The following is a 72089-nucleotide window of genomic DNA, read 5'->3' as shown; positions in this document are numbered from 1 at the left end:
ACTGACACTTAGTTTAGTTGCACTGGTACATTTCATTCCACTCGTTTGTGTTTGCTTCATAAACTTTCACTTCTAGCAGTACATTGTAACATTAAAACTATTACTAAACATACTATAGTCTGTCAGTCATTCTGTGCATTATAATGCTGTGGCTTTCCTTGATGGGGCAAAAATAACCAAAACATTTGGCAAAATTGTGTCTACAATGTCAGTTGCTCAATATTAACATGTTTACAGATTACCTGTGGCAAACAACTGCTAACTTGTGCTCGTGAGATATTGCTAAACAACAGGCTTATCTGTGATTTTTTTAAAGGCTGCTTACATTGAGGTGTAGTAATTCTAGAGGATGACATTGCTGCTGTAACTCTATTTCCAACCTATTTAAAGCATCAGTTGGTCTGTATGTCTGTCTATTAGTTTCCTTCATGTGTTGAGCTCTTCCTTACACTTCTTGCAGAATGAGTAATTTCTGAGGTCTCTGAGTCTCCCTTGTACCACATGATCTCTCTCTCTCTCTCTCTCTCTCTCATTTTCTTACTGTCTGGTCTTGGTTGTGTCTGACAGTGTTACCCTTTAATACTGCAACAAATGCAACATGAATACTGCCCTTCACTTGTCGTAACACACATATACACTTGAGTTTTTTTTTACTACTGTGACAGTGCGTGACACTTCTCTGCAGCATGAACCAGCTCTGTTTTCAGACAGACAGTTAAACTAACCGATTAGTCCAATTTCTGTAGTTCCCAGATTAGTATCGTGTCTACTGCTTGACATTTAAACTGCAGAGTAAAAAGACCAAAGTAGATTCACATTGCACTAACTGTACTTGGGCCAAATATTGTATTGTAGTGTAATGTGAATCTACTAAGAGTCTTGACCACTGGAATAAAGCACCCCATTAAGATCTTGCATATTGTGGTAAGTACTGTGAATCTTGCTGTTTCAGTGGTCAAGACCCTTCAGTTAGTTTAATGAAACTACCAAATAAGATTATAACCTGAAAAAAGAATTATGGGTGTCTTAAAAATCTGCAAATCTGACCAGGCATTCCTGTCATTTAATTCCAGTTTCACTCATACATGTTGATATTATCTATAATAGTGTAAAAATATATCTGTTTTTATTGAACATTTAGCATTATAGTGTCTTATTTGTTAATGATATATGAGGTATTAATAGAGATAAATAGCAACATATTTTTAAACTTTATGATTTTTATGTCTCTATATTTCTGTAAAGCTGCTTTGATGTCCATTGTTAAAAATGCTATACAAATAAATTTAATTGAATTGAAATGGAAGAAATGAAGTACACTGTCATTTCAGATTAAGAAAGGGCTTAATAAGTAAGGAACAGTGAAACATTTTTTCACAATTAGACAAGCAGGTTGACATCTTTGGGAAAACAGGACATTGTTCCTTAGGTGTTAACCTGTTGGTAAATGTTAAATAGCATGTTTTCAGAGATTAGCACAGGTTTCTGTTTAGTAGGACACAGAAGAGTTCAAGCTAGAATGGGTGGACCCTATGATCCCTGAGGAGGCTTGCCTACGAAAGATGGGAAATGAATTAGGACAGCCATGGTAGAGTGAGTTACAGTAAATTCAGTTGAAGATGGAGAAAGAATAAACTATTTTCTTAGGGTTTTATCTTTGGCTTCTGCTTACTCTCTACCACAGTAGACCTTTAAACAAGACCCCAGGTGACAATTACAAACACATGAAGGCCTAATTTGGGTTGTACATAAAACATGCACATAAAACATACCTACATGCTTATTTATATTTCTAAATTATGTTAAAGAGCAAGGCTAAAAATTATTAGAAACAAAAATGTTATAACTTGCCTTTAAAATTGTATTGCCTTCGCAGCGCAACCACATCTTAAAGTGGGTACTATTGAGACACATTATTAAATAACATGGAGCCAGCTTTCATAATTATGCCTCTGAATGCAACAATTACTCTGCTCTTTTGTAAAAAATCATTGATCTAACACATAAGATCCACAAAGTATTTCAATTTATTGACTTGATCTAATTTGCAGGATCATTATTTGTCAGTAAGCTTTTACTCGCATCATAGTTCACAATTAGTTTTTGTCAAAGAGAGTTTGAATGTACAAGCTAAAATAATTCATTTGACCTATAACAAATGTAAAAGGTGTGCCATTAACATTTTGTGAGAGCAAGCTCAGTGTTGCTCATATCAAAACACACCTCTGCCAGGTCAAAACAGATAAACACCATATGACGTAATTACCATCTTTGGACCAAAAAGAATTATTTCAGTTTGTGGGGGAAAAAACGTAAATATTAGACTGTTTTTGGATTCTTTTCTGGTTGTTTTAAGTACAGCTTTATCAAAGAGCCGTGTTTTTGATATTTTTGGTTTCTGATGTGCAACAGTGACCATGCTGTGTTGTGTCTAATAAGACAAGATACTGGAATGCATGACACATGGATTTAAGTAGGAAGTAGTGAAGCGCTTGTATATATAATTTAAACAGCCTTTCTCGGAGACAAAATAAACACACTTCCTGTAATGCCTAACAATTAAGATGACAGATTTTCATTATGAGATGGCCACTGTAATCCTTTAATCATTTATGTGTTTAACTGTACTGTATGTTTGGGGTAAATATCTTATCAACATATTCATATATGGACAGGATGTTACCCCCTGGCATAAGGATAAAGTATTCTGATATAAAACAACTCCAAAGCATCAATAATCAAGACCACTTTTTTCCAGAATGAGGAATTTTCTATTTCTATTTTCTGCTTCTATTTTTCAACATGCTGAAAGTGTCATTTCAAAAACTCATTTAGTTCTCGTATGACAGCAACAAATATTTCTAACTTCAGTCTTGATTCTGCTTGTCAAAGTTCAAGCATGCATTTTTTCCTCTCTTTTGTGCAACTCTTCCAAACAACTTGTTATTTACTGAGCTGGCATGTTTGCTTCATACACTTCAAATTGGAAGATTTTTTTCTTGGCATTACTGGACTTCTGCAGGTCAGTAAACATATGTGAAGCCTTTTTCCCCCAAGGAGATATTTTTTATGTATGAAGAGTTCTGGAGACTAAGAGCAATTTAAAAAGTGCATAATTTCATTTTCAAAAATTTACTGCCACTACATACCATGTACCGCTGTTAAGTGTGTTTATTTTCCAGTGTTTGTAGACACATTGTAGACTAGTCAAAGATGGAAAGACGATGGAAATATGAAGTAAAGTTTTTAGTATTAGTCTGGCTCCTGGTTACAGTAATTAATGAAAAGAGCAGAGTTTTAGAAATCATGTACTTGGCAACAAAATAAGATATGATATCAAAGCTTGTAATACATGTAATATATATTTAAAATATATTTAAATCTTTAAAAATATTTAAAACTGGTTTGTGTTTTAGTTTTATGTTTGTTTTGTTTTGTTTTTTTTAATGCCCTTTAGATAGTTTTCTAAGCTATTTAAGGGGAATTTAAGGTAATTTAAGGGAATTTAAAAGGGAATTTAAGTTACATTTGTAACACTGCACTTCTATTGCTTCCTTGTGCAGCATGTCCCTAGTTTTCTGTAATAGGAGCACCTATGCTACCTTGCATAGACAAATTTTGAGCCCTGAATTAAAATCATTTAATCAGCAGAAAAGTTGCTTACCAAACAGTCATGTCAATACTTCATTAAAGATGTGACATGCAGAATGTTTTTTTTACATTTAGAACACTTTCACACCACAAAAGGTTGTTAATGCAATGTTGATTATTTTTATTTATGTTGAGCTTAATGTTTTCCTAATGTTTATCCTCATATTACAAATGTGCCTAAGCCTGTCCATCGAGCTAACAATCAAAACTTATTTTCAATATCTTGTTTGTTTGATGCCTATTTAGACCATATTGTGAATGTGTGGGTTATATTCTATGTTTCTCATATTTTTGTATGAGAAAATTCTGCCTTTTACTTTATATACTTTCTCTTGCTTCAAAGAAAAGGCTCTTGTGTAAGTTTCAGTTTCTTTCAATAGGAGTACAGGGTACAATGATAGCTACTTATTAGCAGCCAAACAGCCATAGATTAGCACTTAACGAGCAATTATCTGTTCGTAATGGTCTTTAATTATGGGCTTTGATGTAGATTTTGTTCCCCTTGGCTTGTATACATGTGTATGTGGAGCTATCAGTATTACATGTGACTGTGGTTGAGGCAACCTGTTCTCCAAAGCTGGTGATAGATTGAGTGTACCTTTTGAAACTCTTTGGTGCTTGCTATTTTTGAGTTGGTTTTAATTCATTAGCACTGCTAACATGATTGATGCTGTTCACTGCTTAACTTACGATGTCAGCCAGATTACACATAACGTTAACACATAACACTGTGGCTGGAATCAGCTTTCCCTTCAACCACTACATATTCCCTCTCTGAGTTGGGTTCTCCCTCGTCTCGGCACCTACACAAACCGACAGCACTAAAAATTGGAAATGTGTCTAATTTTTTAATCATGCGTCTAGAAACAAAGCCATTGTGCCACTCTACCTCCATCATTGAAGAAGGAAACCATTTTGTGACTGACATGCAGAAGGTCTGGACTCAGTAGTTGTTTTTTGTTTTTTTTGTTTTGTTTTGTTTTTTTCTGGCAAGTTGCTATTAATTTAGCTGCTATGTATTTAATAGAATACCCCTATGTGCTTGTTGAACATCCTAATTCAGATTTTGTTCCCTGATTCCCACTATTCTGGGAGGTTTTACACAACATTTTGGAACATGGCTGCAGAAATTTGTCCATTCAGCTACAAGAGCATTAGTGAGGTCAGGCACAAAGGCCTTGGTGCAGTTAGCTTTGTGCAGGCCATGTAAGGTCTTCGACTCCAATCTTTGCAAACCATGTCTTCATGGACCTCATTGTGCATGCTCAGACATGTACAGCATACAAAGACATCCAAGACAGTTGTGACAACAGTTTTCAGTAATTAATTTTTATTGACAGAAGCATTAATAAAGCAGGATGTGGTTAGATGTATTTCTGTTGTAAATCACTGCATGAGCTGAAATGATTCATGACCCTCTTCATCTTTCTCTTCTTCCAGAGTGATCGTCTCCTTATCAAAGGGGCGAAGATTGTGAACGATGATCAGTCCTTCCATTCTGACATCTATATGGAGGATGGCGTTATTAAGTATGTTATCTGGATATCTATTTTGTCACTTCTCATGGATCATGTTGCAGACTAAGAAATCATTTTAAGTTGTTGATTATGAAAGTTATATACACAACAGTACAACAAAAAGAACATGCCACGGTTGACATATACTGTATGTATGCACTTTCAGAGGGAGAGTGTTGAATATTGGCAATCAAGATCTTCTTTGAAAAAAAAAATTACATAAAGATTTTGGTCATAAGACAGGCACATCATAATCACAACACAATAACATTAAAACAAAATGTATAAAACAATGTATTATTTCAATGATTATTAGCATATCAACATCTATGACTCTAAGCAGTTTTTTTTTTTTAATTGTTAACCCTTCAAACCCCCTATTTCTATCTTCTTTTTTGATGTCTCTTTAGGCAAATTGGGGAAAACCTCATTGTTCCAGGTGGGGTAAAGACCATTGATGCCCATGGTAGGATGCTGATCCCTGGTGGAATTGATGTGCACACCCGCTTCCAGATGCCTAGTCGGGGCATGACAGCTGCAGATGACTTCTACCAGGGCTCTCGGGCTGCTCTTGCTGGGGGCACCACTATGATCAGTATGTGCAAAAATGGACTGCCTAAAAACAACTGCCTGTTTCATTCACTACTTACCACAGGCTGGGAGGTTCAGCTAGGCCATGACATTTGATTTGATATCACGACATGTACAAAGTACAAAGTTTATTTTAACATATCTTATGTACATTTCAGTTACTAGAGATCCAAGTTATAGTCTTTAGATATACATACACAAATGCCCTTTATAAACTTGGAAATCATTTCGCAAACTGAACTGAAATCTGAAACCACATTCTTTTTTAATAGTATTTTTTAAATTAGATTTTTATATATGTACTGTAATAAACAGCATTAACAGTCTTATTCTTAGTCTTACTGTGATATAAAATAATTTTCCTAAACATTTTAAATATGAAATAGGACTGTATAGTACCAAAAAAGGAATTAGTTCACATTCCCTGTTTAATTCCAAACAGTTGCTGAGTGTTGTAGAACTGCCTAGCATATGTTAGCCTGCAGCAGATGTCATGTTGTTTTGGATGTGTTGAATGATTTGTGCAGCAATATAACAGGCAGCCAACTGACCTTGTGTGTGTGTGTGTGTGTGTGTCAGGTCTAGGACTAACATGTCAGGCATGTGCAGAACATACCACCAAATTCACAACTTCTTAGCTTTGGAACTCAGAATTAATGAAATCCAGATTTAGTTTGAGGGGTTTTGATGAATACAATATACAGAAAAAGGTATTTGGTTGTATTTATGCAGTTATATTTATGTTTATTTGTATAATGTTATGATGTTATTATGTTATCAAATACTGATTATTATATTGTATGAGTTTTTGGACTGTTTCACTCCCACTTAATATTTTATACTATTGCTCTTTGTCTTCTCTCACACTTTTGATTCTCTCAACTAAATGACTCTCAATGACAGAAAATTGTTATATGATGAAATATTGTTGAATAAGAGCACCGGTTAAACTGTTTTGTGTGTGTGTGTGTGTGTTTTGCAGTTGACCATGTGGTACCAGAGCCAGGTGTTAGCCTTATAGCTGCTTTTAATCAGTGGAGGGAATGGGCAGACAGCAAGTCCTGCTGTGATTACTCACTCCATGTGGACCTCACTGAGTGGCACAAGGGCATGCAGGAGGAAATGGAGACCCTGGTGAAGGACCATGGTACCATTTACATGCACCAATATACATTTCACACTCAGTTACCTGCTTTATTACCTGCTCACACTCAATTATCCCACTGACAGTATGTATATATTACTGGAATTCTATTACCAGTATAAGCGGTTCTATGTGAAAAAACATCCCAGAGTCAGGCAGATAACAAAATTCAGATTTTTAATACAAATAGAACACTGTATTCCATGCAATTGTGACCAGTCTTGTAGCAGCAGTCCAATGCAAAAAAAAGGTAAATATACACTACTCACAAAAAGTTAAGGATATTCAGTATAGTGTTTCAGTAGTTTTTGCATAACTTGCTGTTCTCTAACAAGGTGCTTAATGGCAAAATTCACAACTGGTGTTTGATCCATGAATCAACCAAAAAAATTTCCAGTTCAATTAGAATTGGTATTTAAACAGTCCTCTTCATCATGCTGTTCACATTTTGACATCATGAGACCAAGACGACACCTAACAATTGATCAACAGTACCTCGCCATTGCGAGGCTTCAAACAGGATGTTCTCAGAGGGAAGTGGCCACTGAGTTTAGAGTGTCACAAAGTGTCAACAGCAGGTTGTGACAGATATACAGAGAGACTGGAAGAGTCACAGAAAGGCATAGAAGTGGACATCCTTTGGCCACATCCCACGTTGATGACTGCTTCATTGTGAGCAGTGCCCTGCGGAACCGGATGATGAATGCCACTCAACTCCAGGCACATTTAAGGGAGGTGAGAGGCACCCAAGTATCACGTCAGACCATTCGAAACCTGCAAGGGTCCCTGACCACACCACCAGGCACAGACGTCATCGTCTTGCATGGGCCAGGGAGCATTTATGCTGGATGAGGGACCAGTGGGCCTCAGTGCTGTTCTCTGATGAAAATCGATTCACATTGAGCAGAAATGATGGCCGCCAACGATGTTGGAGATGTCAAGGAGAGCGCTATGCATCAGCCACTATTGTGGTGGTGTTGTGGTGGCATCAGCTGAGTCGCCGTGTAGAGGCTCGTAACCCTGCACCCCAGAACCTCAATGCCCTGAGGGCCACCCTTCAAGAAGAGTGGAATGCCATGCCTCCGCAGACAATAAGTCGACTCGTGAACAGCATGAGATGTCGTTGTCAAGCTGTAATTGATGGTCAAGGGCACATGACACATTATTGAGACATTGACATTTTTTGTTGTGGTATACCCACCACTGTTGTTGGCTTTTGTTTCAATAAATTGTTTGAGATGAGGAAATCACTTTTGCATGCTTCTACTTAAATCCAGTGGCGGGCAGTGCATTTCACACCTAGGCCTTCACCGGTGTCCTTCTTGAATTAATCCACCTCTATACCATCATTATGATGCCACGGCAATAGATACTAATCAGCCGTTAAATAGCAAAGTAAAAAACAAATGAAAAAGTCAATTTTATTACGGTCACTTTTTTAAAAAAAGACATTCTTGATGCCGTATGCAGCAACTCTCCGGAGGACGCAGCATCCGAAATGAGACGCAGCGAATATGGAAACACTGTATAACAGTGCGTTGTGTCACAGGCCCTTATAGCGACCATGAATAAAATTACATTACATATAGCAAAAAAAACAAATTAACACAATTCAGTCTCACAAGTTTCTTTTCACTGCAGCAAAAAAAAAAACCATAGTCCACCCCGGGGATCTGGAATGAAGGCAAACTGTTTGTTTTGTGCAAAAGAAAACCCAAAAGCATAAATGGTTCTTGAAAAGGCTTATTTTGAAGAATCAAAAGGATTTTCTTAAAAAGTCCGCCTTGAAAATGCATTTGTAAGGATGTCCGCGACCAAATAGATTTCTTCTCCTCTGTCAGCCATTGTGAGTTAAAATATATACTGTATATATTATTTAGTTTGTGCGGTTCGCTGCCTCTGAATACTCCAATTATCCAATCAAAGGACTGGAAATTGCTGACGTAATCGTATGCCTGCTAGATGGCCCCAGTGACGCCAACTCAATATCTGATTGGTTAATGGAACAGATTCATTGCCACTTATTTTAAGTTACGGGCGCCTGCACTATTGATTCTGAAGGCCTTAAGGCCTGGCAACACATGATGTCAGCCACTAGCTGAAATATGATTTGATAAATACTCTTATCATAAATATACACTACTGGAAGCAGCGCAACCAAGAGAAAAGCTATGAAATGTAGAGAATAGACTATTGGGAATAATTTAATACACATTCATGGAAAAATATATTAAATATATTAAAATGCAAGTCAGTGATTCAGATCACTGCTGTTTAGGCCAGCAGAGAAGGCCTTGCTTAAATCCCCTACTTTCCTGATATAATATCACTGTAACGTGAATTTTTTACATTTTCCATAAATTTCACCCAAAAGCCAAATATCCTTAACTTTTTGTGAGTAGTGTAGTTCAGAATGTTCATATCAAACATCAGAATGTTGTGAAAAAATCCCCTTTGTGCAGATGTTCTATAGCAGGGCTCTCCAAACATTTTTGTCTTGTGATTTATTGCCATAAACCAAACCAGCTATTTTTGTGTGAACTTTTAAAAAATGACAATATCGAACAATCATATTTTGAAATAAATCAATTTAAATTCACATAAGCAGCATGTTAATTGTTGAGTCGAGTTAACTGATTGAAAAAAAACAGGTTTGCTGACTAGATTTATCACTTATTAATGTCAGCTTTCATTCATTTACATGGAGTCTGTTATTTATCAGCAAATTGTTACTTACAAGTCCCCTGGCACATACCCTGATGGCCTCACCAAGACTGACAAAAACTATTTTTGTAAAAAAGAGGACACGATTGATATTGAAGGTTATATTAATTTTGAAAACAGAGACCTGAAATTGTATTGGACTTTGTGATTAAATAATAGTGTTATTTTTATGGCAGTCATATGTAAGTGCAATGGAAAATATTAAACAGCACTTTACTACGAAACACCACCTCGACTAATAAGAAACGTCTACAGCACACCCGTCCTGCATCTTTCTGCAGCAGGATAGATTAATTCAACAGTTTTGCTATGGCAGCATCGTAGCTTTATTCCTAATGCTGTCAAATCCCTAGCAGCTTCGAAGTTTAATGGATCTGCCATGTGTTTTCTTTATCTTTTATCCAAACTACCTTGTTTTGTGCTTATTGAATTAAGTCTATATACTGCTTCCATGTATGGTTTTGGTGCTAGCTGTGTTTGAATTTGATTGATGAACAGCTGTATTAAACTACATGATGTACATGTACATGTGGAGGAGCCCTATGATTTGCCCTGTGGGTCAGATTTCGGTACAACAGCAGAAAGAGACGGGATGTCTGAGTTTGATTGGGATGAAATTTAAAGAGGTCTATTGAGTTAATTTTATTAATGTTATCAATTCTATGAAACTTTAGGTGAGCTACTCAGAAGTGTATTGGAGACCCCTGGTCTACAGGCTGAAATGTCTTGTTGATGAGAGAGATAAGAGGAGAATGACCAGATGTGTTAGAGCTGACAGGAAGTCTATAACTAATCACTCTTCACAACCATGGTGGGAAGAAAAGCATGTCAGAACTCAGAACACCTTTAGGTGTATGGGCAACAACTGTAGAAGGCCACTTCAGTTTTTACTCCTGTTAGCCAAGAGTAAGAATCTTGGGCTGTCATGGGCACAGACAGGAAACTGGAAGACTGAGAGTTGAAGACTGGAAAAAGCTGGTTTTTTTTCTAATCTTCAACTGTCCATTTTCAATGAGCCTGTGCACATTTCTGTTCTTTGGTAACAGTAGTAGAACATAATATAGTCTTCTGCTGTTGTAACCCATCCATCTCAAGGTTCGATGTTTTTTACAGGCCAAGATCATTTTTTGCTTACTGTGGTTCTATGAGTGATTAGAGTTAGTTTATCCTTCCTGGCAGCTCAAATAAATCTATTGATTTTCATCTGACCTCTCTTATAATGTGTTTCCATCTTCAGAACCAAAATCAGCCCATCTTCAAAGTCACAGAGGTTACACTTTTTACGTTTTGATGTGAACAACACTGTGTGTTGTCACCTGGATGTTCAACAACTCTTTTAATGTTTTGGGATAGTTCTTCATGAGAAAAAGTGGAGACTGTTTTTGCCACAAAGCAGGGTTTGGTCAATTTCATATGAACGCAGATGGTTTTGTAATGGGATGTTCATCAAGCTCATATTGGTGTGATAGGCAAAGTTTCCACATACCTTTATCCATATAGTATGGCTGGCTCCTGTTTTCAGCTTTTAAGAGATCCAGTCACTAGTTACATGATACACGAGCCTGGCTGTCTGCATATAGCAAAAGAAATATGGAATATTGAACCAAATTAAAGAGAATGAGGGATCCATTAAATATAGGACTATAGCTCAGAAGATGTATTTTTTACCATGTGAAAGATTTTCCCAGACTAATACATACTATACTTTGAAATTAGTATTTGTATATAAAAGAAAAGGAAAAGAAAAACAAAAAAGGGAAAATATATATTGTATATAATATATTGTAATATACACTACCAGTCAAAAGTTTGGAGACACCTTTTAATTCAATGTTTTTTGTTTAGGGATTTATTTTCTACATTCTAGAACAATACTGGAGATTTCAAAACTATGAAATAACACACATGGACTTAAGTAATCCATATGTAATGACAACAAAAAACAGTCAGCTGTTATTTTAAGACACGAAGGTCAGGTGTTCTGGAATAGTTCTTGCAAGAACAGTATTGTCAAGTGCATTTGCAAAACCCATCAAGCACCATGATGAAACTGGCTCACATGAAGACCATCCCAGTAAAGCAAGACCAAAACTTACCTCTGCTGCTGAGGGGAAGTTCATTTAGAGTTACCAGCCTCAGAAATCACCAATTAACAGCACCTCAGATTAGAGCCGTTATGAAGGCTTTACAGAGCATCAGTAGCAGACATATCTCAATATCAACTGTTCAAACGAGATTATTGTGTATTTCGGCCGCCTTCAGCATTGTTTTACAATGTAGAAAGAAATAAACATCAGGAAAGACCATGGAATTAGAAGATGTGTCCAAACGTTTGACTGGTAGTGTATATAATGTATATAATGTAATAATTTATAATGTAATGTATAATGGATGTCATGTATGCAAAACAGAAGCCAAAATAACCCAGCTGAACAATAATAATTCTGTAGAGTGAGGTAATATAATTATTTACAGAAATCACACTGCATTAAGTTAATATAGATTAACTACCAAAGCACAATATTATAATGCAATATGAGTATAACACAGTGTGTTACAAATGTATGTTATATAACTATTGTGCTTTTATTACTGTATTATTATTATTATTAATATTATTATTATTATTGTTGTTATTATTATTATTGTTGTTATTATTGTTGTTGTTGTTATTGTTGTTGTTATTATTATTGTTGTTGTTGTATTGATTTTCACGATTTCTTGTATGTTTGTATAGATTTAGAAGTAGCATATTTGTCTCTGTAATTTTTTAAAAATCTGATGTTCATGTGTCTGTTTTCTTTGTGTAGGTGTCAACTCTTTCCTGGTCTATTTGGCCTATAAGGATGTTTTTCAGCTTAATGATTCCCAGGTATAATTGTAATGCTTTTAAAAAAACAATTACCGTTGTTAGTATATAGAAATAAAGTCATCATAATTAAATCTGACATATTGAAGGATTTTTAACAAAAGCTTTAGCTAAAGCTTTAATTGACTCTTAATGCAGGAGTTTAATGTATTTAGTCCCTGGGAAAATTTACAACATGTAGTGAAATTCCACAGCTGTATTGTATACCACAGCTCTGTTAAATTCTGAAATCTGATGCCATTGATTAATTTTCTGTAACAGCGTGGCTCTGATAATAGTTCAGTCAGTAAATTCAAATAAAAACTTTATATTAATGTGTTTATATGTTTTCTGTAGTAACTTTTTTTTTAGCTTACTGCTAAAGGGGAAACTGCCTTCAGTTTTTACCTTTTACCTTCACTTAAAAGGTAAAAAAATCAGAGAGGCTGAGAATGGAAGAATTGTTCATAGCTGGTATAAGTGAAAAGCTAACTTGCAGGTGTTCCACAATATTAAATGTGACTATAAATGGTTAAAAACACAGGAAGTCTAAATTGCATTTGTTTTTAAATCTGCTGTGGTATAAGAAGAGTAAAACACTATGAAATGTGCAGCTATGGCAAAATATTCCACATTGGGTTGGTCCTATCATGGTTCATTTCTTACTTATATAGTTGTAAATCCACAAGCCCAAATGATTTTTACTGACCAGTGTTTGTTGAGTCCTGAATGCGGAGTTCTTCTCACAGCTATATAGTACTTGCTTCTGGTTTGTTGCCAAAAATGTTGTCTTAAAATGTGAGGACAGTTTTAACAGGCAAAAAGAGATTACAAAAATCTGGCACAGAAGAGTCTGGTTGTACTTTACTGTAAAGGTATATGAGAACAGTTCCTGATACAGTAAATGCTTTAAATGTTTGCAAAGTAACCACCAGGCAACACCCTATATACAGACCAGCATTTAAAAGTTTTGCAGTCACAGTTAGTTACTTCTATGATTGTCAGTGTGTTAACATATTTGGATTTAACAGCTAGCCCCTAAACTAGCATTTATGAGCTTTTATAGTGATATAGTTTAACATTTATAGTGATCATTTGGTCACTATAATAAACTGTATACATAAATACTAATCTATTTTTTTAAGTTTCATAAATGAGCATTATTAACTGTGATATCAGCTATATGAGCAGGAGTAGTTACAATAGCTTGTGCTTTGTGTATTGTCACAGTTATGACAAAGGTATCACAAAAGTATCGTTTTGATATCTGTATTAAACCCAAGTTATCGGTACATCAGTATAGAATGTTTTCAAATGGTATTTTATGTTTTCTTTGCAGATGTATGAGGTTTTCAGTGTGATCAGAGACCTGGGAGCCATCGCTCAAGTGCATGCTGAGAATGGGGATATCATTGCTGAGGTAACATAACATAAATTGGCATAACATAAAGTGCTTGCTTTCTTCTGTTGGATTTTGCACTAATTGTCTTGGTGTAAATAATTTTAGGAGCAGAAAAGAATACTGGAGTTAGGCATCACTGGCCCAGAGGGTCATGTTCTCAGTCGTCCAGAAGAGGTAATTTTTTATTTCCCATTTAAATTTTTATTTAAAACACTTTTGTAAAACAAGCACATGTTGCGTCATACATCATCTGGGATTTGAACAACAAGGGTCTACAAAATAGGTCTTGTTTCGTTAAACTGTTAATTTACACTTTACTTTGATTTACTTAAGCAATTATTAATGCTTTAGGTAAAATAGGGTACAATATCACCTTTTATATTTCAGTCCTTTTTTCCCTTCAGTGCCAATGATCTGAGACACCATTTTTGATGTCTTTTTAGATTAGGCTCTTGGCCCATGCAAAGCACAGTCATCATTTATTTTAGAAGGGGTGCATTGTACTTCAGCAGAAAGGTCAGGCAGAAAGTGTCTGCTGTTTTATAGGTGGAAGCTGAGGCAGTCAATCGTGCAGTAACGGTGGCCAATCAGACCAATTGTCCCCTGTACATCACCAAGGTGATGAGCAAGAGTGCTGCTGATGTAATTGCTCAGGCCAGGAAAAAAGGTGAGCTGTTCAGACAAGGTAAAAATGGAAACCACATGATTACTATCATTCTAGTGAATTACACTTGACTATATTTATATGTTGCTCGTTGGAATTTTATTCTGTGACACCATGTGTGCTGATACCTGACAGTATGAAAGCATTTTTAATAGCACCCTTCTCACAATGTGTTTTCTAAGAGGTAAACATTTCATAAACTTCACTGCCTAATGTAAACTCCTTTTAAGCCTTGAAAATCCAGCCATGAAGTTAGGTTGCAGATCAAATTTTTATTTTTTATCGAGTAAATGCTACAGCTTTCTCCCTTTTCTTTTCTTTATACATCAGGTACTGTAGTGTATGGGGAGCCTATCTCTGCTAGTCTTGGCACGGATGGCACTCACTACTGGAGCAAGAACTGGGCTAAGGCTGCTGCTTATGTGACATCTCCACCCTTGAGCCCGGACCCCACCACCCCTGACTATCTTAACTCTCTACTTTCCTGGTATGTATCTACACATGCCCTGATTCTCTGACCTCATGCAGGCATAGTGGTATAAATGTACAGACATTTTATACACTAATAGGGAGCCATTAAAAGGGCCAATGTACAGAAACAAAAACATCATATAATTTTTTTTTGCAACTTGCCCCTACTGTAAATGAATACATTTTGTTTGGGCTTCTGTGACTCTTCTGTGTTGGTTGCTTTTCTGTGCGATGTACAGTGGTGATCTGCAGGTAACTGGCAGTGCTCACTGTACCTTTAACACCTCTCAGCGTGCTGTGGGCAAAGACAACTTCACCCTTATCCCAGAGGGCACCAATGGCACTGAGGAGAGAATGTCTATCATCTGGGACAAGTGTGTGGTGAGCACTTACAGATGTATTTCAACAGTTGGATTACATAACTGCATTTCCTTTGCCTGACAGTAGATGGTGCAATTTATTAACACTAGCCAGTAGTATTTAAAATAAGATTTTATGCATCCTCCTGAGCAATGGAATACCTTTTTTGGTGTAATGCCAGCACCACTCCAATATTTATTTAGTTTATTTAGTAGCTACAGTTGAGTGGAACGAATCAGTTGTCCTATGCATATATGTTACAGTAACAGCTTAATGGCAGTGACTGAATTTGAATGAAAGATCCAGTTTCATATTTTGTCACAGTTATTTTCATCCATTTTTAACAGCAAATGAGTCATACTGTAACTACATAACTTTAGTGTACGCTAGCTAAGGAAAGGGAAATATTTGAATGAATATTTGTTATAATTCTATAATTGTTTTTGATAAGTGGCCAGATGTCACCAGGCATAATTTTGTTGTTATTCTTATCTTCAATATTATTTAACGTTTATCTAGTCGGGTGTATCACATTGTTTACCATCGTGAAAAGCAGTGTGAAGATACATGACAGTTTTTTTTCTATGAAGATGACTGTGGCAATATTTTTTAAAGTGTATATATACACACTATCCTACATTTAGGGAATTGACTGACTTTTACATGAATGTGTTTTATATGAATGAGAATGTCATTAAAATTCTAAGGTAGAAAACATTTTATTTTATTTTTATTTATTTTTTTATTTACAAATGGCAACCATTTAAGTTCTGGAAACTTTCCTTTCAAATTCATATTGACAGGTATTATATTGAATGTGGCAAGGCATAATAGTAGCTTAATTATGATAAAGAGAAGTGATCAATCTTTGTCAGTTTGCCCTTGAAGAAGACTAACCATGCTCTCCACAGGTGACTGGTAAGATGGATGAGAATCAGTTTGTGGCTGTGACCAGCACCAATGCAGCCAAGATTTTTAACCTGTACCCACGTAAGGGACGCATCGCTGTGGGCTCTGATGCTGACTTGGTGCTATGGGACCCCGATGTCACTAAGATCATCTCTGCCAAGAGCCACAACCTGGTGAGAGTACACACATACACACATACTCTGTGATGTACCAGTAAGATCGCAGAATGGTCTCTTCCAGGGTGCCAGTGCCCTATCCACTTGACATGATGGCTCACTGAATGGATTGATAAGTATGTTCATGTAAAAAAGGATGTAAATACTATACTATAGCCTTAGAAGTCACTAAATAAAAAGATTGCTCTTTTATGTTTTTGTTGCCAATCTGGGTGATTATTTTTATATTATTAAAATAAGATGTAGTTTATTTTTATATTGTTTTCACTTCAATTTCACTTAATCAGTTAATTAAGTAACTAATTCAGTGATTCATAAATTTATGTGCTTAATCTTTTGAGAAATGTATCAGGACATTAAATAGTAGAGCCACTGTTTGTTGTGTATGAGCAACAGACAAAAAATTATAATGAGGTCAGGCCTATCTCATTCCTCCATTGTGTTTGATTCCATTCAGTGTGCCGTAAAAATGTCTCTGCTTGCTCAGCCTGCCAACTGCAACTGTTGAGATTGTCTTCTTTCAAAACCACTGAGACAGTCCTTTATTATGATGAATTAGTACTTTGCACAGTGCAATAGAATTTACATAGATCAGTAATTAAGTTGATGATTCAAATTATAAATCACTGGAAACTATGAATCAAGCAGTCTAGCTGATGGATAATTTCACATTAGCAGTTGTTTCTTAAGTATTCTTTCTTGTCATCTTATCCACATGCCCATACAGTGGGATGAAAAATGCTGCTTGCAGGAACATGTTGCTACACACAAAACAATAAACACACTAATGCATACAGGATGAAAGTGAAAACACCATGACTTGGCAATTGCCATTTTAGTAGAATTAGTCCAGCACAGTACCGTAAATACACTAAAATGGGCAGTGAAGGTAACAACACAGTTCACACAAAACAAAAAAGGATGAGTACACTACATAAACATCCAGATGCACAGGTGGCATCTTTCAAACTCACTACAAATGATACATGTGGCTGTAGAACAATTTGCAGCATAAAGGTTCTCCCTTTTCCACAGGCAGTTGAATATAATGTCTTCGAGGGTGTGGAGGTGCGTGGTGCTCCCTTAGTGGTGATCAGCCAGGGTAAGATTGTTCTGGAAGATGGAAACCTCCACACTACTGAGGGATCAGGACGTTATATAACCCGCAAAACCTTCCCCGACTATGTTTACAAGAGGATAAAGGCTCGCAGCAGGGTGAGTTTAATCCCAGGCTTTGTGCTGCAACATAAAATGTATCAAACAGCATTATGTCCACACTATACACCAATCAACCATGACATTAAAACCACCTGCCTAATATTGTGTAGGGCCCCCCTGTGCTGCCAAAATTGCTCTGACCCTTTGAGACATGGACTCCACAGGACCTCTGAAGGGGGAACTGTGGCAACTATTCAGTTCAATACAATTTTAGTGCTTTTAACAAAGCAGCTTTACAAAAATAGAAAAATTTAGAATAGAAATTACAAAGTTTAAAATTAAAGTTATATTTATCCCTAATCTGCAGTAGTGGAATGAACAAACTGCCTGAGACAATATGAGGAAGAAACCTTGAGTGGAACCAGACTCAAAATGGTAGAGTGTGATTATAAATAATGTCCTTTCTACAACCGTATACAGCGTGGGGTTGTGTAACCTGGAAAATTTCAGCAACTTATAAATCGTTACTAATTTTATTATAGATTTAACACAAATTGCTCCCTGCCGAAACCATCAAATGTTTAACAATGGAGACTTGAGTGCAAAACCAAGCACTGCAACAGCAGATCAAAGTGGTTCTATCCACAGCAGTCCAATGTGTCTCCAGGCTGTCCATGCAGAGCCAGCCTCGGAATTTAGATGTCAAGTCAACAACTTGATCTCTTTGTCATGTACATCAAACCATTCCTAAGCAATGTTTGCAGTGTGGCAGGATGCATTATCCTGCTGCAAAACACCACTGCCAATGGGGAAAGCATTGCCATAAAGAGGTCAATATTTGGTCTCCTGCAATATTTAGGTCATATGTGTCCACATGAATGCCAGGATCCAAGGTTTCACAGCAGGAAAAATTGCTCAGAGCATCACATTGCCTCTGCTGACTTGCCTTCTTCCCATAAAGCATCCTGGTGTCATTACCTTGGCTGCACAGTACCAAACAACCTGCAACGCACTTGTGTATCTTTCTATCATAGCCAACATTACATTTTTAAGCAGTTTTTTGCTACAGTAGCTCTTCTGTGGGCTCAGACCAGATAAGCATGCCTTCACTCCCTCCACATATCAGTGAGCCTTGGGCACCCATGACCCTGTCGCTAGTTCATCAGTTGTCCTTCCTTCCCTGGCCATCACTATTTGGCCCTTGTCAAAGTTGGTCATATCCTTATGCTTGCCCCTTTTTCCTTTTTCAAGAGATGACTGTGCACTTGCTGCCTGATATATCCCACACCTTAACAGGTTCTAGCTCAATTTTCTAATTACAATAATTGTCATATTTATAATTCAGATATTCATTCATTATTCATTTCTTTTTACCCAATTTACCTGAACCCAGTTTGTACCCAATTTATCCTGGTCATGGTCTGGTGGATTTAGAGTCTATCACAGGAATACTGGCCAAAAGCAATGTAAAATTGCAGCGTTTGGAAAGTATTATGACCTTTTCCATTTTTGTACACTTTATGCTGAGGAAGCAATGTTACCTGCTGAGTGTTCATAAAACCAAATTCAGTGCCAAATACAGGCAGTTCCATGATTTTTTTTGAAAACCTGGGAAAGAACCTGTCCAGGGTGTACCCCTGCCTTTCGCCCTATGTGCGCTGGGATAGGCTCCATCAGACCCCCGTGACCCTAATTAGGAATAAAGTGGGTATAGACAATGGATGGATGGATGGAACCTGGGAAAGATGGAAGAACCCTAGAGAATCTGCAGAGATTTTGTATTGAAGAGTAGTTAGATTCCTTGCTCTGTATACTCAACCTCCTCAGGAATTAAAGGAAAAACTTAGAGCTGTTATTTAGGCAAAGGGAGACTACACAAAGTTCCATATGTTTAACAACAGTGCCAATAATTGTAGCTCTAACTGTAACATATGTCTTTTATTTACACATGGAGAACATTTCTATTTGTTCAAATATTTATATTGGATATTTTGAAATACGTATTTTCCAAGTGCTGTAAGATCAGGATTTAATCTATATCCATTGCTAAATACTGATAAGAACATTCTATAAGGCTTCAGTGTTTTATCTATTTAATGTGTTATTTTATAAAGGCTTTAACGTTAATTATATTTAGGTGTTAATCTAATCGAAATATAGATTAGATTAAGTAAAATCATAAAAAAAATACTGGTCAAAATAATGCAGCCCAATTTAAGATCATGATAAATAAACATACTGTGCAGTCCTCACCCATGATTTTTATGAAGGTCTATTAAAGTATAACCCATCCACTGTTTTACAGCAATAGTATTTCTCACATCATGTTGACTGGTTTTACATTGTATTCTCTGTCATTAGCTTGCCGAGCTGCGAGGCGTCCCGCGTGGACTTTATGATGGTCCAGTGTGTGAGGTCACGGTGACACCTAAAATAATGACCCCTGTGACTTCTAACAAGACCTCACCAACCAAGCCCACCCCTCAACCCATTCGCAATCTGCATCAGTCTGGATTCAGTCTGTCCGGTCAGTAATAAGCTCTGTATGATTTTTGTCTGGTATTAAGTCAGTTAAGGTTTTCAGTTATGCTGGTACAGTAAGTCATAGACTGAACTCATTATGATTATAAATGTAGTTTCACCAGTCAACTGAGGGTCATCACTTAAGTAGTAAATATAGTACAATGTACTTCAACATACTGTACATCTGTAGATATGGGAAATTTCTGGTCAAAACAAAAATCACCAGCACTCCTTTTTGTTAATGAAGGAAATAGTTGTTTAGTTCATGCAAAACCATGATACCATGATATTGCCAGCTTAAATTTAAATTATGGCTAAGGTTGAATAACGTTACCTTATTGTCTTCTAACTGCTAACCTTTTTTGATTATTGTACCACAGGAAATCTTAATCTTCATCTTAAATTTTAAATCTCACAGGAGCTCAAATTGATGACAACGTTCCTCGCCGTACCACTCAGCGTATCGTAGCTCCCCCTGGTGGCAGGGCAAACATCACCAGCCTGGGTTAAAGAGCACACTTCCCCAGTTCTGAAAGAAAGGGGTGGCAGGGAACTAAGGTCCCTTTCTCTGGTTATTACTCCTACCAATGAGATCCATACCAGGCCCCTACAGTACAATGTCAGTATGACAACATCCTCAAATTTATCATCAGTATTTTACTAAAAAAACAAAAAACACGGTCAAGGAATTATTGTGTATTTTCCAACATTATATTTAAACTTCTATTTGTTTTTTCCTTGTAGGAAGAGTAATGTGAATCTAAAGTATACTTGTATTATTTTATTGTTACACATAAGTCATGTAGATGAGAACAATTCTTTAAAATTCTTTAGTCATTTTTGTTGATTTAGCACATATTGCTAACACATTGGTCTAGCCTTTTGAATATTTTCTCATTTTTAAGGAACATGGGTAATTAGGTGTGTTCTGGTGTCATATTGTTTAATTTTCATATTTGTGGGTTTTATTTCTGCTAGCATTCTTCAGTTTGTTTTTATGCACTTTCATGGCATTATTTAAAAACAGTAATGTAATTCATGCCTTTTGGTCTTCAAGGTCATTTATTCATTTATTCAGTTATTCAGATTTAGGGCTAGACCATTTTTGTCCTCTGAATAGTGGGTGTTTCACTAGACACATACAAAAAAGAACAGTGCTTGGCTGAATACAAGAAAACAATCCCTTTGTATCACTTTTCTCTCTTTTAAATTCCCCCATCTCTACCTGTCCATGAGTAAGGTATCCTGGCAACACTCTTTTAACCCTTCAAATAACGGTTTATTGGTTATGACAGGCATGTTATAGTGCTATTTAATTGGCACTGCTATTGTAGAATGAGCCAGGCTGCTTGTCCAGCAATGGCAGAGTTTGTAACACTTACCCACGAGTAGTCACCAAGCTCCCCCTTTCCTTTACAGCTCTTTATCCTTCTGATCTTCACTGTATGGTCATTTTGTGGTTTCTTAGTGACCATAGTGATTGCATATCATCTGGCATGTGTAGAATTGATCCTGTGGAGATATGGTGTTGATTCAGTTTTTACCCGTTAAAATTACTTTTAATTCCTGTTTTTGTTAGTGTCATACTCACCTGCCTGCTTGTTTATTAGATGGTTCTTGACTGTCTGTGATTATTGTTATAAAGACCTAAGAATTTCTGATGAAAAAAATGTGTACAGAGTTTGTCCCTCTGCTTCATTCCATCCATTGTATGAAATGTTACTGGTTAAAGGCCAACTAATCCAAAAATGTGATACTGAGCAGATTCCTTCCTCTGTGGTAGCATTAAAAGTCTAAACAGACCTCTGTCAATACTTACTATACTTAAAATATGTCTGTATAGCATTACTCCTCACTTGCTGATGTTTACAGTCCTCTTCTAGTGATGGGAATGTAAAACTGTGGTGGAAGATGAACAAGTGGTGCCAGTACCAGTACCATACAAGTACAATATTTTATGCTTTAAAGCATCTAAATTTCCAATAGTTGTGATGTGTGGATTGCAGAGGAGAAAGACTATTTAGTGTCTTTGTTATTTTAATTTTTATGACTTGTTACCCTTTGTCATGCATTGTTGAAGGTAAAAAATGTTGACAGTGTATGTTTTATAGGCAACTGGGATCTGCAAAAGTTTTCTTTCTCATTTAGAAAGCTTTGCCTTCCATATGTGTTTAATGAAATGATTTTAAGTATTAAAAATGAAAAAAAATTTCAAACTTTGTCTGTATCCTGTCTAATTCCTTTTCAAGAGAGTTTAATGTAATTAAGGAAATATTTATTTAGTAAAAATCTGATATTTCATACAAGTTATATTATGCATGTGATTTAAACTCTCTTTTAACTGTCAGTGCAAATATACATATGAGAAATTTCACAGAAAACCATTTGGAATATACCATTTATATACAATATATCATTTTATAAGAAATATATTGCTTACATTATATGAAATATCATATATTATCCATTGATAATACCTTTCATAGCCAGTGTTATCTTTTTCAGCAATTCGAGCTACAGTAGCTCTTCTGTGGGTTCAGATTGCATAGCCTTTGTTCTCCTTGTGCATCAGTGAAACTTGGGCAGCCATTACCCTGTAGTCAGTTCACCAGTTGTCATTCCTTGGACCATTTTTGGTAGATACATAGAATTATTTTCCTAAATACTTGAAAAGAGTCTTTAACTAAAGTGAATCTGAAACCAAATATTAAAAAATGGTCATTAAATTTATAATGTCCAATTACTTTTAGTCCATTAAATAGTGAGGGTGACATATAAAATGCATAAATAACTTGGAATTAAACATGAAAGTCTGCACTTTGAGACCAAATTCATTATTTAAATTCTATGACTTGTATATCTATTAAAATATATGACTGTCTCGATGTGATTTTAATAACTTATTAAGCCACCATCTGGAAATATGATTGCTTAATGATGGTATAAATTTAAATACAACAAACAGCACTTTTCACAGTTGGAAATGAAAGAAAGATTCATTGCAAAGAGCAAAGCATAAAGTTACAGGCATAAATATATAATTATAAAAAGCAGTCACCATATATTCACTACATAAAGCTAAAATGTAGCAGGCTTGATGTAATTTTGACTGCATTATAAACAATAATGCAAATTATAATGTACATTGTTATATAATAGATGGTATATAGTTCTCTTAGTATTCATCCTTGACAATTGTAATGGTTTTTCCATCCTTGCTCTTTTCCAGCATAGCATATGAAAAATTGTAAAGTCTTTGAATGTTAAAGATGGGCCCTGGAAAAGACTTTTTGTGTACCACAGGTTAAATAATTGGCTAACTGGCTAATCCTGCTTTTCTAAAAGGCTTGATCAGAATGTGCTCTGGCTAACAAATACTCCAAAGCATGAAATTGTGTTGGATATAGCCTCATACTAAAAAAAGCCATTGAATGTTTTATTATGGTATATCATGTTGCCAACTGAGACATCATAAGTGCTGGAAGTTTCTGGAAGGTATTTATTAACTGAACAGCATCAGCTGAATTTGGGGCAGTGAGGCTTCTTCAAACAGTTATTAATTCCCATTCGATTCAAATCATTATACAAACAGAGCTTAATACAAACACAGCTTTGTCAGTTTAAAGGTCTATCAGCTGTGTTATGCAGGAATGTTGTACAATGCAGAAATGATTGCACTGTAAACTAATGCATTCAATTCAATGCATGTTTATAGTGTGCATAGAGAAGGCACCATTTACATTTACAAACTGATCTACATCTACAAACAGACAAATGAGACCTGAGTTAGAAGAGGGCCATCCCTTAACTCCAACAACATTTTCTATTCTATTAAGAAGAAATTGTATGATCAAAGGTGTCATAAGCTGAACTATGATCAAACAAGGCAAGGACTCACAACCCTGATCAGAGACCTATATATATATATCACTTGAAGCAGTGCTGTGTTTATGCTAAAAATACTATGCGGCAGAGGCACTGAACCAAAAACAGGGTCATTGGCCACATACCCCATTTCAAACTGTGCTTATTGTCTCATCTTAAGAGTCTGCATCATGCACCGTGGGGCACTTCTCCCCCTCCACCACCTGGGACAACATGGCTCCAGGCTTTTATCCAATGTGTCAGTTTGCAAAACAAAGGGGAGAGAGAAAAATGGGGGGGGGGAGAGATAGGAAAATATAAGGGTGGGGCTTTTAACTTGAAAAAAGCCTATTGGCTTTTCACTATCCATAGAACCAGACCTGGCATTCCCTTTTTAGCAATAATAAACCAGTGATAATAGTCAATCAGCCCCAGGACCACCTCACCTACTTTTTAGTTTGGGGTCTCAGGCAGGCCACAATCACTGTGGTCAATTTGGGGAAGTCTTAGGTCTTAGAAGTCTACAAGTATGATACTTGTACCTGCCTGTAAATGAACCATCAACCTTGGAAACCAGGACCACAGTACAGCTAACAGACTGCTGGTTTAGTCTGCTCCCTGGCCCTGGCTCTGGATTGTTACCGATTAACTTTCCCTCAAAACTACACAAATTATCTATAAAGCCAACATTGTTGTGAGAGCACCACCTGGATATCAAGCAGTTCAGCAATGAAGCCAGGGCATACTACTACATCAGACATCACCTTTACTTATTTACAATGTTACTCCAACTGACAAGATTTATGTATGTTTTTAGTTCCTATGTGAACTACCTTTGAAAACCCATGCTTGCCTAAGATGACCTGCTATAGCACCCTGGCTCCTGGTATACTCCTGGTGCCCATACAAGCCTAATTTCATGTGCCTTAAGAAAAAGTCTCCTGTAACCAGAGTTCTTCTATGTTTCTTAGTGAGTGATTCTTTGGAGACAGAATCACTGTTAGACACATGAGGTGAAGTGAAGTGATGCTCCTGTAAGCGAGCTTTAGTGTTAGTGTTGGCTTTGTGATTATGACACTCAGTTATTGCCCATTCACCCTGCTGTGAGGGCTATAACACCGGGGTTCCTGATTGCTAACTCTACCTCTAAGTCTTTCTGCTACAATCTTCTCCATCAGATAGATAATATAATATATAATATATAATAATATATACTTATCACAATTAAAGCCATTTCCAACGATGGAGAAAGAATGACTGAACATCATACACTTAACAGCCAGCTGTAATTTTTTACTTGTGTTGCTAACTTCACATGGTCACTTAAGTTTCACTAACTGAATATCAGGAGGTTCTTCTCTCCATAGAGGCCACTTAAGTGCTTGTTCAGTGCTATGTCTGAGATTGCATTAGTGTAACTAGCTGTCAGACCTCCCAACTGATCCAAAATGCCACTATATTTATTGTTGTACCACTTCCACTTCACTTGTATAAGTCACAGTGGCATCTGATAAATGCTGTTAACATTAATGCATTGTGGTGGAAATTGGACATAAACATAATTGAAAAGATGCAATCATTCTGTGATTAGATGTGCCCTGCTTTTTGGTGCATTATCATTTGTTCAACTAGCTAGTCCAGAGTAATGGATAGTGTGGGAAAGAGGTAAAGAAGTGAGTGCAGGCAGGTTGGAATGGGTGGAGAAAGGTGTTGGGAGTTCTGTGTGATAGAAAAATATCAGTGGGAATCAAGGGGAAGGTGTACAGGACAGTGGTGAGACCAGCCATGCTGTATGGTTTAGAGACAGTGTCACTGAGGAAGAGACAGGAGTCAGAGCTGGAGGTAGCAGAGCTGAAGATGTTGAAGTTCTCTTTGGGAGTGACAAGGTTGGACAGGATTAGGAACGAGTACATCAGAGGGACAGCTAATGTTTGACATTTGGGGGACAAGGTTAGGGAGGCCAGATTAAGATGGTTTGGACATGTTCAGAGGAGGGAGAGGGAGTATATTGGTAGGAGAATGTTGCACATGGAGCTGCCAGGCAGGAGGCAAAGAGGAAGGCCAAAGAGAAGGTATATGGATATAATAAATAAGAATATGTGTTGAGGATGCAGAAGATAGGGATAGGTGGAGAGAGATGACTTGCTGTGGCGACCCCTGAAGGGAAAAGCCGAAAGAAGAAGAAAAAGATCATTTGTTCAACTAGCTACCATAAAAGTATAAACAGCACTAAAGTTCACATATTCTATGGGGTGTATACATTCTTGAAAGTATATCAGTATATCCCTGTCCTAGGAAATGACAGGAAAACATTCTCTATCTTAAGACACTGGCTCAGCTAGCCTGTACTGTACACACACATGCCTGCAACAAGGGGCTATACCATGGGCAAACTAAGACAGATTTTTTAGCAATTATTTTCTTTCACTGGAATAACTGATTTATTAGATGTGAATTATGCTATTTTGTTGGCTAGATGATTTGCTGCTGTCCTATAGGTGGCAGTGTAACACTGGCCTGCTTTGTTCACTGGTTTCCAAACGTGAGGATGTTTTCTCATTTTTTTAAGGAACTACAATAAATACCTTTATTAATGATAATTAGCTTCTCAGTATCTATCCAGTGCTGTGGATTTCAACATATACTAGAAGTAAGCATTGGGAAGAGTAGTGGGAGAGGGGTAGGTTGTCCTAAAAATCTTTGCACAGTAGTTATGTTTAGTCAGTAAAACCACACAATGAAATTAAAAAACATTGACCCCTGTTAACAGGGGCAGAATTAGAACTTTTTAAATAATGTGTGAAGTCTGCAGCAAAATGAACAGAAACAAACATAGTTTACTTTACATTACTAGCATCAAGAACATTCTCTGTCATTTTATTGGGAGAGGGTCATCACATGCATAGCAATGAAATTTTGTGCATCATTACATTTATATTCTAGTGCTAAAACAAGCAATCTTGCTGTCAACTGTATTACACATGTGGTTGCTGGGCAGATTTTCTATGATGACATCACTGATAATTTTGCATTAAGGAAATTAACAAGGGACAGGTTTTAGATTTATGGCACAAATATGGTCATGATTTTGTTTGCGTGCTTCTTAATTTAATACATGATACTGCTGCTGATGATTGTTGTTGTTATTGTTTATGTTCTTGTTGTTGACATGGAGAATACATTCTCCTTTTAGCTGCTCTTTTAAGCGTGTTATTTTATTTGTCTATTTAAAATTTTCAATTATTATTTTTCAATCAATTATATTTTTCAATTATTATGTCTCTTGGAAGTCTCTCAGATAAAATTTTCTTCTTGTCCTTTTGTCTTTTGATGGATGTCCTTGGTTATGTCCTTGGTCCTTGGCTCTTCAGTTTTGGTAATGCCTAAAACAAAAGTGTAAAAAAGGTCTTATAAGAACATTCTTACATTTAACTGTAAGGAACCCTAAATAACTGTCTGATTTATCTCCTGTGACAGCTGAAAGGTTTTACTTTTTTGTTTTTTGGTGGGGTTGGGGGGGGGGGGTTTGCACCATAAGAAATGATAAAAGTACACACCTAGATACAACTGTCATGTTGTTTAATATGGTTCCTTGCTTTTCATATTCCCATGCTCCATTCAGCACAAACTAATGCTTTTCTTGTCTAATTATTGCATTGTATGTGCCATGTGAAAGTGAGCAGTGTACGTAATAAACAGGGAATTTAGCGTAGAAAGTCAGATTAAGCGTGATATTTCCATCAATTTTACTCCAGCTAATTAATACATTATACAATGTAAAACATACATATACAACACTACATATACTTTAGTGTCCTTTTATTGTTTCTGCCCACTAGGCATACAGTGTTTTCTGTTTATTTTGAACCTAACTGTAGATGTATGCTAGTCATCTTTTTGTCTTGTTATTGCTTCATGGGAACTGGGCAGCTAGGGTTGAATCATTCTTTTCTGAAAAATACGAAGCAATGATTTTGGTGGTTAAAGACCATAGGCATTAGGGATTCATGGGAGAAGACATCTCAATGGATTCAAATGTTCGGTCAGGAGTTTCTTTTCAGCTATTATGTAAATAATCCTAAACTATCTTGAGGATGGTTGGTTCACATTAGGCACAGCCACAGTCATTTTTCTGAGCCTTTGTGGCCTGTAATTTTTCTCATGTGATCTATGTTTGGATCAGATCTCACAGAGTTGAGCGAAGTATATCCTGGTCCCGTGAGAACACTGGTTTGCCCATGCTCAGACACTGTGCAGCCTTGGGGTGTCACCTCAATGGCTATCTAATGGAAGGCCCTGATGAAACAACACAGCTGAATTTCCTTTCACATGGCTCAGAGGCTGTGTCTGTGTTTTTCATTCCCACGAGTCCTGGTGATGTTAATCTCAATGATGAAACATTGAGTTTCACCAACAGTGACTTATATCTCATATTCTAAAAGAAAGGAACAGAATACAACAGGCTTTGAGATCAGATAGGTATGGCATCATCTCTGTGTAGGAGAGCTTTTGTCTCTTTGTTTCTTTTCTTGGACGAAGCTGCTTATCTCAAACAGTGATTACATTACAGGCCTCTTCAACGTGTCATAGGATGGCATTGCCTTACACTTTATGAATTTCCATTTCTAAAAATATTTTTGGCCGAGTGCCTGCGTGGGTCTGCTCACAGAAGGAGAGGAAGACAGAGGCGGAGAGAAAAGGAACAAGTAATGTATACTGATGAATTGACATCAGTATACACAAAAAAGAGAAACCAAGAATATCTCTAGGGAACACAGGTGTGTGTCATGCCATTTCCATTTGAAGTGTAATGCTCATGACAGTCCCTTTCACTATCTCTCCCTGTATCCCCCCTAATTGAAGGATAGCCTTTAATTGGTGATGGCATAAGAGAGGAACTGGCTTCTAAGCTCACAAATAGACTAAATGAGAGTGTACGGAAGTGGATTTGTCCTAACCTCTGGTAAAATAACAATGAAATACTGTCGATGACATTTATAAACTAGACTTTTTTTAAAGGCTTGGCTATAAATCACAGCTGTCCTTGACAAGATAATCTGAACCTTAACTGAACAGTTTTCTGAGCCACTGGGAGCCTGTCTCAAAGACAACTTGGCTATGTGTTTGTGTATATATAATGTTTAGGGCTATGCAATTAATTGGATGTTTATTGTATAACAAATTTTATGTACTTCAAGTAACTGAGAATAATATAATGTGATATAAATGAGGTTGGAAGTTTGATAATTGGTGAATGTTAACCATTTCTATTGCTACATTCAAACACAAGGTCCTATAACGACCCAGTGCACTTTCAACTAGCCTTGTGGTATCAGTTTGATGGTGCTGACTGGTGTTTGTGTCATTAATTGGAGGATTGCCCTGAGAAGAGGTGAATAATAAATGGGACACATCTGCAGCCACCCTCTCTCTCATATCACCAGTACCCACACTCGCTTGGAACACAATTTCCTTAGCACATTTTTTCCTAAATCACAAATCCTGATGATTTTTATCAAAAAATTTGTTCATTTTTGCTTTTGCAAGGACACCATCCCTGTGTCTTTCTTCATTTTACATTTGCTGTAACTGGAGTTAGTGCCCCCATATGTTGTAATTGCAATTTTGGTTGTGTAATTTGCTGGCTGGCTGACTTATTTGTTTGTTTTTTCATTTATTGTTCAGATTTGTTCAGATTTAACATTAAAGTGTATAGATATCATTATTAAAGGAGCAATCCTTTTTTATTCAAGGGTTTATACCATTTACCAAAAGATTAAACTGGAAGAATAATTATATTCTTATATATATATATATATATATATATATATATATATATATATATATATATATATATATATATATATATATATATATATGAATGAAGCTTTGCTATAAAGTTCTCAGAACTTATTTATTCAAGGTTAAAAAGGCAGTCTATGTAATAACAATAATGAAAATGCTTTGAAACAGCACTGACACATAAATCATAATCCTTTATTTGCTTCAAGCCAGAAGATTGAAGAGCCGTTGAAATGGAATAGAAAATATGACTTGATCCTCTCCAGGGAACTGATGGCTATCTATAAATATGCATTGAACCACTGCTGAAAAACCATTTGTTTGGTTGCCATCTAGTTATATTAAAGCTCTTTGGACATTTCACATAAATATTCATTCAGTCATGTGAACGAATTAGGACACCCCATTGAATATTTAGTTCTTTATTAAGAAATGTCAACATGTCAATTTCTGATATTGTTTTAATTTATACTTGTAGATGAAAGTGATTAATGTATGTAAGTTAGGACACCCTATGGTCCTGCCCGGTTATGGTGTCCAAAGAATTCAATTTTAGACTAATCTGTCCGAAGCACATTATTCCAGAAGTCTTGGACTTTGTGTTCTTTGGGAAACTTCAGTCTTGCCCTCATGTTTTTTAGACAGCAAAGGTTTAAAGTTGTGTAGTCTCTTTCTGATTGTAGATTCATGCACTTTGGCATAAACTGTAGCAAAAGCTTGCTGTAGGTCCCATGATGATATGTTAGGGTTTTTGGAAACGTGGCAAGGTGTTCGAAGATGATCACCACACTTTGCTTAGAGAGTGGAGCAGCCTATTTTTTCACATTGTGACAAGAACATCTAGCATCACAAACAGTTTTATCAGGCTCATACTGGACACAGAATGGAATGTTCTGCAAATTTACCTTCAAAGAGTGCTGCAGTCAATCATCTGTCCATCCATGCATATCACTGTACAATTCTCCCACCCTTCTTGCTGAGGCGGTAGGCATGCATCTACCTTCTTTCATGAATGCTAATATAAGTTTCTGAGCACACTATAGTGATGGGCTGAAATGGTTTCACATCCTCCCTTAGGGTAGACATGTATTTGCCATTACCCAACATCACCTTAGGCATGAGGCAGTGTGATGGGGGTGCTCATTGTTTCTGACACACTCACCTAATAGTCTATAAGGCAGGAGTTCAAAAATGGACATTATGAATTTTCTTTGTCCCCAAGACTACCCAGAATTTTTCATTCCAGATTTATAATTTTAGACTACTAAAATTTGAACATTTTATTTTTGTAAAATATTCATGTGCAACATTTTTTTTTAAAAAAAGGACTATTCCATGCAGTGATTTACCAGTCTAATAGGAAGTGTTGTATTTTTATATACAAATCAATACTATTACAAGTATACAGTATAAAAGCCAAAAAGACTGGAATGCAAAACAGACCCTTGAAAGCTACATGAGAGGTTTTTAAAATTACTAACTGTAGTAAAAACTGGTTTGCACCAGTACTCAATAAGAGTCTAGAATAATATATAAGTATGCAATTTCTTTCTTATGCGTGGTGCAGCATATCAGGAGAGTTTTCTTCTTCTATTTCTAATATTAATTTGTAAAAGAAATGAACGAGACAAAAGAGGAGTGTGAGTTTCGCTTAAGTGACTCCACATGGGTTTGTGACCCCTAGTTTAGGAAACTCTGATCTAAACCTGAATACAAGATGCTCTAGCATTCAGGATTGCTTTGTGGGCTGCTATATTGCATTCAATATATGCAATATATGTTCACCGCCAAACACACAGGTTTAGATATGCGGGGCAGGATGCCACACTTCCTTGTTTATCTGAGAAAATAAGTCAGCCAGTAATTGAAGGAACACTGGAAACCAGGTCTTACTGGAAATTTTTTGGCCGGTTGTAGAACTCAACATTGGCAAAATCACTGAAAAGGGTGGAAATGCATACCGTACAGTAAATTGATATTCACCCTACTATGTGCATTTTACTGTTATTTAACTAGTAAATTGCTCTTATTGATGCTAGTCATTGGTGATCCCTCTTGAGATTCTGTATGAGGTGGAAAAAAAACTGGTAAATGCAAGAGCATGTTCAATGCTGATGGCTGTACTATTGTATCTAACCATAAACAAGCTGGCAGATGTTAAGCCGGCTTCTTATCTGTATATAATTGATACATATTGGTACTCCAGTGGCTGGAACCCCTTTGGTATTGCTGGTTTTCTGCATTAATTGGTCATAAAATCTCATCTCATCTTCATCAAAGTATAGACAAACACAATGTGCCTCAGCCAACAACACACAAGCAATTATAATCTTTCATGCCTGTATTGAACACATCCCATTAAACATTCACAGTCCTGCAGAAAAAGTAAGTGTACACTTGGATTTAACAGGCAGTTAATCCTCCTTTGGCAGCAATAACCTCAACCAAGCATTTCCTGTAACTGTGGATTAGACCTGCCCAATGCTCAGGAGGATTTTTGGACAACTCCTTCTTACAGAACTGCTTCAGCTCAGCCTGTGTCTAATGTGAACAGCTCTCTTAAGGCCAATCTCAGCATCTTCTAGGGTCATTGTCCTGCTGCATCACCCAACTTCTACTGAGCTTCACCTGCTGCATAGCCATCCTGATATTATCCTGTAGGGTATCTTAATAAACTTGCAAATTAATTTTTCCCCTTTAATGATGGCAAATGGGTCCTGGTTTGATCCACTTTACTTATCATGTTAGCATGATGGTTTCATGTTGGTATGTTGTGTCCTTTTTATGCCACAAATAGTGTTACATGTTCTTCCCAAAGAACTCACCCTTTAGTAACTCAGTCAGTTTGGTCAGTCCACAAAACATTTCCCAGTAGCATTATGGAGTGTAACTTATAGGGCGCTGGTGGCTCAGTGGTAGGCCTGGGTTCGATTCCCATCCAGTGCCCAAACCCCAGCCACTGGATGCAGTGCCGGTCCCAAGCCCGGAAAAAAACCAGGGGGGTTGTGTCAGGAAGGGCATCCGGCATAAAACCTGTGCCAAGTTGTTGTGCAGACAAGTTGGTCCACTGTGGCGACCCCTCACATATGTTGGGAGAAGCCGAAAGATCAACAACAACTTTATGGAGTTTCACTTCAGGAACACAGAAAAGTATTTTCTTTTTTAGAAAGTAGCGGCTTTCTGTGTAGGCATGGTTCACATTAGCAGATGCTTCTCGTGAACAGCAAATTCAAAATGTATTAGTGCTTTTTATAAGCCAAAGTACCCACACCTCCAATCTTGTTTCATTTATTTGGATGTCAGGTTCTCCAGTTTCCAACTCTAATTATCTTTTGTTGAGGTCATTAGCCTAAGGTTTCACATACTTTTTCCATCCTATACTATGAATATTTGATTGATATATTTAATATGTATAAGAAGAATACAATACAGTACTTACCATTTTGTGTTTGCTAATTACTGTAACTTAGATGGAAATCAAGCGGATTCAAAGACAAATGTATTCATACATGTATATGGTTCTCATACTTTTCATTGTCACTGTAGAATATGTACATTTTCCTAGGGCCACAGTGCTTAGCGTTTTCTGCTGAAATTGTTAGCAGGATAAGGGCAAAATATGATTGGCTGTATTAAGTGATGGAGGTACAGATACACTCCAGCGTATTAAGGCAGTTAGCTCCAGCTGTATGAGAGTAAAATGGAGGGATGCACTCCTATCCCGTGAAAACTAAGCAGCTAAGTGAGAGGTCTGATGGAAAGCTGGTTGGCAGTACAAGGGCAATGGAGTCATGGACACACTGGCCTGTTAGTGTCATTAGCTGCAATTTTGTGACGGAAAACAGTGGGATACACTCCTTTCAACAATTCTAGCTAGCAAGTTACAGCAAATGCTTATTTAGTCCAGTGGGAGGAGAGACAGAAGAAAAACAGAAGAAAATAACCAGAGTCTGAGAACTGTATTTCCAATACAAGGCATACACAACACAAAAACTGCATAGAATAACTTTGAAAGCTGCATGCTAGCTTTGTCTAGTAAAGAAAATGTGTCAAAGTGACAGTGCAGAAGGTAATTATAGCAAAAAAAAAATTGTCACTGTCATTTCAGGACATGTTGGCATAGTGTGCACATACACCATAGGATATGATGTTTTAAATACCACCATGGTGGTTAGGAGGGATGAAATGAACCAAATAGTCCAGTGCCACAGTCTATACGAAAAATTCTATTTATTAAAATATACCGATCTCTTGAATTGCTAGCAACCTAATGATAGTTGATGGGCACATTTGAGAAAGGGCTGGCCAAACAAGTTGCACAACTGGCATAACATCATTATTCTAAATCTGAAAGCAGAAAGTGTATTTCATTTCACATTAATTCTCCAGCACCTTCAACCAAAAATTACATACAGTGAGTGGTGGCTAGCTGCAGCTAGCACAAAAGGTGACAATATGAGGTATGTTACACAAAATGACAAAGATTCCAGTCATCCCTTTACTTTCTTTAACATTTACATTTAAAAATGTGATTTTTCTAGGAAAATCTATTTGCTTACAATGATACAAATAAAGAAGGAAAGAGGGAGTGGACACAAATCGCAACAAAAATTCCACTGTTTTTTTAAATAACAATAATATATTTTATTATTAATAATATTCACAATAATCAATTCTGCCACGCATTGTAGTGTGTTAACAGAATAGTTTGGTAGTTAAGCAAAATAATGGACAAAGATCAGGGCATTCTGTAAGCAATAAACAATAAACAATGGCTGGAGTATAACAGTTTTATTGGTTTAAAAACCTGGCACAATCTGAATTGAATGCATTCACTGATATTACAAGAGCTTCAAATGCAGCTCAGCCAATTAGGTTCAATCTATCTCTTTATAATTTACAGTTTTTAGATTGTTTTGTTCTTAAAAGCTAATGTTTAGTTAGCAGCTTCATGAAAGGACCTTCAGACAGCACTTTTAAGAGCAACAACCCTTAATGTTTTTTTTTGTTTTGATGATAAGAATTTTTCATATTTCTTAATAGAAACAGATGCGCGCATACACAAACACACAAATGCATATAAACAAGTGACAGACTCATTGTCTGCACGTCATTCATTCTCAGTGGATGTTGAGCTGCCCTGAAATATGGAATAATCTTATACTGGTATAATGGTATAATCTTGGAACTACCTTGAATTTTGGGCCTCAAATGCAAATACTCCAGATTGTAAGACTTGCTAGTTTCCTCAAGTCAACTTGCATGTTTTTCTTTTGTGTGTGTCTGTGTTAACAGTTTTGCACATTTTCACATATGCAATCCATTTACATTCCTGTAAAGCCACAATGTGCGTTGTTAAAAAGCGCTACACAAATAAATAAACTGAATAACAATCAGGGCTAAAATGCATGCCCAATTTCATCTTGTTTCATCAAGCATTTTACATGAGTCTTAAAATTTGGACTCTTCCTTAAAACACTACTTAGCAATTTTTTCTTGTTAAGGACCAAACATACACATAAAACTGGAGCATATTTCAGGTATTCCACATATCCCAATCTCTGATTATTGGAATCTTGTTAACTGGGTTTCTGAAAAAAAAAAAGCATTTCATTGGCCACAAGATTTGTATTTATATATATTACTGCCATTTGTATATATTACCAACATACATCATATGAATTTGTGCATCTAATGAAAAGTGAATTGAGGTAAGGTATTAAACACCACATCATTAAAGCATACTCCATATAGTCAGGTCCAGTGGAAAATATATAACCTTTTAAAATTAAAACAGTTCATTTTTAAGACAAATTTCAACATTAAAACAAAAGTAAGTATTTTCTTTCTGTGCAAATGTGTACAGTTTATCAATCAAATTGACTAAGGGTAACCCTTCCCTTCACTACACAGCATGTTTTCAATCGGCACAGTGCAACACTGCACATCACTGTCTCCTTTAATTTGTCTCTATTTTTTGACAACGATCTGGATATACCTCAGAGTCATATGGTTTTATATGAAACAGTGTTTTGCTTCTGTTGCTCATACTGCTTCGCCATTCTCACAAAGAGAAAGTTGATGAATCTTAATAACAGGCAGAGAATGGCATGCAGGAGGCTGTGTACGTGCTGGGTAGTCCCCAGCACAACAACACGTCCTCAGCAGGTTCTTGCTGCACACCCCTGCTACTTTCGCCCCAGCACTGACCCCAGCACTGACTCCCAACCCCCCTACTGGGGAAGATGAGGGAGTACAGGAAAGGACCACAGAGGACGACGGGCTGAGATGTGATGGCTCGCTGCGGCTCTCGGAGCCCAATGAGAGCAGATGTGACTGTGTGTGGCTGGCAGCATGGCCCTGGCACAGTGGGTATGTGGGTCTGATGCTGCGGCGCAAACAGTGAACACCAAGCACACTCAGAAAGGCTTTCTTAAACTCCTGACTAGAGCAGGGGTAGATGATTGGGTTGATACAGCTGTTGAAGTACCCAAGCCAGAAGGTGATTTTGAAGACCGTGTCTGAGGGCCGGTAAGCCGGGAAGATGGATCCTTGAGGAATACACATACATATTTACAAAAATTTATACATATAAAAAACTTCCACAGGTTTTTGATTTGGTTGCTAGCTTATGGTGGTTAAAGGACATCTGGAAAGTGTTAAAAGAGATTAAAAGCTTGACTGATATATAGAAACTGGCTGAATCCTAATATTGGCATGTGTCTGTTTGGTAATATACTACTGTTAGAGAAGAATAGTGGTGATGAATTACAATTAGTGTAGAAGGAGAAGAAAATGTGAAGTCCTGGAAGCTTACATGGCACATCACAGCTCACAATTAATGCTGTCTTTTTATAGGCCCTTTCTTAATCCACCTTCTTTCTTAATCAAAGTTAACTGCCAGTTTAAAACACAGTCCAATGTGACCCAAACTGCTTATACAGAAAAGAACTACATTTACAGCAGAGAAGGAAATGAAAAAGAACAAATACTTTTGACTTTTTAAAGGCACATCATCTAGCACATTAACTGAAATGAACTGTCGGAGGAAGCCACCTAACCTTGAAATGAAGCATCCATCTTTATAGCTAAGGGCTATGTGCTGTCTCATAGGACACTTTATGAGTGCTTCTCGTGGGGGCTGTGTACGTGGGCTGGATAAAAGATGAGATAAAAGGACAGCAGTCGTGAAAGTTGTGGGCGGAGTTTCTGTCTAACCAAGCATGTTTCAGCCACTTTATTGCCCAAAGGAGCAAGGACTGTAATTCGCATATATATATATATATATATATATATATATATATATATATATATATATATATATATATATATATAAGAAAAATGTCCACTACTTTAATTCGCATGGCTATAATTTCATATATATATATATATACATACACTCTATATTACTCTTTTATATATATATATATATATATATATATATATATATATATATATATATATATATATATAAGAAAAATGTTTTGCTAAGACAAATAGAAAAAAAGGGTCTGACAAAGAAAATATTCTCATGAAAACAAAAGTAATAATGATAGTGAGTCAATTTCATCATCCCTAGCATCAAAGTGCATTTCTCAGCTGGGCTCTCATGACTCCAGTCCCTTATAAAGCAGCAGCAACAAACCAAAATAAACCACCATTTCACTGAGAAATCAAGTCAGAATAATCCTGCTACAGCAACATGTTATCATAATCTTGTGCTTGAATGATTATCTCATTAACAGAATGTGGCATACAGACATTAATGGGTTGCATGCCGTCTCCATCAAACAGTGTTACAAATTAATTCTCGCATTAAAATCTCTGTGATTCATGGATAACAGTAAACAGCTTCTTAAAATCATTACCACTGGTTTAATTTGTTTCTTATTTCATAATATATAGTGAATGCAAAAAAAGGTATTTCCAAGGAATAACCCTTTTTCTTTAAGTAGTGATGCTCTTGGGACTATTCACAGTTAACTGATTTAAGGGAAACGTTTATAGTAAGAAAAGACAATTTTAATTTAAGAAAAAAGAATAAAAAGTGTGGGACATAGGATTTTCAACTTTTTATTCAAAAATAGTTTATACATATTACTTTTTACGCTACTGTATATGAAGGACATTAATATGGCAAAATGTAATGCAACTTAGATTCATCACCTCAACTGATCTCTTCAATGCCTGACTCCACTGAGGGCAGATACGTTTAATTTTTCAAGTCAGTGGTCAGTGAAAATGTACTACATTAGTGCAAGAGAGTAAGTGAGAGGAAGACAGAGAGAGAGAGAGCAAGTGAGAGAGAGAGAGAGAGAGAGAGAGAGAAACAGAGACAGAGAGACAGAGAGAGAGAGATATTACCCACTGGCTCAGCTGTTAGTGCAACCAGTGGTATTGAACTCCCACTGACCCATCAAAGTCAACTAAGTCAAACGTAACAAAGCACATAACGAACATTTAGGCTTGCTTTGAGAGTTCCAATTTTTGCAAGCTTCTGCATGGCCTTCCTAAATATATATCTGCTCCTTGACCACATTGCTTTCATTCAGCAAGTATACTTTTAAGTGCATACAGAGTGAATTTATTCTCTGCATGATTCTGTACCTGTTATTAGAAGAGAATATCTTTAACGTATTGGTACAAAGACCATGACCATGATATTGAAAATGAATAAATGAATTAATTAATGTAAAATACCCTGCATTCCAAATGATGATATGTAAGCACTATTATTAGCCAGTTTAATTGTATTTAGCCAGCTAGCTACTCTTCCTGTACTAAATTGAACTTCCTAAAACTTTTATTAAACTGACATTTGATTAACATTTCTAGACTTGAGATGAATAATAGCAAACAGATTTATAATAAGAATAAGAATAAGAATAAAAACTTAAACATACAATTATATAAAATGTTTGCTTCATCTAACACGTATAATAATATACCCATAGTTTTGGTAAGATTAAGGTGATTGTATCCTTAGTCTGTGACCTAGCGAACCAGTATTGATGTATTCAGTTTTGTATGCTGCTCTGGATAAGGGTGTCTGCCAGATGCCATAAATGTAAATGTAAATTTAAGAATGTTGCCCAATTGACAAATTCTCAACTTAATTTAACATAAAAATGCAATAGTATTGTATACAAACCTGCATCATTACAAATGAACATATACTACATCAGGATCCCAATATAGATTTTACTTAATTCCTTAAGAAGAAAATCCTTCAATTTCATTTGGATCATTACCACAATAAAAAAAGTGTCAATAGCATCTAATAACAGTTTTTTATTTTAATAAAGTGCCCCTGTAGGTATGCAAAAGTAATGCACAAAGGCAAAATGTTTTCTTACTTGTTATTTTTTAATTTACTGTGGTGTAAGGTAGGTCAGCGCCTGGTAAAACACATGCAAACAGCAAATCCCATAGGCTTCAATAAACAGTTGTTCCATTATGTTTCATCGTAAGTAGTCAATATTTTTACTAATTAATGTGAACATCCTCATTGGAATCTGTAATATAAATCCAGGACTAAAGTTTGTGACCTTAAATCTACTGGCAAAAACACTGTCTAAATATTTGTAAGGCAATTTGTTTTCATTAGGTTTCCAGTCATAGATTAATCTAATTTGCGGCATTTACCCATGTTTGACTACTAATATATATTTTGGTTTCCCTTTCTGTAACCTTGAACAGAAAAGGCATTCAAGGATTTAGAGGACCTTGTTTTTCTGATGAGTACATTCCACATGTGGAGAATACAGATGAGCTCTGATTTGTATTACATCCATTATTTAGTGCACAAGGGAAACTTTGAGGCTATTAGTGCCTCATGAATACAGTCAAAGAGCATATTGCATAAACAAGAGAAATTCTTTTATCCAAAAGAAATCAAGGACCTTAATGAAAGGAACTAATTTGTCACTTTGACGGACCTAGCCACTGTACTCTTGGGATCCAGATAGTGTGTGTGTGTGTGTGTGTGCGTGCGTGCGTGACATCCACATTGCAAAAAATGCTGTACTTAATTAACTATTTACTTTTTTCAATGCAAGATCCTTACATTTATAAACAGTCTGTATGAAAAATCTGGACACACCTACTTGTAGAAGGCATATTTTAAATAATAGTAAAGATATATCAGAGGAAATGTGCTGTGACCATCAAGTGTTTAAAAAAATTAAATCAATTAAAAGCACAATCTTTTTCAGATTGCATTGCTCACTATAATAAGTATGTATTTACTACACAATAATGTATATTGGGTATACTACATCAAATTATAAATTTAATAGCAGTACGTGAATATTAAGCTGGTTATAGGTTATATTTTTAACATTTTTGACCAATGCAAAAAAACTTGACACTCACCAATAGGCAGAACCAGGAAGAATGGCAGCCAGCAGAGAACAAAACACCCCACCACAATGCCCAGGGTCTTTGCAGCCTTTTTCTCCCTGGAGAATTTAAGTAGGCGGATTGTGAAGTGAGTCCGACTCCTCAGTGTTTCCTCCTCCACCACAGTGGTGTTGCCTCTGTGTATCCGCAACGTTACTGCCTCTGCATGGTGTGCCTTCTCCGTTTTGTGACCTTTCCTAAGGCTGTATGTCTCCCTGCGGGCCACCACATATACACGACAGTACATAACCAGTATAACCACTAGGGGGAGGTAGAAAGAGCCCACTGCAGAAAAAATGGCGTAGCCAGGTTCCTCTGTGATTTTACACACATATTCATTCTCTGGTGCTGGCTCTTTCCAGCCAAATAATGGTCCAATAGAAATAGTAATGGATAGAGCCCAAATTCCCATAAGTGCCAACAACGCCCGCTTCTCAGTCACAATGGCTGGGTAGCGCAGTGGGTAACTAACCCCAATGTAGCGGTCCACAGAGATAACACACAGGCTCATTATAGATGCTGTGCAGCAAAGCACATCCATGGCAGCCCAGACATCACAGAAAGCCCTGCCGAACACCCAGTGGCCCAACATCTCAAAAATGGCAGAGAATGGAAGCACAGTGGAGCTCAGCAGGAGGTCAGCCACTGCCAGGTTTACAATAAAATAATGTGTGACCGTCCGAAGGCTGCGGTGACAAGCCACAGAAAGGATGACCAAGATGTTGCCCAGTACTCCAAATATAACAAAAATAGACAGCACAAAGCTTAGTACAATAGCCTTTGTGATGTTCAGTTCCATGATCAGGGCTTGGCTACAGTTTGAGCAGTTCTGAATCCGTGGAGTCATATTCTCTGCAACAAAAATTACCTGTTTATGATACTGGGACATTTGGTGATGGTCTGATGAATAGGCCCACTTCACTCATTCACTTTGTCTTATCGCTGCATTTCTTTCATGGGTCCGCAACATGATTTTAAATGTCAGATGCTGAGCTAACTGCAGTCCAAGGGCATCAGTGCATTTACATTTTGAACTCCAGCTGACAGCTATTAAGAGACAAATGGAAATGAAACCTGTTGTGATATTTTGTCATGGCATGATGTCTGAGAGTAGTGGATTTTTAACTTTACCTTCACTCAAGATGGTGCAAATTAATCGTGCATGCAGAAATACACAAAGGAAACTATAGGGTCAGAAACATATAAAAAGCCCAATATAAAGAAGCAGCAACAGGTTGTACATTTCTCTTGAGTATTTTTGCATTCCTCACAATCAGACACAGCTGTTAATTCTGAATTCTGTTCATTCATTTTCTCAGCAATGCCATGTTAATAGTTTCCCAAATATCCTCATGACATGAAGAGTACAAACGGGATTTGGTGAAATATACTCACTCTTGCATAATAAACCTTTTGCAGGAACTTTTCAGGCAGCTATTTTTGGACAATGGGCAGGTCATTTTTCAGTCTCCCTGAATTTGGCCTGGCTCCAGTATAAGGCACAGATATTCTGTGATAGAACTTATGCCAGGTGTTGATCCTCCCTAAAACACATATAGAGAGAAGTCAGATGAACACTAAAATGAGACTTATATATCAGTATAAAGGAATGCAATATATTGACCACAACTTTTCATTATTATGTCTTTTGGGGCATTAGGTTTTACAGAATTATCAGAACTTCCAAGCTCGTTAAAGTTTAAAAAGGTTTATATAAGAGACCCTATGTGCATGATGTTAAGGTTTTACTTTTTTATAAGTTTTTATTTTATAAAATTGTATCAGCAAAAATTATTCTTGAGTGACAAATTCTCTTGTTGTGAGTACCAAACTAGATGTTTGTGAATTTGAATTTGTACTTGCAATGTACCATAGATGGGATTGCTTAAAGATGAACATTAGGTGTGTGTTAAGCCATACAAATCTATACTTGACAAAACATCTCTATAATCCACAGACTTTCACCTGTCTCAGATCAATAAGTGTTGTTCATGTCATTCACACTCATTTAAAATGAAGCACTGGACATCTCCACAAATACAAAAATATAATTTCTCTGATATGAGTCATACAGTATGACCTCTCTTAAAATACCTGTATCAAATGGATGAAGAACAGAGATTTTCAGATAAAAGCCAAACATATTCAGCTTCAATACTGGCAGTTAAATGTCTGCTATAAGCAACTTTCTTTTGACCAGGCTCTGCCTCATTTATCTGCTTAATTTACTGTTCCATTACTCACATCTCAAAACTTTTTAAATGTGCATAAAGGTTTTTTGAAAGAGTGTGTGTGTGTGCGTGTGTATTTTTTATCAGTTCTTATAGCACACTTTTCTATGTTCAATACCTCAAAACCATTCAGACACCCATTTGAACTGCTAGTAATTTATACATTGTGTATTATTCATAATTTACAAATTCATGTGAAATCATGCACACATCCATTTTTAAAGACTTGGTGTGGACTGTCCTGGGTGCTTTAAAATACAAGTCACCTATAAACGTCAATATAGGTGTTAAAACCTAGAGAGATTTTTACACAGTTCACACAGTGTTTCTCCAAAAAAAAATTCCAAGCACAAGAAGCAAAACTCTGTATAGAGTTCACACTTCATATCAACTTACACATGCACACATTTTCACATGCACAGGACTTGTTTAAATTTTCCTCCTAGATCAGTAGTAGGGTTCGCACATAATAATAGAGCATTATATAGAATTTGGGTGAAATTATCTGGTCTGATAAAAAATTAACTTGATGCTTGCACATGAAATGCTTCATGAAAGAACGCAAAGCTAAATAATTAAAGGTAAACAATTATTGTTTCTTGTCAAATAAACATTGACTAAACAGTTACATTTCATACATAACCTTTCCTTTTCCAAAAGCTATTTTACATGCAATATACAAAAATGTATTTAGAGTGAAACCACATACAATAGAGACATGAACTATTTGATAAATATATTTTGACTTTATTGTACCTGTATTATTATAGCTGAATACATTATTTATTGATGACATATCTGCCATTGTAAAAGCAGTATTTTCTATAAAAGTGCTGTTTGAGAAGAAAGCAGCATTTCATTTTGCAGGGTAATTGCAGTGTTCTGCACAACTAAGCATTAATTGTTTTGAGAACAATGTCTTTAGTGACTGAGAAAAAGTGTAACTTTCTGCAACTTTCTTGTAGACTCAACTCAAATGCCTCAGTTGCATTCTAAGACAGGAATACTATTTTTGGTCATAGTCAAGGCCTGACAGACTCTGATAGATGAGGAAATACATGTTATTTGGCTTTAATAATTAGCTTTCCATTTTAGTGGATATCAAAGAATATACAACAGAAAAACATGCTCTAAAAGCAATGGAATTAGAAAATTCATACTGGCAGGGGAATTTTATGGATTTCAGCATGCCTGCATGCCTACTGCCAGATTATGCATCAAGGAGGATACTTGTAAAAATCCATTAGCATTTTGTGAGCCGGTTCATTTCCCTCTCTAGAGGACGAAGTGGTATTCCTCTCATTTGTATGCAGTTTTTGTCCAAGAACTCACCAAATGAACTGGCCATCAGATTACAACTCTATTGATTAACACAGCCACGATAATCCATGCAGTCTTTACACCATTTCTCAGATTTCATTCGATACTGATAGTAATCTCCGGTAATTAGGTTTTCCTATTAGTATATAAAGTGACTTTCACGTGCCCAGGCCTTACTTAAATTTTTGCCAGGTCTCTGGCAGGGTGTGAAAGCACTAAATCACTTCCAGTACCCCCAACTGGATGGTGGCCTTTCAGAGGTGATAGTTTTTGCTTTGCTGCACAAGTATGCACTAAGGCAGAAATGTGTTACAATCTGTCTCTACTTCTCGCTAATACTGGGAAGCATTCACAAAAAAATGTGTATGCTTTAGAATAAACTATTTTTGGCTCAAACTAATTAAATAACATGTATTTATGTTCACCAGTTGCTCAATTACAACACCCAAAAAGCAAGTGCACTTTAGAACACATGGATAACAAATCAATAGCAAATTCCACAGATTTGTCAGACAGCAGAGACAGTGACAATTGCAGAGTGTTTTAGAACAACTGGCAACAGCAAACAAATCCAAATCACGAGGCAAAGGTCAAGAAAAAAGATCAGGTAGTGGGTCAGGCGATGAGCAAATAGAGTATACAAGATAAAAGCAAAAATCCAGAAACAAGATAACAAGCTAGGGTCAAAATTCAGAAACAACAAACATGAACAGGCTTGGTACATCAAGTAAATACACAGAGCTGAATGAGTACATGAAGTGAAGGTCCAGGTGAAGACGATAATATGTGTGTGCAGGTGACCAGGAGGAGTCCAGGTGTGTGCAGTCTGTATTTGCGTGACTGTGATGTGACAGTGATCATGGGTGCATATGGGCATTGTAGTCATATAGGTGTTGTAGTCTATAGTGTCCATGCTTGAAGGTTATGGTGCATTGTGGGAAATAGAGTTCAGTACAGATTCTGGTGTAGGCATGATAAGACTGTAAATGTCAGTTCGAAACAATGTCAACATTTTAAACAACCTGATTTCCTGACCAAATCACTGCTATTAAAATACTGTCAAAAACTGTATTTGTAGTTGTTTTGTTTTTTTTTCAATAATTTGACTTAATGCTATGACATAATGCCAAATCATTTTGCTAATTGTTAAATTTATCTATTATTATTTGTAATCTACAGTATTTTCAGGTTTACTGTCAGTATTTGGGTGAGCTCCACGTTTAAAACAGTTCAAAGCTATAAAAACTACATTCCAGCTAATGAAATTTGTGTTAAATCTCTCTTTCATAAATGTATTCATACAGAAAGCATTTGTATGCTATTTCCTGATGACTTCCACCCCCTCTTCATGTTCTAGTGTTTGAGGGTTTTCTGTAAATTCTACTCTCACTCCTTCTCCAAAACACTACTGAAAGAAACTGATCGAATGCCATCATTCATCAGTGTTAGCAACATGTCCAGAGACACAGAAGGTGGAAGCCACCAACATTCTCACTCTGTCTTGCGCTCCTTCTTTCTCAGACTCAGAATCTCCCATCACAGCATTAACCAGAACGTGACCTTTATGTTTCCCCGGCAAGCTGAGTGGGGGTTCTGCACTGTCATATCAGCTGTTTCTGAGCTCAGCTGGCCGTTTCTGACTGAATCAAACTACCATGCTGTATTTCATTTATGCCTCTGCTTCTTTATTCGCTCACTTCTCTAGTGTGATTGCCACTCCCTAAAATGCTTACCCGAACATGCTTTCATCTAGAAATGCTAACCCTTCAGGAAAGCGGGCACTATTGTAAGGAAGGGCAGGTGAAAAAATGTCTTCAAATTCCTTCATTCTCCCAAATGGATATGAAAATGCAGAACAGCATCTCCAGAATAGTCATTCCAATTACTGTTTGGGTCCCCCCGCAGTAAACACCTGCCATATGCACTGCGTAGCACAAAACTATTATTATTCACATCAGATTTGGCAGACACAGTTATGAATGTAATGAGCCAACATCAAATAAAAAATCTAATTCTGGTTCATTCCATTTAGGAGAGGAAAGACAAACATACGTTTCCAATATTAGTTTCTAACATACCAGGATGTTTATTTAGTTATTGATCACAGGTGAAGGAATACAGAGGTCTCCAGGTGAAATAATAATCTTAAACCTATCCTTAAGCTCTCACTAAGATCCAGTTTTCCCAGAATGTGCTTTGTGCTTATAACATTGGTGCATAGTGGCCAATTCTGCAGCATCCTTTATCTTTTGAACATACTGCTAAATTGATGACTGCAGTCCCTTTTGATATCAATAGCAATTGTGCTATGGGTTTAATGAAAAGGGAAGAAGTGACTTCTTATTGACCATTACTGAAATGATAGGATGAAATTATATCAGTGCAGCATAGGGTTTTGGAGGGTACTGTAACTTCTGTACATCAGCTGAAAGACTTGAAGGCAATGTAGCCTTTTCTGATTCAAACTGCTAGTCTATGGCTCTCTAGAAAATGCTGTCTGAGAGTGCAGGAGTGCCGGGATTTGCTCAGTGATCCTAATCTTTCATTTATTCTCTGCCATGGGTAGTAAGGGTATGCCTTTGTGTGTACAGTCAGTGTCAATAGCCAAAGTAACCAACAATTATTTTTTTAAATGCAGGTTTTTATGATATAATAATTGTATTATTTCACAGTGCACTGCACTGCAGTAGGCACTGTGTCATTCCTCTGTTTGCATTGTGCTCTGAAGGATGAATCTACAAAGAATCCACAGATGTGAACACTGGAGTTCCCTTCTAACAACTGAAGCAAAATCAACATGTCTCTGGAAGGGGAATATTGATAATGACTGACAATTCATATCTTATTCTTCTCGGTGCTGTGGTCCTGCAGAAAATACATATTCAAACTGATTTCTTATCTCAGTAGGTGACATTCAAAGCTGCTACAATTCTAAATAATCTATGACAATGTGAGGAATTCGTTCAAGTCATATCAAAATATGAAGAATTCATTATTTTTGACCTAATATTACTATGTACAAAATAATTATATAGATATATATATATATAATATAATGGTTATATCAGTCAAAATAATAACATTTACTAAATCAAGTTTTTGAGGGTTAAAAGACCATTTCTATTCTGTCAGAAATGGTCAAATTGCCCAAAAGGGTATTCTTGAGGTGGTTTACCCAGTGAAATGCATTTGGACCAAAAAGGCTCATTTTAGCACCTTTTTTTTGTCTTAAGCTCGACATTTACACTGAAATAAATGTGTTATCATTTGAAGTCTTGTAGTTGTAACTGCAATTGTAAATGTGATTTCTGTGTTAATAAGTATACTACAGTTAATACATAGTCTATACTCGAAAATTGTGTTTTATAAGCCGTCTTCCACCGACTACAAGTTGAAGGCTATACTTACAGTTTTTGATGCGGAAAGCTGTCTTGTTCAGGTCTTGTTCTTGTTTTAACACAGTATTTAGTTCGGGTGTATGAGGATTTGGCAGTGACCCAAGCCAATAGGCTTACTATAGCAAGAGAACGCCTCTTTCTCTAATGCACTGTCTGGCGTTAATGCCAAGGTCCGTTATTTTCATGGTGTCCGTGTGTTTAGATTGGATCAAAAGAAGATTTCGTGAGATTATTCGAGGAATGGATTAAAAATAGTCTTAATAAGACGTGTGTCCATTTCAAACTCCTGAACGGCAAAGGCATACATGTCTTGAGTGAGACGGAGTGAAATATCTGAGTGATCACAGAAAATTACATTGGCAGCGTATAAATTGTTTTCTTACAAACCAGAAACTATCGAATATTTAAACGAATGTGAACCAATGTCATGAATATCACATGATTATGTCAACCAATTTGTATGTGTTATAATTCGTTAGGTGCATGATGAACCTTAAATTAATTAACAAACCATTGCTATAGCTTATTTTACCTGCCCTGATCGATTGTTATGAAAAAGAAAATCGGACATAGGTTAAACAGTCCATCAACCATCTTAACATGTTAAAACAGATTTTTTTATTTTTAAGTACGTGGGCTATATCTGCAACTGTATGCTACATGTGAATCATAGTGTCACAGGTTCATCATACCAAATGATCATTAAAGCATGAAAGATTCCTCGCGCAGGAAAAAAGAGTTCACGTTTATCTCTTTAACTGATCATCTGATCACAAAACAATAAGTATAGATAGACGTTATCAAAAATCTATTTACTTACCTGTCATTTGAATACAAGTCAATGCACGTCATGTTGTCTTTGCTGGGACTCTGAGGAGCCGAAGGCGAACTGCAGTGGTGGCTGTATGAAAGAAAGCGCTCCAGTATCGCTGTGACCAAGTTCGGTCAAGTGTGCTCTTGGCCCAAGTTCTCTAAGTTATTGTATTATATTTCCCAGGAAAACCAGCTCGTTCAGGGCTGACAGCAGAGTGAGTCAGTTCTCTGCCTCTCCTCCTCTTTACCCACCACTTCGGGGTTGCCAGTTTGAACTGGCCGTATCCGGCCAGATAACCGCTACAAATCAGACTAATTCACTAGACACCTGTATTTAAAGAAATCTAATGATGTGCATTATCTCAGTGCAATTTTTGCTACCAAATATGATTTAAAACCTTTGTCGCAGGTATGCGCCCAATCTGGTAACCCTGTATGGCTCTTAGCCAGCTCTAAAGGCTAGTTGAATCCCGGTTTCTTTGTAAACGCTTTCAGCGGCATAACGCAGCTTCTAAAAAACCCGGGTCTATGTCAGGAACCCTAAAGAGTAAGCCAGAGACAATCAGTTGAGAGAGAGAGAGAGAGAGAGAGAGAGAGACTGGAAAAGCCAGTTTGTAGTTAGATTATACAGTCGAATGCATGAGTGAATGTGCGTGATCCCATGACATGCACAGTTCCCATCCGGTGTGTATTCCCGCTTCATGTCCACTGAAAATTTTGAACTCTATGGCTGTACTTCTGGGTGAACCCTTAAAGATATACATAATTTAAATACATTGCTTCTCTTAATTATCCAAGGATCCTTAAGGATTTTTTTCTAATAAGTGTGACAAATCCAAAGACTAAACTAAATGTGTCAGATTATGTGCATTAATGCATCAAGAAGAAAATAATTACCAGTTAATACAAAACCAAGCCAGTTAATACATATACTCTTAGCAACAAAATGTTCCTCTTCTTCTTCTTTTTTGTTCTTGTTTGTTTGTTGGTTTGATTTTGTGCAGTCATCTCTGGATCCTCATCACCAATTGCTTACTATACAGTTCTCTCTCTTTCTCCGTTTTTGTATAAATTAATTAAATCAGGATTTCTGTTTTCTTGTTTAATAGCAACTTAACTAGGCTCATTGTATTCTAAATGTACAAACCATGGGTAGTGGACTAAAATTTTTGAAGACTAAAATTTTTGGAGGGGTGAGATATTGGAAGTGAAACACTTCTGATCAGCCACACTCCGAGATAAAGCACTTGTGAAAAATGATTGAATAAATAAATAGATGTATGTATGAGTACAGTCATACAGAGACATGATAGTCTAAGCATTGTATAAATTGAAATTGTAGGCTGTAAAACAGAATATATAATTATTTATAATTATTATAGCAATAATTTAGTGTGATGGCAGGAAGGATAAGCTAGCAGTGTAAGGCAGGGAACTTTTCTCTATTTCATTGTTGATGTAAACAGATGTTACTTTATGTAGTCCTATATAGGGCTGTCTTATTTAGTTCTTAGTGCTCTGATGTTTTATCTAGCACTGTGGTCCTAAAGGAATTTAATTTCACTATGTACTGTACCAGATATTTAGTTTTGATGGTTAAAATGACAATAAAGTCATTTGTTTGACTCATTCACCATCCTATTAGAATCTTTTTTTTTCAGCTTGTTTGTCTACATGTCTTTTAGATTTCTAAAAATGTGATGTCCAAACCACCAGGACTCCATGATTCATAAGCTCCCGCCTCTTGTTCCTCATCAATGTGTTACTTTATTTACTACATAATGATGAACTATACCATAAACCATCAGTGCAAGCATTTTTTGACAGTTACAGTTACACTGAAATCTGGAAAATATTGTGAAATGTTATCTGGAAGTAATGCTTTAGTACATTGCTGACGACATTGTCAGTATTTGGTGGAAACAACTGTGCCTACTTTACACATGGGAACCTTAAAATAGAGTCGTCCTATGGTAGGAATTTAAAAGTGAAGCTCCAAATGATTAGTTTAATTTTGAGCCAAATACATAGACACCTTCCAGAACTGCACTGGCAGTTAACAAATAACTTTCTTCTCCATCTTTCCACTGACTTTTCTCCAATGTATGTATATTATTTATTTATTTAATTAATTTAGTGTTTTTTCAACTACCTTTGCTGTCCCTTGTTTCTTCCATTGGATTTCTTCCATTCTATCACATGTAACTGGGGTTCACAACCAGAGCAGAAAGTCTCTCAGAACACTTCTTTTCATTTTTTGTACATCCTTGACAAGATCAGATTTGGACTACGGCAGGAGCAATGTTTATGAGAAAGAATGTATATGTTTGTTTTTTTTAAATTTCCCAAATGCATGGGATTTGTACAGTTGCTGGGAATTGTGGGGTTGTGTACTGATGATAAATGTCCTGCCCTGCTTCCTGACACTTCTTTTCTCTCTCTTCTGTTCCCTCTGACATGCATACATAACTATGTCGTGTGTGAATACACACACACACACACACACACACACAAAGTCTGTTTACTAGTGAGCAAAATGCAAACCAAACACAGTTATACCAGATATATAACCAGCCAACAGCAATACCAGACTAAGTTTGCAGCAACTGTAATCCTAATGTGACAAATGGATTTTCTTCACAACCCATTTAGGGCTAACACAAAGAAATCAAGTTGTAACTTCAAATACTATAAATGCCATAACCATGCAGAGAAAGTGATGTATGCTCCCTGTCTTTCTACCTGCTGCCTTTTTCACCTCGTGGAGGTCTTGCTTTTGCTAAGTCTAAATCACTCTGACAACACTTAGACTGTGTTAATCTCTTACACTGCTGCTCAGATATAGCTTTGGAGATAAGAATAAAAGGGCAAATGTCTTTTGGAAACAATGGTGGTTGAGGTGTTGACATAAATTGGGATCATATTCCTTCATTCTCTACACCTACATCTGTCACAATAACTCTTGATTTATGCCACTGAATAGTAATAGATGGCATGACAGTGATGTATTGGTCCAATATGAAATGATTTGATAAGCAAATGTCACAGGCACTGGTTACACTGCATCTCTCTGCCTTGCTGTGTGTGTGTGTGTGTGCACACTTGTGTTCTTGCTGGTTACCGGGTCTGCAGTGTTATGAGAAATTCACAGTATAACCTGCAGACAGTTGTCTGTTTTTTAGTATATCACAATATCAGTTCACAACTTGGGACACGGGTCCATTGCAGGGAATTACAGTAATTTATCCTAGTCATGGCAACTTAAGAATTCCTAAAGACTTAGCTAAAAAGTTAAATGGGCACAAGCCTTAGTCATATTATGTTTATAAGAATTTCTAAAGGGGGCAATAATTGACACATTTCGTTTTGTTAAAAACATTCTTTGGTAAGGGTTATGTCTGGGGAATAAATTTACTAAATTTAAAGGATTAGATTTCTGGTTTATTTTCAGTGAGAAATTAACATTTGAAATTGGAAACATGTTTTTTTTTTCCTGAAGGTTTCTTTTGAAACAATTTATTATTTACTTTCTGTGACTTCTTCTTTGACTTTTTTGAAGTTGTTGAGAAATAAAGTGGGCAAGGGAGAAAAGGAGAAAATGAATTTGTGTGCGGGTGTTGGCATGTGTATATGTCCTTAATTAAGACAATCCCTACTTTGAAACATACACTATATTGCCAAAAGTATTCGCTCACCCATCCAAATAATCTGAATCAGGTGTTCCAATCACTTCCATGACCGGAGGTGTATAAAATCAAGCACCTAGGCATGCAGACTGTTTTTACAAACATTTGTGAAAGAATGGGTCGCTCTCAGGAGCTCAGTGAATTCCAGCGTGGAACTGTGATAGGATGCCACCTGTGCAACAAATCCAATCGTGAAATTTCCTCGCTCCTAAATATTCCACAGTCAACTGTCAGCTGTATTATAAGAACGTGGAAGTGTTTGGGAACAACAGCAACTCAGCCACGAAGTGGTAGGCCACGTAAACTGATGGAGCGGGGTCAGCGGATGCTGAGGCACATAGTGCGAAGAGGTCGCCAACTTTCTGCAGAGTCAATCGCTACAGACCTCCAAACTTCATGTGGCCTTCAGATTAGCTCAAGAACAGTGCGCAGAGAGCTTCATGGAATGGGTTTAAATGGCCGAGCAGCTGCATCCAAGCCATACATCACCAAGTGCAATGCAAAGCGTCGGATGCAGTGGTGTAAAGCATGCCGCCACTGGATTCTAGAGCAGTGGAGACGCGTTCTCTTGAGTGACGAATCGCACTTCTCCATCTGGCAATCTGATGGACGAGTCTGGGTTTGGCGGTTGCCAGGAGAACGGTACTTGTCTGACTGCATTGTGCCAAGTGTAAAGTTTGGTGGAGGGGGGATTATGGTGTGGGGTTGTTTTTCAGGAGCTGGGCTTGGCCCCTTAGTTCCAGTGAAAGGAACTCTGAATGCTTCAGCATACCAAGACATTTTGGACAATTCCATGCTCCCAACTTTGTGGGAACAGTTTGGAGCTGGCCCCTTCCTCTTCCAACATGACTGTGCACCAGTGCACAAAGCAAGGTCCATAAAGACATGGATGACAGAGTCTGGTGTGGATGAACTTGACTGGCCTGCACAGAGTCCTGACCTCAACCCGATAGAACACCTTTGGGATGAATTAGAGCAGAGACTGAGAGCCAGGCCTTCTCGTCCAACATCAGTGTGTGACCTCACAAATGCGCTTCTGGAACAATGGTCAAAAATTCCCATAAACACACTCCTAAACCTTGTGGACAGCCTTCCCAGAAGAGTTGAAGCTGTTATAGCTGCAAAGGGTGGACCGACGTCATATTGAACCCTATGGATTAGGAATGGGATGTCACTTAAGTTCATATGCGAGTCAAGGCAGGTGAGCGAATACTTTTGGCAATATAGTGTATCTTCCTTGAGCAAATGTATGAGGCTGAGGTGTCTACGCACCTCTGTGACTTTTCTCCCACCTCTGTAAAAACTAAAATTAATTCCAGGAACCACATTGCAGTCAAGTAATTAATTGAAGAAACTTTCATGTTGTCAGCTCATTTATGCAAATATGGTGGAACAGTCGCCCTCTTCCTTTCTTCCCCCATATTATGTGTAAAATTAGAGTTGAACCAAAATCAGGGACAGACTATGTGCTTTACTGGCTATATAATATTTGTTAATCTGTAGCAAAGAAGTAAAGTGATCAACCAACAAATATTTTTCTTATTTCTTTAAATTCTAAAATAGAACATGTTACTCAAAAAAAAACCTTAAAAAATAAATTTGGATTATGCTTACCAGACTTACCAGACACTAAAAATAAACTGATTCAATGTGTGTGTGTGTGTGTGTGTGTGTGTGTGTTCAGGTATGCCCAGAGGTGGACAGTAACGAAGTACATTTACTTGAGTACTGTACTTAACTACACTTTTTTGAGTATCTGTACTTTACTTGAGTATTATTTTTTCTGGAAACTTGTTACTTTAACTTCACTACATTTGAAAGACAAATATTGTACTTTTTACTCAACTACATTTCTGTCAAGGTCATTGAGTTGAAAGTAGTTACGTTAATCAGAGGATGATTTTTTTAACTCTTGTAGCGTCACGTGTCGTGAAGTTCAGTGGTTTTTCGTCATTTTTTGAACTCTGATCAATTGGTGGCAAAATGGATGAAGACAGATCATCAGCACAGTGTGCGCATCCATGGCCATACTTAAACAGTATGTTCCAGTTTCTAGAAAAGAGTAAAGATTCTTTTTGTTTTAAATGTTTGCTTTGTTTACCAAAAACAAATCCTCTCTCCATCCAACCTGCGGAAGCATACTGAGGTAATAATATATACTTTTAATTTCTGGTAAAAGCTTGAAATGGATATTGCCTGTGCCATGAAGCATGTATGGTAACTCCTCATACACCGATGAAGAGGATTACTTCTCCAATATCAAGCATGTGCGCACACAGGAGACAGCCAAACAACTGGATGCATATCTAACATGTACAGCTGAAGGTATGACTATGCACTGAAAAAAATGATTCATTGAATTTACTTAATTTTTTTAAGTTAAATGGTTGCAGTCAATTTATTTTAGCTACATTTAAATAAATAAATTAAGTTCACTGACTTTGAACTAAATTTATTTATTTAAATGTAGCTAAAATAAATTGATTGCAACCACTTAACTTAAAAAAATTGAGTAAATTGAATGAATCATTTTTTTCAGTGTGCTGACATCTTATCCAGCCTTATCCAACCTGTCACTTAAGCTGAACACAGCCCTCCCTGCCTCAGAGGCCTGTGAGAGGCTTTTTAGTGCAGCTGGATTGATCTGCAGCCCAAGAAGGGGAGCAATTAATTCACATAACTTTGAGAACCAGCTTCTACTTAAGATGAACAAGGACTTGTTAAGTTTGACTTATTTAACCATAGTACGATTTCTCTCTACTAGTGATCTGTGAGACAGCATCATTGTCATAACTATTGGTTTAATTTTTTTGTTTTGATTGTAAATAAGTCTTTCTGTTTTGCTCTTTGTTAAAGCAGTGTTGCTGTTGGGCAGTTATACAGCTACAGTTGTGTAGCTGGGTTTTAAAGCAGGTTGAATTTTTTTTCTGATCAGTCTGCATTTACAGACCACTTGATACAAATGTGCATGAATGGACACACATAGATGTGTATTTCTTTGTTGGGGGTGGTAGGAGTGTTAAATAAAAAATGAAAATGATTATACATGTCTTCTTTGTCAATTCAGTTGTTTAATTTCTTCATTTTGTAACATTCTAAAAGCTCTTAATTCCACAGATACTACAAACTGGTCAGTATATTCACTAGGTTGCTACAAAAGATACTGTAAGTATTGCATACAACAATGCAACAATAATAAATGCGTTGACATTTACTTTTTACTTTTGATACTTAAGTACTTTTAAAAACAAGTACTTCTGTACTTTTACTTAAGTAAAAATCTGTCTTTATAACTGTTACTTGTAATTGAGTAATGTTTGACCAGTAGTATCTGTACTTTCACTCAAGTAAAGAAGTTGTGTACTTTGTCCACGTCTGAGTATGCCGGTCATGTGGTAATGCTCTCTGCTATTCTTTATGAAGGGTGAAGCTATGTTAGGGGCTGTGATCTTTTTTAGATGATGAAATCTGTGTAGTTAATTCAAGCACTTTTGCATGAAATAAATCAGTAACATTTTCTAAAACAAAGGAACAAAATACTGTTTTTCTTTCTGCAATTTAACAATTCTGCAATTTAAGTTTGAGTCATACAGTACATTCTCATAAAAATGTATAGAGGTGTTTCTTTTTTAATGAATAAATTTATTGTAAGGAATTGCCGGAAGCAGAAGTGTTGGAATCCATTCGCAGATTTAATGAAAGAAACACAAATGTGGTCAAATAACGGAGCAAACAGGTCAAAACCAGGAAATCAGAAAGCAGAGACAAATCCAAATCGTAAGGCAAAATTAGCAAGAACGAGGTCACAAAACTAGGTCAAAACAGTAATATCAAGCCAATGAACAGTAAGGCTTGGTATGTACTAAGGAACGATACTACGCGTAGAATGACGTGAATGAGTCTCTTTTATGGGAACCGGAAATGAGTGATTAGAATTCGGAAGAGGGCTCCCTCCGGTGTTCAGTCTCTCTGCGTGACGAGACATTTATTTAAAAAAAAACAAAAAAAAAAAAACCTCTATACATTTTTATGAGAATAATCCTTGCTTCCATGTAAACCTTAACTTAAAATATGCTTTGGTAAATTTGTAAAGTCTTTGTTCGTGAAAATTGTTACCATGACCTTTTTGAGTAAATCCATACTTGCTCCAATATTATTTTAAAATTACATCTGCCTACTTAATCATAAAACATAATAGAATCATATATTAAAATGAATGAAATGATACCCAGTTTCCCAAGTTTTACATATGAACATCATGATAATTAATTACTAAAATTAATGAAATCATGTGACATAACATTATGCTGTTGTTGCATTTCACATTATCTAACAGAGATCTAATAGTAAATAGCCATTCCTCATCACATGTAATTTGTAAGTCTATTTAATCAACTTAATACAATTCTAGAACCTCTGCCATCTAATTGATTTGTGCCTCATCAAACCAATGTTTCATCATGTGGACTTTCACCTAATCACCCCTTAGATGTGTGGTACCAATGACACGATCATTTAAATTGAGGTGAATTACATTACTTGGCAAGTAATGTAGTCAAGTTCAAAGTCAGCAGGTCAAGGACAGATATAGCCTAATATCTATTTTTTTAGATGTGGTATAGCTATGGTATCCTTTTCTGGCAGATTTAGCAAAACATACTTAGTCACCTTGGGCAATATCAGTTTTAAAACCATTCCTAAAATTGAGGTTTTCATTTGAAGTCAGAAGGTTATTAATTTATTTAAAATATTATATTAGAGGAAGAGTGAGGTGTAAGGGATCCATTTGGAGGTTATTCTGCAAATAGTGCAATGTAATGGCTGGCTACTCAATCACCATCTTGCCTTTGAGCTAGGGGGCCTGACCTGCTCTGATGTGTGTACTAAAGCTTAGCCACAGAGGAGCAGAGGGTCTCTTTCTTAATGCCATCAGGTTTAGTTAGTCAGAAAGGAGCCCATACCACCCACACAAGAATACGAACTATACAAAGTGTAGACACACATACTGTATATATAGAAATGTGCACACTCTTTCAGGCATTAACATACAGAGATGCTTTTGAAGACAAAAGAGACACATACTATAGACAATATTATTTGATTTTTAACACCAGATATGGTAAATTGTGAGTGATAAGGGTGTGTGTGTTTTTGTGTTTTTGTGTGTGTGTCAGCAGCTTCAAGCCCTCTCTGCATTAATAGTAATACTTTAATACTAGACTTGCCACAGCCATATATACATCACACTCATAATACATACCTACATTCAGCTACCCTGTGGAAATGTTACTCATCTTTTACTGTGCCTGTGCCAGTTTTTCTAATATTTTTTTGACTTTTGCAAATTTGTACAGCAAGAACTAGTATCCAATCTCATCCACTTTTCTTTAAAAAACACAAAAACTCACTCCCCATAAGAATGAAAAGTCTTTTAAGCAGAAACCATGTGACTGTGCCTGCACAGTGAATTAAAAACTAATCAATTTTAGAGTTGTTGGAAAAGAAAACAAAACTGAATTTTACACACTGTACAGTTGTTATGACATTTTCCAAATTGATTCTTGATAAATGAAACCTGTACTGGCTCTGGGGACACATTGGCAATCAATAGCACCTTGAAAATGGAGGAGAAATATATTGCAATGAAGAGAGATGTATACATTCCTCACTGGAGGAGATTAAAATGAGTCCTCAGAGAACCTTTAACTACCTCTTGCTACCTCTCAAAAAGGAATTTCTTATCTGCATTTTACCATCACAGTTGCTTCAATAAATGTAATTTTTCATGTTACTGATGCCTTTCATTTCCTTGCTGTAATTATACTAGGAGTGAGTTAAAGTGGCTAAACTTCTAGTCTAATCTCCAAGATCTTCAGCACTGATCAAAAGTATATTTCATAAAATATTTTTCTGCAGAAGACTTAAAACTTTTCTTTGACATTCTAGTTTGATGTTACATTGTGACATTTTAGTTTAGTTGTTCAATCTATATTTACATATAGTTGAATATACTATAGCAAATCTAAAATAAAATGTGTAAGTGTAACGGATTCCGTTTTAACAATAGTTTCAAAAAACAATTTTGAGCAACAATATTGAGTATAGAGCAGCCAGGGCGCAAACTTAACACCTGAAGACAGTGAAGAGGGTGTAAAATGAGTATAGTCCAGCATACATTGTTGTGCAGTGCTAAGCATTTGAAGGGCTCTTCCTCTGTCTACACAGTGCTCTATGTATTTGTCTGTGTTGGGTCACTTTTCCAAGCAGTGACAGAACAATTGCAGTGATTCAAAGATGCTTTGCTGCCACTGCAAAAATACAATTTCCTTTTATCCGCTTTGACTTTGTTAATTATTCAAGAATGGTGAAATTTCATTTGTGAGATTTTGTTGCATTATTTAATGTCTTCATACCCTTATAAACCCTTTTTTTTTTCATTTAGGTTGTTACTGAATGTGGGCCGAGAAGCAAAGAGACAAAAATATATAAAATATATGCAAAATTTTGTATACAAAATATATTCCCTTTTTAAGCCATTATTATATTTTATATTTAATAATATTAATAAAAACTTGCAATATTGCATAGTACCTCGGAGTTATGTTCCTGACTCATGTAACTACAAGTTAACATATCTGTTATTACTACATAATTCATAGTTAATACTGAATTTGTGTAACAATTAATAATTAAATACTTTGTGGGGAGTTTGACGGATTAAGAAAACACATTTAATGCCAGATCCATGTTAATTAGATTCAGGACATACAAAACAAATTTTAGAAATCAAATGGAAAGAAAAATTAGGATTTAAGAAGCAGAGGCACTTAAAAAAAGGAAAGACAATCAAGCAACTCATGTCAACAGTATAAATCTACAGACATGAGCATAAGCAGATGGTTGGACAGTTAAAATGCATGCTTGCAGCTGCAATATTTTGCTTAAAAGGTTTCCCTTTTAACTTTTAGATTCAGAGTTATTTTGGACAAGGCCCCTAGAGTCATTAAAGCTATTATTGTATTCAGCTATTTCCACAGTCCTGAAGGTAAATACTGCAGCCAAAATTAAGAAATGCTGCCAAGCTTCCATCATCTCAATAGGAATCTGTATTCAGTTCCTGTATGCATAGAGTGTATTTCTAATAAGTACCATATGGCTCAGAAATAAGCTATTACACAAAAACATATATTGTATGCCTATGGCTGCAGGCAAATGTTTGCATTTTTCTGGTTGATGGAGAAACTGAAAATGTACAACTATTTATGTATATTATATTATATTATATTATATTATATTATATTATATTATATTATATTATATTATATTATATTATATTATATTTCATACAGAAACAATTTTCTTAATTCATTTTGTTGTTTTTTCTTTGCCATATCAATGTTATTAAAAAGCATATGCAGACTTCTTGTATACTTAGATTAGTTGTAATGGTAGATTGCAGATTAGTCAAATTAGTCATGTGTTTAGAAGAAAGCATTTACTGATGATTTACCATGCCTTTTTGTGTTTCTAGCAAAAGGTTTGATAGTAATAGTTTTAGAAACAAACAAATATGTGTATTTTAATTAAAATGTTTTTGTAAAGCTGCTTTGTGGCAATGTTCGATCTGCAACATCCAAAGACTAACACATTCACACTCACCTGATTATTAAATACACACCTGGACAGGCTCTTGCCTGCCTTGTTAATGTTGTGCATTCATCACCTGAACAGTGCCAATTATTTGACTAAGTTTTTGGATTTTGTTTTTGTCCTGCTTGCTATCTTTAATAAAAACCATTGACTACCTTCTTCAGCCCTACCTCCTGCTGTCTCTCTGTCTGCAACTCCATTCATTGTTCGCACTAATAAGTATGCAGGTGACATGGCAGTATGCAAGGGTTTTCTGCTACAGTACTCGCTGGTCAAGAGGGGGTTTGAGCCTGTTGATGGATAAAGCGCTAGATTGGGCTACAACCACCTGTCCACCTCTAAAAGGAATACCCCACTTTTTTACAGTTTTTTTGGTGTATGACAAAGAGACTGCAACTCAGAACTCTTAAGCAAGGTAATCAGTATGCAGCTAAGTATATTCTCCTGCACGCTGACAGCCAGTAGTGGGTTGAATGAGCCAACTCTCAAAGTCATGTTTTGCGAGGTACTGAAAACAGGTCTGCTCACAAACTGACTTGTAGCAATGACCATATAACTCTTGATGCTTTGATCATCTCCATCAGATTTGATGACCTGATCAAGAAATGTTAAGCGGTGTTACACTGGTTTCTGAACTCCAGGCACCAGAACAGCAGTACACAATGTGAGATTGTCTGGCGGACGCATCATCTACAATGATGGCTTACCAGCTGAAACTCAATCCTGGCAAAACCTAAATGACAGTCACACAGGCTGCTCAGGTGATGGTTCCATCTCTTGTCAGTTTGAGGCTGGACTTCTGCAACTCTGGCATGACTATCTCTGAATGCAATTCAACCTATTCAAATGATCCAAAATTCTGCTGTGTGACTTGTTTTCAACATGCTTAAATTCTCCCACATCACCCCACTGCTAAACTCCCTCCACTGTCTTCCGGTAGCTGCAAGCATCAGATTCAAAACACTGATGCATGCCTACAAACCCAAAAATTGACCAGCACCCTCTTACCTCAAAGCTCTCATCACTCTTCACACTGCACCACACTCCAATCTACTAGCACTGCTTGACTAGTCCCACAATCTCAGAGGGTACAAGGTAGGTAGTCATTGAGACTCTTCTCTGTTTTGGCATCTAGGTGGTAGAATGGCCCCAGTGACGCCAACTCGAAATCTGATTGGTTAAGCTATGGTTTTTAAGCTATGGGTGCCTGCACTATTGATTCTGAAGGCCTTAAGGCAACACATGATGTCAGCCACTGGCTGAAATATGATTGGATAAATAGTCTTATCATAAATATACATTACTGGAAGCAGCACAACCAAGAGATAGGCTATGAAATGTATAGGATAAACTATTCATGGAAACACATTCATGGAAAAATATATTAAATATATTAAAATGCAAGTCAGTGATTTAGATCACTGCTGTTTAGGCCAACAGAGAAGGCCTGGCTGGCCCTGATGGCCCACCACTGGATTGCACTGTGTCCCTCCTGTGTCATCAAATAATCCACAACCCTGTGTCTGCCAAAGAGACCTAAGCTATGAAGGAAAAAGGCCTTTAGACTGCCTTTAGGACCACCTTTGCTCATTCTGAGTACTGCATAATACAATATGACACCAGCAGTGTTCCAGTGCATTATCAACAACATACTGTGGCAAATGTAGCAAAACCTGTCTAGCATATCAAGTGGGTCCTGTCACATACTTACTTAAACACCAGATCTATGTAAAGGTGTGGATGAAGGAACCCCTTCAGCCAAGAAAACTTGGATTGCAAATGGGCCAGTATACTAATGTGTGCATTTTCAACAGCAGTGGTTGATGCAAATGCTCCAGGTGGAAAGCCAGACTGGATATGATATGCCAGGTTGATATTCAGATTTTTAAATTCTGTGTTGGTCAGCCATATTTCTCTGGGCTTACTATTGTTGAGTAGCCTCCCACTCTTCTTTGCTCCATCTGAACCACCCAATATAGTTGGACAGCTGACAGGGGTCAAGGTTGGGTTTTTTAATCTGGGATTTGATAACCGCGAGTTTAAAAGATTTAGGCACATAGCCAGTGTTAAGGGAAGAATTTATAATTTTTAGAAGGGGTTCGGTAGCTACTGGTAATATCTGTTTAAGGAAACATGAAGGTAAGAGATCTATTATGCAGGTTGAAAGTTTTGAAGATGAAATTAGTGAAATTAGATCAGGCTTTTTGTCACGTCCGGACGCCCCCGCCCTGTACGGGGCTCTAACCCAAGTGCAGGATTCACCGAAGCACTGCTTTATTTACACAAACACAAGACATGGGGCAGACTAACCTAACACTAGCAAAAACATGACAAAGAAACTAAAACAAAACCTAAAACCTGGCTGAGAACATGAACATAGCAAAAACAAAACAAACCATGAAACACAAAAACCACAGTGTACTAGATAACAATGACAGGAACGCAAGGATCCCTATTTATAGGGCTAGACATTAAGGTACATGGGGAACAGGTGATACAACAGGAATGAGAACAATAGGAAGGGCATGGCACAAAACACATGAAGAAGCAGGCTTCCAAAATTCACCTGCCTGCGCCCTCTCCAGGCTTGGAAAGGAACTGTCCAGCTGTTCCTGACACTTTTAAAGAGTAGCAAAGCATTCTAAGCTCTGTTCAAAAATAGATATATTATCTACAGGATTATCTATCAAATAATTTGGTTTTAAATTAATAGTCTGGATTTTTTGCCTGATATTATCAATTTTTCGACTGAAAAAATTCATGAAGTCATTGCTGCTGCATATAGATGGTGTGCGCTTTTCTACAGTGGTTTTACTTAGTTAGTTTTGCTACAGTACTAAATAAAAATTTAGGATTGTTTTTGTTATCTTCGATTAGGGCAGAGAGATTCGCTGATCTAGCAGTACTAAGAGAATTTTTGTAGTTCAGAAGGCTTTCCTTCCACTCTAACTGAAATACTGCCAATTTAGTTTGACGCCATTTACATTCTAGTTTCCTAGCTGATTGTTTTAATGCTTGTGTTTGGTTGTTGTACCAGGGTGCTAGTTTTTTTTTTTTTTCTTTAATGATTTTCCTTTTAAGTGGAGTTACAGTATCTAGGGTGTTGCGAAGCATTGACTCCAGATAATCAGTCCCCGATCAAGTTCTGTGGGATCAGGCAGCAAACCAATCATGCATGATAATTCGGGGAGACTACTGGTAAATTTCTCTGCAGTGGCAGATGTAAATGTTCGCTTATTACAGTGACGTGGCAAATTCCGCATCTCCTGTATAAGATGCATTTTAAATGAAATAAGATAGTGACAGCCTTGTGTTGCAACTGAATTACATGACTGCTTGGATAGACTTAAATTGAATGGATTGTACTTTACTGACTCAATTACAAGACCTATATTATGCTAGTGACATGATGCAAGATGGTCCAAGTAAAAATAAAAGCTGTGCTTTATTGCACAAGGGCTGTGCTTTTGTGTCCTGGAATAAATGCTTTTAGGCTCAGGAGAGTTTTCCTTAAATAATTTATGCTCCATTGACAGAGGTAAGAGGATTAAAAAGACAAAAAAAACAGAAGATCGAATTGGCTTGGAAAAAATAAGAAAGAAAAATACTTGTTACTTCTTTTTTAGCAAAGACATTTAAATGGTTCTAATTAGTTGGTGATTTAAGTTCATTAAATGGCAGTCACCTTTTGGGTTTATTAGTCATGGGCTGTTGCACAACTGCTTACTGGTCTTTTGTCTCAAAATGCCCTATTCAAAATTAGACAAGGGATAATGCATATTAACCAGGGTTAAATTAACTGGAATCACAAGGGAGTTTAACTTCTCCACCTTTTATTTGAAAAGCAATTGGAACTGTGTACATTAACAGCATTTGGTAGATACCCTTATCCAGAGCGACTTATATTTATCTCATTTATACAACTGAGCAGTTGAGGGTTAAGGGCCTTGATTGTGACAGATTGTGCTTCAATATCAGAGGTTCCAGTGGTGTGGATGGAGGAACCCCTTCAGCCAAGAAAACTTGGATTGCAAACATGCCAGTATATTAATGTGTGCATTTTCAACAGCCTTGGTTGATGCAAATGTTCTAGGTGGAAATCCAGACTTGATCACTGTGTTGATATTCAGATTCTGTGTTGGTCAGCAATCACCATATTGCTCTGGGCTTACTATTTGTAAGTAGCCTCCCACACTTGTTTGATTCATCTGAACCACTCATCATCTGTAGCTGAGGGAAGTTGGTAAGAACACATGAGAATGCATGATTATATCAGAACACATGATTAAACATGACTTTTGCATTTTCAAAGGCTTTGGGTAGTGGTGTTAGGTAGTGATAAGTACCTTGGACAGTGGTATCAGACTTTGAAAACCAGGATCTCTGGGATAACAGTTTTCCCTTAGGAGGCAGGGAGATCAGTCATTAAGTCTAGAGCAAGGTTTAACTATGGGTGTTATGGAAATGGTAATGGCATTACCTTCATAGGACCTTAGATTGTGCACACACTGTACAGGATGAAATAAATTGATGGATATCAGTAAGCATGTTGGGCTACTAGTATTCCTTGTGGAGTACTTTGTGGGTTTTTTGAATAACTTGGTGTCCATCGGCCTGGTGATGTTTGGGCCCAAATGATGAGTTTGGTCTGTGGGTGAGGAGATACATAGGCTTTATCTTGTGAGCATGTTCTAGGAGAGATGGTTTTCATTGGTTGATCTTCTGATCTAGATCCAGGTCGGTGCACGCCTGAAGCATGGAGAATGGGTTGTTCTGCTTAGTGCTAGTGGTGTATAATTGGTGCTTTAACATTCTTGGATTTGGTGATGGATAAGAATGAGAAAAAACAGTGCCCTTCTGGCTTGCTGACAGTATTACCAGTGAATATGAATAAAGGGTGCAGGACACCCTAGAGCCAGTGTTTCCATTCTTTTATACCCATGATTAAATCAGCAGTAAAAAATGACAAAACCCAGGAAGAATTGCACTGGCCCATGAAATCCCCTTCAGGTTTAATATCACTGCTTACTGCTCAGTAAATTCATAATATAAGTCAGTAGTGTCTATGCCTCCTAGTACGTCAGAGTGGTGCAGGACATGTATGAGTGGAGCAGGACAGTGGTGAGGTGTGCTGTAGGTCAGACAGAGGAGTTCAAAGTGGAGGTGGGACTGCATCAGGAATCGGCTCTGAGCCCCTTCCTGTTTGCTTTGGTGATGGACCAGTTGTCAGAGGAGGTCAGACAGGAGTCTCCTTGGACAATGATGTTTGCAGATGACATTGTGATCTGTAGTGAGAGCAGGGAGCAGGTGGAGGAAAACCTGGAGAGGTGGAGGTTTGCGCTTGAGAGAAGAGGAATGAAAGTCAGTCGTAGTAAGACTGAGTACATGTATGTGAATGACAGGGAGGGAAGTGGAACAGTAAGATTACAGGGTAAAGAGGTGAAGAAGGTACAGGAGTTTAAGTACTTGGGGTCAACAGTCCAGAGTAATGGAGACTGTGGGAAAGAGGTAAAGAAGCGAGTGCAGGCAGGTTTGAATGGGTGGAGAAAGGTGTCAGGAGTTCTGTGTGATAGAAAAATTTCAGCGAGAATCAAGGGGAAGGTGTACAGGACAGTGGTGAGACCAGCCATGCTGTATGGTTTAGAGACAGTGTCACTGAGACAGAGACAGGAGTCAGAGCTGGAGGTAGCAGAGCTGAATATGTTGAGGAGTGACAAGGTTGGACAGGATTAGGAACGAGTACATCAGAGGGACAGCTCATGTTGGACGTTTGGGGGACAAAGTTAGAGAGGCCAGGTTAAGATGGTTTGGACATGTCCAGAGGAGGGAGAGTGACTATATTGGTAGGAGAATGTTGGACATGGAGCTGCCAGGCAGGAGGAAAAGAGGAAGGCCAAAGAGGAGGTATATGGATGTAATAAATGAGGATATGAAGCTAGTGGGTGTAAGTGTTGAGGATGCAGAAGATAGGGATAGGTGGAAAGAGATGATTTGCTGTGGCGACCCCTGAAGGGTAAAGCCGAAAGAAGAAGAAGAAGAAGAAGAAGAAGAAGTGTCTATGCCTCCTAGGTGCCTGTATACACTCCCAACATCTGGGCATTCTCGTGAAAAGAGAGTGGATGATGTCATGGAGATCTTCTCCAAGACCTAGACCAGAACATCAGTGAGCCCCTGGACAGTCTGTGGTGCTACTTGTTGGCTCCAATGTATAACATCCCAAAGGTTCTCAATTGGTCTGGGGAATATGAGAGCCAGTCAATGGCATCAGTGCCTTTATCATCCAGAAACTGCCTACACACTCTGGCCACATAAGGCCAGGCATTATGCAGGGAGAACCAGGGCCAACTGCACCAATGTATGGTCTAATAATGGCTCTTAGGATTTCATTTCCAGTACTTTACAGTAGTAAGGGTACAACTGTGGCCTTCAACGTAGAGCTTCTGAACCCTGCTACTTTTCTGACCAATCTTCTGCCTGATCTCTGCCAGCTGTGAGTACCTGATTGGACCCTGAACTGTTTCTGGTTTAAGGCCCTGTCCACACAAACGTGGGTATTTTCAAAACCGCAACTTTTTAAATGCGCTTTGGCTGTTCGTCCACACGCAAATGCAGCTTCAGGTCACTGAAACCGAACATTTTTGAAAACTCCTGCCAGGCTGAAGATTTTCAAAAACTCCGCTTACAGTGTTATCGGGTAGACAGTGAAACCGGAGATTTTTGGGTTGTGACGTCAGTGTACACACCGTTGTCTCCTTTGTTTGACGTCAGATTGTGTGCCACTATCTCCTTTGTTTACATGAAACAAGTCTGCAATGGCGGACGAACCGGTAATAACATTTTTCTCAGGCTTCTGATTGGCCAACATGGCTTTACGGTTGAGATTATATCGCCACCTGTTGGTTTGGCATGCTCTTGACAGCGCTTTAGACCGTGTTTTTGTGTTTTCATGTGGATGGAGATTTTTTTAAAAACCATGCTTGTGTGGACGAGAAAAAAAAAACAAGGAGGAAAAACTTATAAAAATACCAACGTTCGTGAGGACAGGACCTAAGACTTCTTATTATCCTGATTATATCCTGAATGCCTTTTCTGTCTGATGCCTGGTTCTGACCCCTACCTGTATTATTAGACCTGGAATCTGTCTGTCTGTCTACCTGCCTGATCTGTCTGCCTGTATACTGACCTGAATCTGTCTGCCTGTTTTCTGCCTGCCTCTCTGTTACCCTAGCCATCAGAATACATTACTCTCCTGACCTGTCCGCCATTTTGGGAGTCCTCACCTGTCCTCCATCTTGGATTCTCCCAGCACTCACTCACCCATTCTCAGCCCCAGCGTGCCTTCTCTACTGTTTCTGAATTCACTCTCCAAGAGACTGACAAGTCGCTGCTGTTAAAACCTACACGCTGAAGAACCCTCACCCTAAAGACTGTTCTTTTAATAACCTTTTACTCAATAAACCTTGTCTTTATTTCACTTCTGGTGTTACTGAGTTTTCAGAGTCCTCAAACCACCGCTACAAGTGGAGCCTATTTCTTGCAGTTTGGTCAAAAACATGCACACCAGCAGCCTGATGGCAGTCACTTTGTAGGGCTTTGGCAGTACTCCTCCTGTTCTTCCTTGCATAATGGAGTAGATACCGGTCCTGCTGCTGGATTGTTGTCTTCTGCAGCTCTGTCCAGTTCTCCTTGTGTAATATGAATCAGCTTGCCTCCCAGTATTTTCTTCATGCTCCTGAAGCTGTGCAGGGAGACACACCAAACCTCCTTATGAGGAAACATACGGATGTCCCATCCTAAAGGAGCCTGATTGTGTTAGACAAATGGAGACAAATCAGTCAAGAAGGATAAGGTGTTTGCTTGCAAAACCATTCCCTTTTGGGGGGTTGTCTTGCTATTATATATTATATAGTTGTTTATCAAATATTGTGTTGACAGGTCTATGGCAAAGGCTATCAGGTATGTTATGTACTGTATGTCAAATGTATATGTCAAAGATTAATGATGAACGCATTCCACTTTCCACTGAAAATCTAAATCTGGACTGAAACTCAAACATTTGTGCAAGCGAATGTGCCCCCTGCATACACACTCACACACACACACACCCACCCTCACAGATATCAAATGAGTGAAGGACTTTCCCCCACCCCAACACACACACAAACACATAGAAAAATAAACATTCACACATACCCCACAGATGTTAAATGAATAAAGTAATGTCACTCCATACACCCCAACACATAACTCCCCTCAGTTTAACATAATGTCATCATGAATGTTATAAAATGTAAATTTAAAGATTCCATTGACAAAACATAGTTTACACATTCACATGCTAAAAACATGTTTAAATGGATGTCAGTCAGACACACAAATAAACACCCATACACGCACACACCCATATTCACAGAGAGAAAGAAGAGAGAGAGAGACTTGAATGCCCTGACCAATCACAATAAAGTAATCTAAATGGCACACTACCTCCCCCATTTTCCCTTCAAATACTTTACCTCTGTGTGGCTGTGGAATAACATTAATTCTTTCAGTGGCTACTTGTCCAAATGCACTGAAAAATGTTAAATCTACTTTGGGAAGATTTGAAGAAATGTTCCAGCATGAAATGATTCAATATTAGGTATTGTCAAATGGTTTTACAGATGGGTTTTTGTCACTGCACAATAAGTTACTGTGCTTTTCAAGTTACTGGTCCTGGGTCTCATCCACTGAAGCATTGCTACTGAGACCATAATTTCTGATCAGTGTTGCATAAATGGTGTTACATAAATGATGTAAGGACTTTTACTACATTGCTAGAATGGATTTCTTTTCACCAGAGGCCTAAAGGCACAAATGGAGTATATCTCCACAACTGACATATAACATCAGAACAACAAAAGAGTGTTTGATAACAAATACATTTACATTTGTGGCATTTGGCAGACGTGCTTATCCAGAGCAACATACAAAAGTGCTTTAAAGTCTCTATCAATTAATACATTAACACTGCTTCAATAGGTCACAGACTTAGGATACCATTAACCTAAAAACTAAGGTGGGGGTTTTTTTTGTTTGTTTTTGTTTTTGTTTTTGTTTATTTGTTTAATATATATGTACACACACACACACACATATATATATATATATATATATATATATATATATATATATATATATATATATATATATACACGCTCAAAAGTTTGGGAACACAAGAAATTTGTCTAAATAGAACATATAGCAAAAGAACAGGACATGCTGACATGTCAGAGTTAGAAATAATGATTTTGATGGAAATGATGAATGTTTTCTTGAAACTTTGCCTTCATCAAAAAAAAAAAAAAAAACCTTTTGCAGCAATTACAGCTTGGGCATTCTAGCTGTCAATTTTTCAAGATAATCTGATGAGATTTCACCCCATGCTTCCTGGAGCATCTCCTACAAGATGGATTGGCTGATGGAGTCTTCCTCCGTAGCTGAAATCAAGCTGAAATATCCAAGTGATCCCAAACTTTTGAGCGGTAGTGTATATATGTAAAAAAAACAAAAATTTAAAAAATAAAAATAAATAAATAAATACATTTTTTTAAAAAAAGGGAAAAAAATACGAGCTAGTTAAAGTGTTTCAGGAAGAGGTAGGTCTTCATTCGTTGATTGAAGACTGTCAGTCACTCGGCTGTACCACCTCAGTGACAGAACACCTTCTCTAAATACCCCCCTGATACGATGTGTAAAATTGACTTGGCCTACATATTGATTTAAAGCTGTCTGAGCATGAGCAAAAGGTATGGCTCATGAATTCAGACCCCATTTTTACAACTCAGTTTCTAAAACAGAAATGTTGGCATAACCAACACCATGCTAGCTATCACTTGTTCAGTAATGATAGAACTGTTAGACAGAATTACTGATCAAGACCTGAAAGACAATTGCCACAACTGAGCAACTGATCACCTCCAGCACACATTTTTTATCCTGATATGTACAATCCACACATGAATATATACAGGTTGGTGAAAAGGCTTTTACACCATGGTTATTTTGGTGGCAAGAGCTCTGACATTGTGTGGTATCCAACAGTCTATGAGTATGAGTCTATAGGCCTCGGTATTTATGTTACGAAATAAGACCGTAACTGATGTGGCTAATTCCATTCTGAAGGAAGGTAGTGTCTCCACAAAAACTACAAACAGACCAAGCAAGAGAGTTTAACAAAAATGTTCAAACTTATGAAAAACATCACATTACTTTACTACAGATACAGGGCAAAAAGCAAGGTGAGAAAGGTTCATGGTTCAGATGGCTAAAGACCAGGATGTAGAGATATTTTGCAGCTTTGAATACAAAACAATTCACTGACATAGTACAGGATTTTGTTCAATTACAATTTAAACATCAAAATGAACCTTGTTGAGATCAAAAAGGCCAATTCCTTGTATTTAATATCCTGTATGGACTATGTTTAGTGTAAATAAAACCTTATATTCAAGTTTAAAATTGGTAATACTGTTAGAATTTCCAATTTAAAAGACAGTCCCAAAGGTTTATATAATATAAAGAATATAAAGAATATAATGGTGAAAAAATCCAGAAAACATTTTTTTAAGAACCTGAGTTACAAAAGATTACTATTGGGAAGGACAGGGTACAGAAAATAGAGAATATCTTGTAGAGAATGGAGAAAAAGCTTGAAAAAAGTTTGTCTGATGAAATGGTGGGGTTCTGGGATTCTGGCTGAAGATTTAATTAACATTTGTACTTAAAAGGCTCATTGTGAACAAAACCGAAATCTATAATCATTACACAAGTGTGTAATTCTTATTTTTGACCCTTCCAAGCAATGGAACGTTCAACACTGACCCTAATAATATCATGCATTATACTACTAATTTGCCAAACCAGTCGATCTGAATGCAGAGTGGGAGCTTGCACTTTCTCAGATACAAGATCTTCATAGCAGACTAAACTAATGGAAACCTGATATGAATTGCAATGGTCTGTTAATGTACCAAGAAGCCGAAGCACCTAATCCCAGTGACATTTATGCAGGCTTTTACACAATGTATATATCACCAAGTTGGTGACAGCTTTGTCCCTTTGCTGGGATGTTTACTTAACAAAACTATCAATATTATGTCGAATTGATTTTACTATCACTTTGTATGTGGCTGGAAATGATGAGGATTACCTCAACTTAAATAGATATATTATCTCAGGATAAACTTTTACTGAATGACATTGATTTGGGGATTAAAATGGTTTGTAGCAAAGATGAATTTTGCTTGATGAAGAAAAGAAATGCAATGCTTCTTTATCTTTTGTGAACAAAGTAACTGTTTCTTCATCAGTAAAATGCAGTAATACATAAGCACTCCTTACTACTGCTTAGAACCCCACTGAAGGAGTCTGCATGAATGCCTTCAGCCTGCAGGAAGCGGCATTGGTTCAGAAGAGAATCTTTTCCTCTGACTGCTACCTAAAATTATTATCTATTGTATGTTAAACATCTATGCTACTAGTGGATACTACAGTAAAACAAATGTAGTTTGTAAACATTACTATAAAGAGTTTCTTGCACTCTATGTAGATGGTACTCAATATCCCTCTATACATCATTCACAAAAGTGCAGCCGGACTACTGGTTACCATCTGGGGTTCCCACTTAATGTCCCAGGTGGACAAATCCCTAACGAACAAATTAATTACATATTGGTGATAGATTTATTTAGCAGCCATCCCCATCTCAGAACAAAACTGATGGTATAGTCATTGTGGACTGGTTCTCCATGTCTCAGTAAGCTTGACCTCTGGATACCACTCTTAACCTAATAGCCAAGAAGTGGAGAGGGCCAATCAAGAAACTGAACATTTGCTAAGTACCTTCTGTGCTGTGAAGCAAGGGGACTGGACATGATTTGACCAGAGTATGCCCTAAACTCCCTAAAATGCTCCACCACTAACCATTTCCAATGAATCTTGGGAGCCACTCAGCTCTATCCCCATGAAACACTGACCACATGGACTTACCTGCAGTGACTAGTTGGTTTCAGCTGAATGAGTAGGTGTGTTAACTGGTTAAAATCTCCAATACACAGTCCAATCCAACAAGATATTTGCAGGTAAGTGGCAAAGAGAGACACCCAGCTTTGAGCCAGGCAGCATGTTGCTAAGTGTTGCTTTTCACCAGAGACCTACAGTTCACGGAAGGAAATTGTTACTTAAATAAACCCAACCATTTAAGGTCAGTGTCACCTACAAGCTGGAATTACCACATCACAGTCACCTGGCTCTATTGTTCAATGTCTCCAGCCTCAAACCTGTCACTCAGGGTCCCCTCACAGAAGATATTTTCCCCTCCACCCACCAGCACCTTTGGAAAATGAAGATGAGCCAATCTTCTCAGTCAAGGAGAAACAGAATTTACAACACAGAGAGGTTAAGATGAAGTGTCTGACTGACTACAAGGGCTGCAGTCCCAATGAAAGGTGCTGTGTGCCAGCGCAGGATGTATTCAACCCACTATATCTTGAATTTCATGCACAAGAGAGCTAGGGACAGTGCAAACAGTGCAAACAAAAGACAAAAATTTAAATTATGAGCAAAGATAGCAGAAAGAACAAACATCTGAGTAAACAGAAAATAAATTTTGTTTTTAATTCCTAGAAATTCGAGTTCTTCTTTGTTTGTTTGTTTTATTTTTTTAAATTTTGTATTATATTGTATATTGTATTGTATTAAATTTTATGATTTGTGCGTATACCCATGTACCTTAAACACAGGCGGATC

General features: G+C 37.0%; 2 protein-coding genes across 3 annotated transcripts in view; one reads left to right on the top strand and one right to left on the bottom strand.

Moving 5' to 3' along the window:
* Window positions 1–22302, top strand: part of dpysl2a (dihydropyrimidinase like 2a) — a 23760-nt gene extending 1458 nt beyond the window's left edge. Inside the window, exons 3-15 of the mRNA XM_058389514.1 lie at window positions 5092–5180; window positions 5579–5763; window positions 6742–6906; window positions 12438–12499; window positions 13815–13895; window positions 13983–14051; window positions 14424–14544; window positions 14872–15028; window positions 15252–15393; window positions 16284–16454; window positions 17493–17672; window positions 19977–20142; window positions 20557–22302. Of these exons, the coding sequence (XP_058245497.1) occupies window positions 5092–5180; window positions 5579–5763; window positions 6742–6906; window positions 12438–12499; window positions 13815–13895; window positions 13983–14051; window positions 14424–14544; window positions 14872–15028; window positions 15252–15393; window positions 16284–16454; window positions 17493–17672; window positions 19977–20142; window positions 20557–20648 (1680 nt within the window). The 3' untranslated portion in view covers window positions 20649–22302. The remainder of the gene's footprint in view (window positions 1–5091; window positions 5181–5578; window positions 5764–6741; window positions 6907–12437; window positions 12500–13814; window positions 13896–13982; window positions 14052–14423; window positions 14545–14871; window positions 15029–15251; window positions 15394–16283; window positions 16455–17492; window positions 17673–19976; window positions 20143–20556) is intronic.
* An 11478-nt stretch (window positions 22303–33780) lies between these two features.
* adra1aa (adrenoceptor alpha 1Aa) lies at window positions 33781–48541 on the bottom strand. 2 transcript variants are annotated; one of them, XM_058390644.1, is made up of 4 exons: window positions 47975–48541; window positions 41601–41749; window positions 40179–41252; window positions 33781–36355 (listed from the first exon to the last, which is right to left on the bottom strand). In XM_058390644.1, exons 3-4 carry the CDS (start codon window positions 41092–41094, stop codon window positions 35850–35852), a joined length of 1422 nt encoding a protein of 473 aa, XP_058246627.1. In that variant the 5' UTR covers window positions 41095–41252; window positions 41601–41749; window positions 47975–48541; the 3' UTR covers window positions 33781–35849. The 2 variants fall into 2 exon arrangements, with proteins under 2 accessions (XP_058246627.1, XP_058246628.1); XM_058390645.1 differs by lacking the exon at window positions 47975–48541 and adding an exon at window positions 47165–47957 and having other exon boundaries at window positions 33782–36355.
* Between the last annotated feature and the right edge of the window lie 23548 nt (window positions 48542–72089).

The sequence above is a fragment of the Hemibagrus wyckioides genome, linkage group LG05 (assembly GCF_019097595.1).
Source record: "Hemibagrus wyckioides isolate EC202008001 linkage group LG05, SWU_Hwy_1.0, whole genome shotgun sequence".
Classification (NCBI taxonomy): Eukaryota; Metazoa; Chordata; class Actinopteri; order Siluriformes; family Bagridae; genus Hemibagrus; species Hemibagrus wyckioides.
This window is presented reverse-complemented; position numbering and strand designations above follow the sequence as displayed.

Bases quoted from the DNA above. Each gene is read 5' to 3' on its own strand.
- adra1aa (XM_058390644.1), bottom strand. From the start codon at position 41,094: ATGTCCCAGTATCATAAACAGGTAATTTTTGTTGCAGAGAATATGACT. The intron at 36,356-40,178 runs GTGAGTGTCAAG...GTATTCCTCAAG, and splicing joins CTTCCTGGTTCTGCCTATTG to GATCCATCTTCCCGGCTTAC.